Consider the following 66,732-nt stretch of genomic DNA (forward strand, 5'->3'; position numbering starts at 1 on the left):
CAGAAACATAAAAAACTGAAGACACTGTAAAATAGATACTGAAACGCAAGGAACTGAAAACACTGTACTGAAAAAAAGAAAGAATTGAAGACACTGTACACTATGTACTGAAATACAAAGGACTGAACACAATGCATACTAGATACTGAAAAACAAATAACTGAATTCACTGTACACTAGATACTAAACCACAAAGGACTGAAGACACTGTATACTAGATACTGAAATACAAGGGACTGAAGACACTGTACACTAGATACCGAAATACAAGGGACTGAAGACACTGTACACTAGATACTGAAACACAATGGACTGAAGACACTGTATAATAGATACTGAAACACAATGGACCGAAGACACTGTACAATAGATACTGAAACACAAGGGAATTAAGACAGTACACTAGATACTGAAACGCAAGGCACTGAAGACACTGTACACTAGATACTGAAATACAAGGGGTTGACGACACTGTACACTAGATACTGAAACACTAGGAACTTAAGACACTGAACACTAGATACTGAAATACAAGGAATTGAAGACACTGTACACTAGATACCGACCTGGGGCTGGGAGCAGACTCATGCGTTAGCCGCCGGAAATACATTATACACAAAATGTGAAACAAACACAGAAAAACAATGCAATGATTTCTGATTTACCAGAGTATACTAAAACCACAAATCCCAGATAAAAACAAACTAGTGAAAAGACTATTTCAGAAACCGTGTACTTGTGTGTCCGTCTGAAGAAGGAAACATGTTTTATTTATGGGACTATCATGGGTGTGTAGTCATGTTAAAAGGGTTTCGCCAAATAAAATATTTTTTACATTATTACAATTTCTATTTACTTACTTTTTCTTGATTTGAATATGAATATCTCTATAACCAATGCTTTTTTTTTTAGAATCTATTAATGTTTGTTCACAATAATGTCGTACGTATTATATATTACTTCCAGCAGCCAAACGAAATTTGGAATACCGTAAGTCCTCGACTAGAAGCCGGCTTCTATTTTGTTTTGTAGAATCTCAGTATTAATGTTTGTTCACAATAATGTCGTACGTATTATATATTACTTCCAACAGCCAAACGAAATTTGGAATACCGTAAGTCCTCGACTAGAAGCCGGCTTCTATTTTGTTTTGTAGAATCTCAGTATTAATGTTTGTTCACAATAATGTCGTACGTATTATATATTACTTCCAACAGCCACACGGAATTTGGAATACGTAAGTCCTCGACTAGAAGCCGGCTTCTATTTTCAATAATGTACGTATTATATATTACTTCCAACAGCCAAACGAAATTTGGAATACCGTAATTCCTCAACTAGAAGCCGGCTTCTATTTTGTTTTCTCTCAAGACTCTGAGAGGTGGACTCTATTCAGAAAGTTTGTTTTGTTTAACGACACCACTAGAACACGTTGATTTATTAATCACGGCTATTGGACCACTAGAACACGTTAATTTATTAATCACGGCTATTGGACCACTAGAACACGTTAATTTATTAATCACGGCTATTGAACCACTAGAACACGTCGATTTATTAATCACGGCTATTGAACCACTAGAACACGTCGATTTATTAATCACGGCTATTGGACCACTAGAACACGTCGATTTATTAATCACGGCTATTGAACCACTAGAACACGTTAATTTATTAATCACGGCTATTGAACCACTAGAACACGTCGATTTATTAATCACGGCTATTGAACCACTAGAACACGTCGATTTATTAATCACGGCTATTGCACCACTAGAACACGTCGATGTATTAATCACGGCTATTGGACCACTAGAACACGTCGATGTATTAATCACGGCTATTGGACCACTAGAACACGTCGATGTATTAATCACGGCTATTGGACCACTAGAACACGTCGATGTATTAATCACGGCTATTGAACCACTAGAACACGTCGATTTATTAATCACGGCTATTGAACCACTAGAACACGTCAATTTATTAATCACGGCTATTGGACCACTAGAACACGTTGATGTATTAATCACGGCTATTGAACCACTAGAACACGTTAATTTATTAATCACGGCTATTGGACCACTAGAACACGTCGATGTATTAATCACGGCTATTGGACCACTAGAACACGTCGATGTATTAATCACGGCTATTGGACCACTAGAACACGTCGATGTATTAATCACGGCTATTGGACCACTAGAACACGTCGATTTATTAATCACGGCTATTGAACCACTAGAACACGTCGATGTATTAATCACGGCTATTGGACCACTAGAACACGTTAATTTATTAATCACGGCTATTGAACCACTAGAACACGTCGATGTATTAATCACGGCTATTGGACCACTAGAACACGTCGATGTATTAATCACGGCTATTGGACCACTAGAACACGTCGATTTATTAATCACGGCTATTGGACCACTAGAACACGTTAATTTATTAATCACGGCTATTGAACCACTAGAACACGTCGATTTATTAATCACGGCTATTGAACCACTAGAACACGTCGATTTATTAATCACGGCTATTGAACCACTAGAACACGTCGATGTATTAATCACGGCTATTGGACCACTAGAACACGCTGATGTATTAATCACGGCTATTGGACCACTAGAATACGTCGATGTATTAATCACGGCTATTGAACCACTAGAACACGTTAATTTATTAATCACGGCTATTGAACCACTAGAACACGTCGATTTATTAATCACGGCTATTGAACCACTAGAACACGTCGATGTATTAATCACGGCTATTGAACCACTAGAACACGTCGATTTATTAATCACGGCTATTGAACCACTACAACACGTCGATGTATTAATCACGGCTATTGGACCACTAGAACACGTCGATTTATTAATCACGGCTATTGAACCACTAGAACACGTCGATGTATTAATCACGGCTATTGGACCACTAGAACACGTCGATTTATTAATCGCGGCTATTGAACCACTAGAACACGTCGATTTATTAATCGCGGCTATTGGACCACTAGAACACGTCGATTTATTAATCACGGCTATTGGACCACTAGAACACTTCGATTTATTAATCGCGGCTATTGAACCACTAGAACACGTCGATGTATTAATCACGGCTATTGAACCACTAGAACACGTCGATGTATTAATCACGGCTATTGAACCACTAGAACACGTCGATGTATTAATCACGGCTATTGGACCACTAGAACACGTCGATGTATTAATCACGGCTATTGGACCACTAGAACACGTCGATGTATTAATCACGGCTATTGGACCACTAGAACACGTCGATGTATTAATCACGGCTATTGAACCACTAGAACACGTCGATGTATTAATCACGGCTATTGAACCACTAGAACACGTCGATTTATTAATCACGGCTATTGAACCACTAGAACACGTCGATGTATTAATCACGGCTATTGGACCACTAGAACACGTCGATGTATTAATCACGGCTATTGAACCACTAGAACACGTCGATTTATTAATCACGGCTATTGAACCACTAGAACACGTTAATTTATTAATCACGGCTATTGGACCACTAGAACACGTCGATGTATTAATCACGGCTATTGGACCACTAGAACACGTCGATTTATTAATCACGGCTATTGAACCACTAGAACACGTCGATGTATTAATCACGGCTATTGAACCACTAGAACACGTCGATTTATTAATCACGGCTATTGAACCACTAGAACACGTCGATGTATTAATCACGGCTATTGAACCACTAGAACACGTCGATTTATTAATCACGGCTATTGGACCACTAGAACACGTCGATTTATTAATCACGGCTATTGGACCACTAGAACACGTCGATGTATTAATCACGGCTATTGAACCACTAGAATCACGGCTATTGAACGTCAAACGTTTGGTAATTGTTACATATGGTCTTAAAAAGGAAACCCGCTACATTTGTTTCTATTAGTAGCAAGAAATCTCTTATATGCATCATCCCACAGACAGGATAACACATACCACGGCCTTTACTATACCAGTAGTAGTGCACTGGCTTCAACGAGAAATAGACTAATGGGCCCACCGACGGGGATCGATCCCAAACCAACCGCGCATCAAGCTACGTCCCGCCCCTCGGCCTCTATCCAAGGCAGGCTTCTGTGTTTTTTTATACCAAATTTTCTAAAATGTGGGTAAGTTATATAAAGAATCGCAAAGTTGATCGCCTATTATTTATTCATTGTGTGGTATTCAACAATAACGTTATTATATGAACGAACATCGATGGCGGATCTAAAGGGCCCCAGAGCTCTCCCCCCCCCCCCCCCCCCCCCCCAATCTCCAAGTGTGATCTTTTAAAATTATTTTATTGTGGAGAATCCAAGGAATCGCTTCAGGAACGTTTGTGGTCTTCGGACACATGTGATTGCCTCCTGCCCCCTCCAATGAAGACTCTAGATCTGCCACTACGTTTCTATTAACAAGAAAGAGTAGAGTTCATTGATTTATTGAAAATCAGATATTGGATTTCAAATATTTTGTAATTTTCACATATAGTCTTAGAGAAAAAAAACCGCTAAATGTTTCCATTAATAGCAAGACATCTTTTATCGGCACCATCCCACAGACATGATAGCACATACCACACTTGTTGGTGTACCAGTTGTGGTGTGGGATGATGATGATGATGATGATGATGATGATGACAGTAATGGTAACTCATTGCTTAAAGGTATTTAGTATCGGCCTCAGTTAGCTACAGACTCAAGCTCTGTTAGACAGTGTGTCAGTACAGTATAGAAAACGTTCTTTGTATATATGTCATAGAGCAATGAGACTAAATGGTCCGATGTGTTGTTAAACCGACACTTTTGACGTGATCGCGACTGAATACCTTTAAGTTATTTTTATATATATGTACATACATGCACAGTAACTTAACTACAAATGTATATTTATTCAAACATACAGAATTATTAATATGAACATATCCACATATCCACACGGATAGAAATGACCAGTTTTGGTGTTTAAAACAATAACACACATGTACGTCCAAATATAATGAATGTTAAATACATATTGATTTTTCATTTGCGAACCAAGTGCCTACCAGCCTTATTGCTGGGGCCGTTTTGTTTGCTATGTTACTTGCGCGCTTCTACAACCAATCCACGTGCATGCCATACGTACACATATATGTATACACAGCCTACATACATACACGCCTACATACGTACACACATATGTATACACACATATGTGTATACATAGCCTACATACATACACGCCTACATACGTACATACATGTATATGTGTATACATAGCCTACATACACATATACATACACAGCCTACATACATACACGCCTACATACGTACACATATATGTATACACAGCCTACATACATACACGCCTACATACGTACACATATATGTATACATAGCCTACATACATGCACATATGTGTATACATAGCCTACACATACACACCTACATACGTACACATATATGTATACACAGCCTACACACATACACATATGTATACACAGCCTACACACACATACACATACATATATACATACACATATATGTATACATAGCCTACATACATACACGCCTACATACGTACACATATATGTATACATAGCCTACATACATACACGCCTACATACGTACACATATATGTATACATAGCCTACATACATACACGCCTACATATGCATATCAAAACTTTATTGTAAGTCCGTTTATTTTAAACGTGCCAGCACCTATTTTTCCAACCGTTCATATATGTGTATTCTTTACGAATCTTTATTTTCTGTATCTGAGTCATATATGGTATTATGAAGGAATTGTGCAGGATCTAGTTTGATCACACGTCTGTCACTTTCCAATTTGACCAAAAAATGTTTGTGTCTCGAGTCCAAGCCGCCTCTACAATTTGATCTCTTGTAGCTGCTTCAGATAAGCACTATTTTTGCTGTCATATGTTCCGTGAGACCGATTCCTGTGCCCTTCAACTTTTTTTCTGATGTATAGTGCTTGTTGTTTGTGTAGTCTGGACACGATCTTGACGATTATCGGTCGAGAACCTGTTTCTGTGAACTTTCCAAGTCGATGTGTAATATCGATTTCGGATTTTTTTTTATTTACACCTTTTTTTGTTTTGCATTACACCTACTGTGGCTTCCATTGTTTGTTCAACAGATTCATTTTTGTTTTTATCCTCCACACCAAACGTGCGAATAGTGGGTTTTTTTTCGTGCATTGTTCGAGTTCATCGACTTTTTGTCGTGATGCATTACTTGACAAAAAAGCCGAACTTACATCGCATTGCATTTTGTTACACTGTGTTTTTAATGTCATGCTTTCCTTTCTCGATGTCCAATGTAAGACTGCGCAATTCCAATTTGTCTAGTCTTTCGTCAAGTCGCTTTGTTTTCGCAATTTTTAATTCTGCTTTTAAGTCCTCTTTGCTAAGTTTTTTATTCATTATTTTTAGCTGTGTCATACTAGTTTTAATACCTGAATCGGAAGTTTCGTTCTGAGGGACGCTTTTGGTAAATCGTGTCATGCACGGCTGGTCACTCATTTCTTTGCTCTCGTCTTTTTCGTGCATCTTTACTGTCTTGTTTCCTGTTTTGTTTTGTTTTGTTTTGTTGTTGTTGTTTTGTTTTGTTTAGTTTGTTGTTGTTTTTGTTTGTTTTTTTTGTTGTTGTTTGTTTGTTTGTTTTTGTTTGTTGTTTTTTTTTGTTTTGTTTTTTGGGGGGGGGTTGTTAGGTTTTTTAAATCAGATGTACTAAGTTCAAAGCTCGAGTCAGATGAAATATATCGTTTCTTTTGAACATTTGTTTTAGAACGATCTGCCATTATCAAGCACCATGTAACTCGGATTCACTTGTTTACATTGATATGCTTCAGTGACTATTGAACAACACTTTTACCGTTGTAATGTATATAGCATTAATACCAATAGCGATATAAAAAAAACACTATTATCGTTTATTTACTATTACCAGAAGTGTTAATATAATAATAGTATCATAGGGTTACGTCATAGCCAACCAGACGACATGTCTATGTTGTCAGTGAATACAAGCCACTATCATATTTTATATGAATTTGTTGTACCAGAGCATTACAGGATTGGCGACGAGGTAAATCTGGAACCTGGTTATTATGGCAGTTTACGGTAGGGTCCATCCGTTTAACCAGGTTATTGAATCTTAGACAACATACACTGAACTACTTCGAAGCTAATGAAGTTACGGATGCGTCTAAACAACAAGCTATTCTGTTGATTGTTATTGGACCAAAATCGCATGCATTAATGCGAAATCTCTTATCTCCTGACCATCCTACTGACAAAACGTTTCAGTAATTAACACAGGTTAACGAACGTCACCACCACCCAAAACCCTCGTTTATTGTTCAGCGATTTAAATTTAACATGTTTTCAAGACAGAGGTCAAGACATTTCTGAGTTTGTTGCTGAATTGAGATGTCTCGTGGAACATTGCGAATACAGTGCAATGTTAGATGGCATGTTGCATGATCGTATTGTATGTGGGGTTTCTGATAAAGGTGTCCAAAAACGTTTACTGTTCGAAACAAACCTAAATTCCAGTCGTGCACTAGTAATTTCACGGAGTGTGGAAATGGCTGCTCACAATGTAACATGCATTCAAAATGTTATGCATGGTCCTGTTTCTTCTCGACAGGATGAAAATGTAAATAATGTGGTTCACGAAATCAAACAAAACAATCTAGGACATAATGAAAACAATCACAACAGGTCTAAAGAATTTGTTAGTCGCCGTGCTAAAAAAAATTAGAAATCCGAATGTGAAGTGTTAGAGATATGATGGATCACATTATTCTGATAAGTGTCGTTTCAAAAATAATATTTGCAGCTATTGTCATGAAAAGAGCACATTGTTAAAGCTTGTCGTCGCTAAGTTAGACAAACCACTCACACAACCAATATGGTTCAGCAAAATGATAACTCATATAGTGACAATGATGGTTCATTCCATATGAATCCTGATGAGGAGGAATACTCATTGTATCATGTACATGGATGTGAAAGGTCATCGTCTGTACCGATCACTGTCGATGTATGTATGAACGGTAAGCCAGTTACACTGCATGTTGACACAGACGCTAGTGTATCTCTGATGAGTGAGTCGTGCTAAAAGAAAACGTGGTCTGGACGTGATGGTCCTCTTTTGTGGAAATCGAAGCCGTACTTCGTACATACATAGGTGAACAAATTAAGGTATGATATGTCATTAAAATAACATGTACAAATATTGGGTTAATGTCTTTTTAATTTCCATCAACATTAAACTCAAATTTGTCAAGAACGTGTTTGTATTGTCATTTTAACATATTTATATCATGCTAAGCATGAGACAAATTTGTAGTTTTATGCAAAATTGTATTTAAATTTGGTGAACAACTTTACCATAGACATAAACAAATTTGTTGTCACTATTGCGCCTTCTTTTCTTATTTATACATAACAATAAGCTTGTTAAACATATATTTATGTCTCCGGATCAAATATTAAAAAAAAAATCGCTTAGTTTGCTCCCATGAAGTGCATTGTAAGTTTATACTAGATTCAGAACAATGTTTTCCAGATTGTATTATTTGCCTTGGAGTGAGTTGATAATATATTTTATTGTTAAAGCTATATTACCCAATGCTACCTGCTAAATAAAATACTGGATTACAGATTGTAGGAATATATATATATTGACTGTATTCACTGGCTTAGAACATAATGCAAGACAATAGATGTTCGCGTAGTTATGTCATTTAAAAAAAGTACTGTTATTAATTAATAAAAAAAAAATATATGTGAAAGCATGCTGATAATTCCAGATATCACAAATATTTAAAATCTCCAACTACAGTAGGCTATAAATAAAATATAATCAGGCATATTGGTGGCTAGCAATGGTTTTTATGGTCCATTATGAAAATCAGTATAGCCGATGAATTTAAAATGCCCACACCTAGTGACATGAAGACACCCACACCCGACATACAGGATTTCCCCCAACACTGATGTTCAGGACATTAGGTCATTACTTCATACAGGTAAAGGCATGTTGATTATTCCTTCCTTCCTTCCTTCCTTCCTCAAACACTGTATGTTTTATCGTGATATTTCTTTGATGAGCCTGTTAAGGTCTTAACAATCTAGAGGTCGGTTAAGTACATGTGTTTCAATGGAATTCTTTAAAAGAGTTTAGGTATGCTCAATATCCATGTTATCTCTACATATATAGCTGAGCACACACCCAACTGACAGTAACTATCTTCAGGAGCATTATTTAAAACACACACACACACACACACACACATACAGACAGACATACAGACACACACACAGACAGACAGACAGACAGACAGACAGACACACACACACACACAGACAGACAGACAGACAGACAGACAGACAGACATACACACACACACACACACACACATACACACACATTATATATATATGACATATTGCATTTGCACAAACGTTTGAGGAATTAATACAGGTTATTGAAGGTCACCACCACCCAAAACCCTCGGTTATCGTTCAGTAATTTAAATTGAAAACGTTTCCAAAACAGACGTCAAGTAATTTCTGAGTGTGTTGCTGAACTGAGAAGTCTCATGGAACATTGTGAATACGGTGCAATGCTAGATAACATGCTGCATTATCGCACTGTTCGTGGGTTTCTGATGAAGGTGTCCAAAAACGTTTACTGTCCGAAGCAAAACTTATGAGGTGTGCATTGTATTAAATTGCAATGTAGAAACAACTGTATAAGTGTAGTTGTCACTTTTGTCAGAATACACCAGGTCATCGTTATCAGAAAAACACATAGTTGGACACTTTTTGAAAAAAAATGTATGTTATAATTATAGTTAGTACTAAACAAAATAACTTCCGGCTGGGCCAAGGTTCGGGGTGCACCGAACTTTTGATAGAGAAGTTAAGACCACAAGTCCTGTGATTGGTGACGAATGTGAGTGTTAGATGTAAAAGAAACAACAACCATTTATGCAATTTCTTTTCAAGTAGCCTTGTGCTTGAAACATGTACGGGGTATCTGAAAAACAAATACTCAAATTCTGTGCGGAAATAGGGTAATAACCATAGACGCTACCCCTTGTCTCTGAAATGAGCAGCCTGACCCCCAATTTTTCCTGATTCACTTTAAGGGTGAGGGGTGGTAGTATTTATATTCATGCAATTTATGTCGACTGATACGCTACAGGTAGGAGTTTTAGCCACATATGTTACTATTGTCCTCTATGAGATTTGATTTGGTGGTATACACCCTCTAGTTTTCAAATGTCCATCCAATACATTGTGCAGAGATACGGCCGTGTCGACATTATGGTTTTGTCGTTTCAGAATTAGTTATTAGGACCCCATGGGGACACGAGGGGTGGGCCAAAACGAGGAAAGTGAAGCCAATAAAAAAAATGTCTCAAACTACTTTGTCTAATCTCAAACAAACGTGTGTTGCATGCTTCCTTGGCACATGTAGAAACACATTTATGAATGTGGTTGATCTGATCCCACTCTCCCCCAGGGGCCTGAGTTGTCCATCCCAAAAGGAAAACACAAACAAATAAGTCAATTATATATATATATAAATTCTTACCTACTTCCACAAATGCTGTAACAGAAGGAGGCGGGACTCGGCCCAGTGGTAAAGCGCTTGGTTAATGCGCGGTTGGTTTGGGATCGATTCTCGTCGGTTGGCCCAGTGGGCTATGTTTCGTTCCAGCCAGTGCACCACGACAAAGGTCGTGGTATATGCTATCTTGTTGGTGGGATGGTGCATATAAAAGGTACCTTGATACTAACTGAAAAATATAGAGGGATTTGTCTCAGACTATATGTCAAAATTACAAATGTTTGACAGCCAATAGCCGATGATTAATCAATTAATGTGCTCTAGTGGTGTCGTTAAACAAAACAGACGTTATCATAGATTTAAAGACTAATAAATGGTTTATATTTTCGAATGTCATTAATGCCACGTCCTCAGGTTTATATATATATATATATATATATATATATATATATATATATATATATATATATATATATATATATATATATATGCATATATGCCATGATATGGGACTCTTTTATAATAAAATGTATACTAGTAAATTAATAATCCTGTGTTTTAGTGTATGAGTGATCGATGGACCAAAAAAATAAGTAATTTTATTTATTAAAGATATCCAGCCAAATTTAAGGTAGGCACACCGTGCCTGGACTCAAAGTTAAATACAGTTTTGTTGTACAACACCACTAGAACACATTGATTTAGTAGTCATTGGCTATTGGATGTCAAACATTTGGTAACTCTTAGAGAAGAAACCATATATGTTTCCCCACTAGTATCAATGTTCACTTTCCCACAAACAGAACAGCATGTATATTAATACAAACTGTTATATTAGTTTCGAACCGAGTGTCTGCCAGCATGCTATCTTAACTACGATTAATTGGGCTGCCATTTTCTTGGAAGTACTGGTTGATCGAGTGATTGAGGTCTCGGGCTGTCAAAAGACAAGCGAATCGGTGCACATTAATTTACATTACACATTAATTTACTCTGAAGAAGGATCCTCCACTTCAGTTCACCACAGTTTCGGTGGCGTATAAACATTCTGGACCGAAGAGACAATATACATTTTGAAGAATATTTGCGATAGAATGGTTTCGATTCCGCACTCAGCTTGTTTCGAAATATGTTACGTTTTGACTTTTGTTCATAATTTTAATCTACTGTAAATCAAGACATTTTGCTAATACATATTGTGAAAAGTGCGGATGAACAATGATCACAATACTTTATTCACTCAATAATATGTTGACGTTGCTACAAGTAATATTAGAATAAATAAATACATTACTGTATTGCTTTATTACCATGCCATTCAGTAAACGGATACCCCCGCAATACTTGGGCTGATCGCATGTTATCGTCTTCTGATAACTGCTGTATTGTATTGTTGTTGGGTCGTAGGTTCAAATTTACATCACAGAAAGCAAAATACACAAAAGCCAACCTGATCCATCCCAAGACCGCACTAAATATGTTTAGGGTCAAACTTAGACCAATCGACCATGGCGTCGAAACCCCGATATTGAAGTGTTACAATTTTTTAACCCTACGTAACGAAAGTAAAGCCGAGGAGGACGCCATTAAATTTTGCCACAGTTTGGAACTACTACCAAATATTGTGAGATGCCCCAATCGTAGATCCGATTTACATAAATTAATTTCAGTGAAAAAGAAAAATTAAAATTACTTGCATTACCACTGTCAATGTAACAATAAAATATGCAAAAAGTAAAGAAAAATCAGGTGCCTTTGAAAAGGGTACGTGGTTTGGTGGCTCAAACCTATCCATCAGAAGAAGCCTTTCGATTTTATATTGGGGGTTTTCTGGACAGTACTCAGTAGAACTTGCCCAAATTGAAACCACCATTCCCGAGGAAGAGGCAAAAGGAGAGGGGGAAAAACATCGTCGGAGACTATAGTTGACTATTATAACTATTGTCGGGAAAATTTCGCCACAGCCGTGGAAAAAATGGGCAAAACGTTGTTGGTAGGGAAGGTTGTACAGTTGAAATCGATGAGGCGAAATTCAGGAAGATAAAGTACAACCGGGGTCGACAAGTGGACGGACATTGGGTATTCGGTGGCATTTTCGAGACTTTTTTTCTAATTCCAGTTGGAAAAAAAAAACGAAACGCAGAAACATTATTAGGATTAATTATCAAGTACATAAAACCAAAATCGAGAATTATATCAGACCAGTTGGCAGCTTATTTTACAATTGGTGAATTAGAACAGAATTATATTCATGAAACGGTGAATCACTCAGATAATTTCGTAGGTAAAAAAAAATTAATAGTATAAGATCGATACTAATTACATGAATAATATAAAAATTAATATTGTTGAAATGATTTGTGCAACTGTATTGCATTACTTATATGCATATTTGTCAGGTCCCACAACCAAGGCGTGTACCAGCGTAATCGAATACCGATGGTGGTGAGTAAAGGGACAATGAATGAATGAATGAATGAATGTATGTTTAACGACAACCCAGCACGAAAAATACATCGGCTATTGGGTGTCAAACTATGGCAAATGTAAACACAATGTGATGATCATCATCAATATAAAAATTCAACAGTTAAATAAAAACACAGTGTAAAAGACTGTGTAAAAATACAAATATCACAGATATATATACATACATATATATATATATATATATATATATATATATATATATATATATATATATATATATATATATATATATATATATATATAATTAAAATTTAGAATAAAATTCAGTATCACGTTAAAATTGTAAAATAAGTTCTGGATGGAATTGAAATGATTCCATCACATTACTTTGGCCAAAAATATCTTTTCGAGTCTCTTTGAGATAAGGACACTCCACCAAAATGTGGCGTACCGTCAGAGTACACTAACAGCGCTCACACTGAGGTGGAGGATCCTTCTTCAAAATAAATTAATGGGTCAAGTATGTATGACCGATGCGAGCACGACACAAGACTATTTCATCCTTCCTGCACTGTCTATAGGAGGACTGCCTCTCTCCCAAGACTGGCTTGATAGCATGAAGCTTGTTCGCAATCGCACCGTCCCAATCATGTTCCCAAGTCGAAAAGATAAATTTGTTGATATTATGTTTAAAATCACTATAAGGCACACCAACCCTGGCATGAGGCATATCCAAAGCAGATTTGGTAGAAGAATCTGCCTTTTCATGGCTGGGCACCCAACAAAATACAACATCTTTATTGGCAATAGATAAAAAGACACACTTTCGTATCACCATCCCAGTTAAGGGATGGTCCAGCTTCATATTGAGTAAAGCCTGGAGACACGAAAGTGAGTCGGTAAAAATAATAAATTTGGATGCATTAGAATCCTTGATTTCTTCTAAGGCTTTAATGACTGCCCAAACGTCAGTACTAAAAATTGATGATGAGTCAGGCAATTTCATGGAAAGGATTGTGTCTGATGGAAAAAACTGTAGCACAAGCCACAGAATTCCCATCCCGTGATCCATCTGTATACACAGGCATGTAATCACGGTACTTGTCCTGAATTTCCATGAAAAACTGTTTATATACAACAGCATCTGTACGATCTTTCTTCAGATGCACCATATCAAACACAATTTTAGGTGGTGTAATACACCAGGGTGCAAAACAAAGTATTAAGGAGTTACCAAAGTGTCAGTTAAATCAATGTTGGAAAGCAACAAAAAGCGCTTAATGTGAAGACCAAATGTACGAATAGAATTTAGCCTTGCATCAAACAACTTCATATATTCGTTATCAAACACCGCATCATGTGTTGGATGTTTTGGTAAAGATTTAATCTTGGCAGCATACTGCAGAGAAAGCTTGGAACGTCTAGCACCCAAACAAGGTTCGTGTGCATCATCGTACAAGCTCTCTACAGGAGATGTTCTAAATGCACCAAGACAAAGCGTCGTGGTTAGCCATCGGTCTACAGGCTGGTAGGTACTGGGTTCGGAACCCAGTCGAGGCATGGGTTTTTTAATCCAGATACCGACTGCAAACCCTGAGTGAGTGTTCCGCAAGGCTCAATGGGTAGGTGTAAACCACTTGCACCAACTAGTGATCCATAACTGGATCAACAAAGGTTATGGTTTGTGCTATCATGCCTGTTGGAAGCGGAAATAAAAGATCCCTTGCTGCCTGTCGTAAAAAGAGTAGCCTATTTGGCGATAGCGGGTTTCCTCTCAAAATCTGTGTGGTCTTTAACCATATATCTGACGCCATATAACCGTAAATAAAATGTGTTGAGTGCGTCGTTAAATAAAACATTTCTTTCTTTTTTTTCTTTTCTGGCAGATATGCATACAAACCGTTTTTGCCTTTGAGAATCTAAAGCCATTGTCAGTTGCCCATTGATGAAGTTTATTAAACCAAAGCTGCAACTTACGTTCAATGATACTCATATTGGACGATCTATAACAAATCTGAAAATCATCAACATATAACGAGCAATCCACACCAGGTGTTAAACACTGGGTGATGCTGTTAATTTTCACAGAAAAAACGAGTTACAGACAGGATACTGCCTTGAGGCACACCCATCTCCTGTAGGTGAATGTCGGACAAAGTCGACCCCACCCGGACTTTAAAAGATCTATCTCTTAAAAATTGAGATATAAAAACAAGAAGTCGACCTCTGAGACCCATACTTCCACGTTGTTTCATAAGCTTTCTCCAAAACAAAAAACACTGAAACCAAGTGCTGATTATGGATGAAAGGTTCCCTACAAAACGTTTCAAATCTAACAAGATGATCAACCATGCTACATCTAGATCTGAACCCACATTGCATGTTATTGAGAAATTTGAGAGATTCAAGATACCAGACAAGTCTACGATTGATCATGCGTTCCATGGTTTTACAAATGCAACTTGTCAAAGCGATAGGGCGATAACTAGTAGGATTGGTTGGATCCTTACCAGGCTTAGGAATAGGAATAATAATAGCTTTCCTCCAATCAGAAGGAAAGTCTCCAGAAATCCAGATGTTATTACAAATATTGAAAAGAACCATCAAAGATGATTCAGGTAAATGTTTTAATAACTCATAATGGATTTCATCCGGTCCTACTGAAGTATCATGGGCTCTACGAAGAGCATCCTACAATTCCTCCATAGAGAAATGCTTGTTGTATACTTCAGCATTTTCGGATGAAAAATGAATGGACTGCTTTTCAGCTATAGTTCGGACAGATGTAAAAGTATCTGTACTGAAATTATGAGAACAATTGTCTGCCAATGCATTGGCAATGTCACGATGAGACGTGACATCCGTATCATTGACAGACAAATGATGAACTGTATTACTGGATTCTTTACCTTTGATTTTATGGATCCTAGTCCAGACAGATTTCACCGATGTTTGTGAATTCAACTTGGAGACAAACGTTCTCCAAGATGTTTTCTTACTCTGTCTAATGTCTCTGTGAGCCTTAGCCCTAGCAATACGAAATGCATCCAGGTTGTCTGCTGTAGGTTCACGTTTGAAACGCTCAAGCAACCTGTTTCACTCTTTGAATGCATTTTTGCACGTATCATTAAACCATGGTTTATTGAAACGCTTTGGCACTGCCGAAGTCTTAGGAATAGTTTCATCTGCAATGTCCTTCAAGATGGAAATGAATAAAGACATGGGATCATCAGCATCAGTAATGGCAAACTGTTGCAGACGAATGCTGCACAGATGCTGAAAATGACCCCAATTTGCCTTCGCCAACTTCCACCTTTGAACCCTTTCAAGTGATGGGAAAGTGGTCACTACCACAAGGGTCTGAACCAACTTTTCAGGAGAAATCAAGAAAACGTAAAAGACTACAAAGGGTTAAGTCTATAGAAGTGAAAGAACCATTTGCAGAATGAAAATATGTATGACTTTTATCATTAAATAAAAGTAAGTCATTTTTGAGAATTAAGTATTCCAATTGTTTACCTCTAATATTAATATCCTCGCATCCCCACAAAGTGTGGTGACCATTAAAATATCCCATAATAATAAAGGGAGAAGGGAGCTGGTCAATAAGATCTTGAAGTTCCCTAGGATTAAAATTAAAATTATTACGAGGTGGCAAGTAAACCGAACAGAGAGTAATAGTTGTATGAACCATGACTTTTACAGCCACATCTTGTAAATGAGTATTTAATGTGATAATACTCTGAGGTATGTTTTCATTAACAAGAATGGAAAAACCCCCAGATGCTCTATTTTCAATTTCTTGAAATTTGTGATAGAGGTTATATGGTAATATGATCAGTGTCCTTCAAGAAAGTTTCTTGAAGACACACTGCAAGATGATTATGTGTTTGAATTAGAAAATTAATTCATCAAAATTGGGCCTAAGCCCACGACAGTTCCACTGAATGACTGAGTTAGTCATCAGGGGGAAGTATGGGAATTATCTTTGACTTTGCTGGTGGCTTTTTTTTACTGCTCATATGAAATATCCATAGCATCATCTTCCAAATCAGCTAAAGCGTCATAACTATTGCTGATTGGGACGAGCCGTTGTTCGGCCTTCTTGAGTCGGCCAGAACAGCTATCAGAACCATTTTTAGTCAAAGTAGAATTCGATTTTATTTTTTTTGGATTGTTTTTATTCACATAGTCTTTGGGTGGGGAAACAGTTGTTTGTTTTTGTACTGCTTTTTGGACTTGTCTTTCTACCTTCTCGGTGTTAGATATTATTTTGTATTTGGTGTCAGAGAGGGTGCCAAGTTAGCTCTGTGTTAACGGACACACTTTTAGTGGCAACGTTTGGAGCAGCAGCATCTGCTGCGTATGACTTATTTACTACCGTAGGTGTCGCCAACTCCACAAGCTTTCTGGTCTCATTAAATGACAATCTAATTGTACTCTGATCTGTTGAACCCGTTTTTCCAATTGCCACCGTGGACACTCCCGCGAGTACGCACAGTGACTTCCCTTGCAATTGGCACAAACAATATCTTTGGTGCAAGACTTGCTTTCATGATCGAAAAGACCGCAACGTGCACATGTAATCTTGCCACGACATGTGTTCTGTCCATGACCAAATATCTGGCATTTGAAACAACGCAAGGGATTTGGAATGAAGGGTTCAACTGAAATGTTAAGGTAACCTGCTTTAATATGAGGAGTTGTGCATTTATTGGCCATTCTAACATGCATTTGCATAACAAAAATGCCAAACATACATTCATAAATTGAATTAAAAGAAATACAAAGGACCGCAATCTTAACGGTATCGCAGATGTTACGTATAATCCAATATATTGCTCAAAAGAAAAAAACAACAATCATAAACAAAATTGCACAGCTGAGTAGCTATGTTTTGTTTGCAATAAAGTGTCAATACATTATAATAAACCATATAACAAAGGCTGCCTTGGCCTTTGTTCCGAAGATAATGCTCTTGATAAAATTAAACACCAGATGGAAAGGAAATTGCTAAATGTGGATAACAAAGACCACGAAACAGTTACACGTGGCGCTTGTATCACATTTTCTCTAGATATTTATTAACTGCATATAACTGTATTTTATATTCCTACAATACCGCAGCATTTGGTACATAAAGGGCTATGCTATGAACGAAAAAATACACACATAATTAAGTGAAAAAATAATGTTGATAAATCACCAGTTCGATATAAACAAACCTGCGAGTTTTTTGCTCTTTTGTTCAATTACTTTTCTTACTATATAACATCTGTGATACTGTTCGAGTGCTGCCTTTTTCATTTAGAGCTTGTTTTCTTTAAATTTCGATTTCTGAATGTAATTGGACTTGTTCCCTTTATTAGAAAGTCCATCCGTCACTTGCCAGACTCATAATATGGGATTGATTACACGGGTTTTCAAGACAACAATCCACTCGGGAAACGTTCTATATGTTAAATAAAATAATACTTGTCTCACACAGCTTGCAATCATTCAGCTCAACACAAAAGTGCTCGGAGTAAATTAATTATTTTACCAATCTTTGAGTAAAAAGTAGCATAGCAAAATACCTTTAATATATGCAACAGCTGACATCGCAATGTTTTCTGTATACAATTTGGGCAACTGTTGGCATCTCGCAATACGTTCATGACGCGTCAACAGGATTTGTGATATGTATACTTCGCCCAGAGTACTGGAGTGACAGTATATAATAATTTGCAAGCTAAGGTTATCTTATATTTTTAAACAACAACAACAAGAACAACAACAACATAATAATAATAATAATAATAATAATAATAATAATAATATAATAATTATAATAATAATAATAATAATAATAATAATAATTAATAATAATAAACAAACAAACAAACAAACAAACAAACAAAAAAACAAAAACAAAAAAAAGCAAAATAACAAAAACAAACATAAACAAAGAAACATAATAACATACAAAAGAAACTCCACAAATATACCCATCAAATTTTGATTAAATGTTTTGAAACAAAATTCCTCGATTTACTGAAAATCAATGGAATCAAGTGTTTGGGATGAAACTGATTCCGGGCAAGGTACAAAAATCCAATATGGCTGCCAACAAAACACATAACTATGAGATTTGGAAACCTGTCGTGAAAAGTAAAAACTGACATGTCACAAATGGGGTTTTGTTGGTCACTGAATCTGATTCTTAGAGGGGTCGGTACATTGCTAATGTTACTCCTTTTACAGTATCACAGCTAAAAAAGACTAGTTGACTGTCCCTCACAATTGACTTTGGCTGAAACATATTGTCCGTAGACGTAGATAAGCAAATGTGGCATCAGACCAGGGTTTTTGCTGTGGCAGATTTTACCACAGTTAATTTTATGATCTGGCAACACATTTAAATCAACAAAGAGATGTCCAAAGAAGATTAGTCGTGTTACATTTCCATACTGTACAGTCTCTTTTGCAGTCGCATTTGATAAGTTCTCTACAAGCTTGAGAAGCTTCAGGAATTGTTGCCCAGATAGACATATTTGGTTAATGTTATTATTAGGCAGCATAGACTTCAATTTTAATAGCAGTTTGTTTTATATATATTAAAAATAAATTGTAGCAATATTGGGTCAATTTTCATCAACATCATTAATTTTTCATGTATAAAATTATAAAAGCTCAAATATGTAAATAACATGATCTGGTTTTGTCATTTTGACATATTTATAGGACGTTAAGTTGTATTTTAGACAAATTTGTAGTTTTATGCAAAATTGTATTTAAACTTGACGAAAAACGTTACCAAAGGCATAATGAAATTTCTTGTCACTATTGTGTCTTCTGTTATTATTTATACATAACAGTAGGCTTGTGAATCATATATTTAGGTCTCGAAATAGATGTCTGGGTAATTATGTCATTTAAAAACAGAATCAAAAATAAATAAGTGAAAGCTGGATGATAATTCCAGATATCACAAATATTTAAAGCTGCCAATGTTTTTTATGGTCCATTATGCAAATCAGCATAACCGATGAATTTGAAAATCCCACACCTATTGACTTGAAGACACCCACACCCAGCATACATTATCGCTCCTCCCCCCCCCCCCCCCCCCCCCCCCCCTCCCCACACACACACACACAATGATGTTCGATTTGTGGTGCTGTTCGATTGCGGTCCTTTTGTATTTCGTTTAATTCAATTTATGAATGTATGTTTGGCATGTTTGATGTGCCTGTTAAGGTCTTCATAATCTTGAGGTTAGTCAAGTACATGTGTTTCAATGAAATTATTTAAAGGAGTTGAGGTCTCTGAATACCCGTTTTGTCTCTACATATATGGCTGAACACACTGCACAAAACTGTATACAATATATATACTTTATGATGTCTGCATTATATTAGGTTGCACTATAGAAACAACTGTTTCAGTGGAGTTGTCAGTTTATGTCAGAATACACCAGATACTGGTTGTCATAAAAACACATAGTTGAACACTTTTTGAAAAATGTATGTTATACGTATAAACCAAATAACTTCTAGCTGGGTCAAACTTCGAGGTGCACCCAAATTTTGTATAGAATTTAAGACCACAGTTCCTTGATTGGTGATAAATGTGAGAGTGTTGGTTGTAGAACAGTTAGTTATATCTGGGCACAAAATGTATGCAATTTTATTTTATCTAGAACCACTTTATCATGTAGCCGCCTTGTGCTTGAAACTTGTATGGTGTACCTGTAAGAAAAAGTACTCAATTTGTGTGAAGAACTGTGTAGTCATAGACACTACCAGTTATTTCTGAAATGAGCAGCTTGAACCACATTTCCAGCTTCACTTTAAGGGTGAGGGGTGGTAGTATTTATATTCATGAGGTCTATGCCAATTGATACGCTGCAAGTAGGAGTTTTAGCCACACATGCTACTATTGTCGATTTTATTGGTAAATGCCCATTCAATTCATTGTGCAGAGATACGGTCTTGTTGATATTATGGTTTTGTCTTTTCACAATTAGTCATTAGGACCCCATGGGGACCCAAAGGGGTTGGACAAATAGAGGAAAGTGAAGTCAATAAAAAATATTCTCAAACTACTTTGACGAATTCCAACAAAGGTTTTTTGCAAGCTTCCTTGGCACATATAGAAACATATTTATGAATTTGGACGATCAGATCCCTCTCTCAGAGGCCTGAGTTGTGAATCCCAAAAAGAAAACAAAACAAACAATACTTTACTATCACCGTAGCGTTCGAACACTATACAAAATTTCGGTTTCTAAATTTGTATTATAGTAACACACTGATCGGTATATTAATTATATTATTTCCGACATACTTATGGGCATGAATTTGACTGAAGCGTAGAACGGCTAAAAATTAAAGTAAATAATAAAAATCTACGAAATTCCGCAGTTGGTCGTAAAACAAAATGGAACAAAAAAGAAAAAAAAGGAAAAAAAAAAAAAGAAGAAGAAAATAAAGTTTCAGTGAAATCATGAGTTTCCAACAACCAAAACTTCCTATCAAATATCCACCATGTCAAAACCAACAAATGTGTACATATTTGATTGATAATACGTTAGTGCTTCCAGGAAAAAACAATACAAAACGTGTAACAGTATTTAATAGTTTTGATTTGTAAAACGATACGTTCCACTCTTCATTGTTTACTTCCGGGTTCTATTCGATGTTTGTTATCGCGATTTAATATGACATATACATGTTTAAAACCACACATTATTTTCAACATAATATTTATTTTTAATAAATTATTTGAATGAAAAAATAAGAAACAAACCCCAAGCCCCACACAATTGGTTAACACAAAGAAATATGATATATATAAAATGTGAAATTAATATATTTATATACACCTAATATACACCTAATAAAAAAACGATGGCCTACGTATATATATATATATATATATATATATATATATATATATATATATATATATATATACACATACATACATACATACATACATACATACATACATACATACATACATACATATATAGATATATAGATATATATATATATATATATATATATATATATATATATATATATATATATATATATATATATATATATATATATATATATATTACGAAATAAATATTAACTTTTCAAATGATAAAATACATAGGAAATTAAAATATTAAATATACTGTTCTTTTGTTAATTTTCTGTTTCTTTGGTTTTCTTTTTTACATGTAAGTAGAAATATAGCAATGCCTTTTCATGCACATTTACATGAAATTAGAAGTGATAGAGATATTATTTTGTGATATTAATAAAACAAATTAATGTAAATAATTTAATGTTCAAAATGACAATCTGATAGGGATTCTGTTTTTACTGAGACTGTATTAACTTAATTGTATTTGACATATCTAAATATTCTACTTTGCCGTACTTATATTAAGACAAGTCCACAGTATGTTATTTTAATCATGGTTCAGACACTTGTTTACCTAGAAAATTCATGATTGTCCGTGAAATTAACAGCAACTGAAGACTACTTTAGACATTATACTTGTTTTTCTCTCCAAAGGATGTAAGAGTAATACATTATGAATTAAATAAACAAAATACTGGTATTTTAAATATGTGGATTTCTAAAACAAGATACAGCAAGAAATTTATTACGACTCACTTAACATAGGGTTTTCTTCTTCACATACCTCTACAAGTGTACTCTATGTATAAAATTACAGTTATTGTTTACTAATAGTTTAAAGTGAATAAAGGTGTAACACTAATTACATCAATTTCAAGAGATGCATTGCATGCAGTATTGACATAGGTCTTGTTTCGTGTTCAGTGTATGATAACAGTTACTTGCTTAGCATGTATATATGTATTTGGTAAGTACATAAACAATAACTATCAGGTATTTACGTGTTCAGTCCAAACGTGTGGGCTTTTCAATGCCATGCTACAATTTATCATAATGTAGTCAACATACTCCTCCAAAAAGTAGAAGTATGATAACTGTTATATGGCTTAACAGTTACTGCAGAATACAATGTTAGGATTAGGCCACATTTGTCCAAAATGGTCTAGGTAGACCACACACACACACACACACCAAAAAAAACAAACAAACAAACAAACAAACAAACAAAAAACAACAAAAACTACAACAAAAAACAACAAAAACAAACAACAAAACAACAACAACAAAAAACCCCACAAAAACCAACGTTTATTTTAAAAAGTAGTAAATAAACTGAACAAATATTAAATTTCCAGTTTCAGGATATTTTTGTAAATAAATTCTAGATTATAATTTGGAAGTATTTTATTGTTATTGTTAAAGTTGTTTAGGTCAGTAGTAAAACCCAAACAGTTTGTCCTCTTATGTCTCAAGTATTTAATCAAATATCACATTGCAGTTTCTATAAAATAACCAACAATGAAAAGAAAATAATTCCATTTCATGCTAAAATGCTATAACGTGCTCTAGAAAACCAACGTTCATTCTTCCATAAACGTGAAAACTGTCCTTTTTTGGTAAACAAATAAAAACAGAATGTTATTACCGGAACTACTTTTTTTTTATCTATTACGTCAACAACGGAATCCCCGAGGATTCCATCGTTTCTATTTTCATTCCATTATCGTCTGCACTGTGAGTGACAGTACAGTGACAATTCAGGCTTTAAACGACTCCGGTTAGAACTAAGACACCTAATGTAGATGACAGGCCACAAAAAAAGAAGCTTCTATTAGAAGTTATAGCAGAGAATGTTCATCAAATCAAAACACAGACATGAGCGCAGCTCTGTCACATTTGACAAAAACACCAAGACGACAACTTACACACTTCGTGCACAATTACGCGACCTGTCCTTTCCGAGAATAATATCACACAATCACAAACTTCCTCTGAAATCCACACACACAGTAACACTGAAACCACTCGATCTATCCCTAGCAAATCAGTCTTCATATTCACTTTTCACTAATTCAACTTTTGATAATTGCAATTTTAATACAGTAATTGATAAATCTTCTAAATAATTTGACGCGCTCCCTTTATTAAAAATTCATACTCTAACCGTGTTACAACAAATCTTCCATTTAAGTATATAGATCGTTCAATTCTTAATTACTTATCGTTTGATATTTGTGAAACAAACTGTGTGCGTTATCTGTTGATGTTCAGTTATTTTAAATGTTATAGGTTTTTATCCACATTTGATTCAGAAAATTTAAATTTATAAAACCTTATGTAAATCATTATAATCAATCTCAGATTTGACGGAAAAAAATGAATGCAACTTTCTAAGGGAATTCCTTTATTTGTGTATTGATACAGTTGTAAATCATTATGGAATAGAGTGCGATTTGTTTTTTAATATAGTTTTATATAATGATAATATTAATGCATTTGGAATTTTAAGAATATTTCTATTACAATTTACAACAACTCAGCACATTTCACATTTTGTGTTAAACATCTATGTTTCAGAAAAACAGCCTTCATAATATTGGCTCATTGTAATGTTGACACTTTGGTCTAGATGGTGATTCACGGAGAAGATAAACTCATGGCCTCCACATAGGCTACTTGGGCGGAATGTTACCCAGTGGTCAAAGCGTTCGCTTCATGCGCGGTCGGTCCAGGATCGGTCCCCGTGGACTCATTGGGCTATTTCCGGTTCGAAGCAGTGCTCGATAACTGGTGTAACAAAGGTCGTGGTAGGTATGTACTATCCTGTTTGTGGGATGGTGAATATAAAGAATCCCTTGCTGCTAATCGAAAACAATAGCCCATGAAGTGGCAACAGCGGGTTTCCTCTCTCAATATCTGTGTGGTCCTTAACCATGTGTCTGACGCCATATAACCGTAAATAAAATGTGTTGAGTGCGTCGTTAAATAAAACATTTTCTTCCACCCATTACTTTTATTTCAGCATTTTGACTTTCATTTGAGTTATTTGTTTACACCACCATCACAGGATCATTTGGTAGTGGTTTTGTCAATAATTTCAGATATGCTGAGTATGAAAAGAAAATGCATTCTATTGCATATTACATTTTACAAAACATATATCCAACTAGTAGGCCCCTATAGACAGATACTCAAAGGAATAATCAAATATAGTTTATCAAATGTAATGAAGAAAATACAATTTTATTCTGCCTGGTGCCTGAAACATTGTGTTTCCGGGAACATGACAAAAATTATTAGGTAGTGCCAGTCTAATATTTTTTACTACATTTGTTCTCTTTTTTCTTTTTTTAACCTCAAATAATTGTTTTAAAAAATAATAATAATTAGGGTAAGGGTTTTTGTTATGGTAGGGTCGGAGGTCAAAGACAAAACGAAAGTGTACAATCCTCGACAGTAAATTGAGAAGGCCTAACTTCATTACAGTAGCTTGCTGATAGATGGTTCAGTTTTGAAGAACGTGTATGTTATTAACCACCATATTATGAGTTCTAGTAAGTGATGGATTGATTGTCAAAATTAAGGAAACAAGCATATTCAAATCAAACATGTCAAACATACAATCATAAATTGAATAAACAAGAAATAAAAAAGGACCGCATTCGAACAGCATCACAGATGTTATATATAATCCAATATATTTCTCAAAAGAAAAAGAAAATTTCATAAACAGAATTGCACAGCTAACTAAAAAAGTAGCTATGTGTTGTTTGCAACAAAGTGTCAATACATTATAACAAACCATATAACAAAGGTTGCCTTGGCTTTGTTCCGAAAAGAATGTTCGTGGTAAAATTAAACACCAGATGGAAAGGAAATTGTGTATGACAAATACCATGAAGCAGATTTTCTCTAGATATTTATTACCAGTATATAACTGTCTTTTATATTCCTTGAATACCGCAGCATTTGATACAAAAAGAGCTATGCTATGAAAGAGAAAACGCCCACTGCATAATTAAATGAAGAAATCGTTTTGATGAATCACCAGTTGGATATGAACATACCTGCGAGTTTGGGGTTTTTTCATCGTTTCTTGTTCAATTGTATGTCTTACTATATAACATCTGTAACATCGATTGCTGCCTTTTTCATTTAGTTTTGATTTCTGAATGTAATTGGGCATGTTCCATGTACAAATGCATATTCCCTTTATTAGAAAGTCTAGCCGTCCTAATATGGATGTTCAGAACATAAAGTTTATAATAACGAAATATTTACATATGTTCAAACAAAGTCAAAGAATTTCGACCCTAAACATATTTAGTCTAGATGCATCTATGCTTTTGTGTTTCGACAATTGCCTAATACAGGACACAATCGACCAACTATGAATGGGTTTCATTACACGGGGTTTCAAGACAACAATCAACTCGGTAAACGTTCTATATGTTAAATAAACTAAAACTTGTCTCATCCAGCTTGCAAGCATTCAGTTCAAAACAAAAGTGTTTGGAGTAAATTAATTATTTTACCAATATTTGAGTACACGGTAGCATATCAAAATACCTTTAATAATTATATGCAACAGTCGACATCGCAATACTTTCTATATACAATTTGGGTAACTGTCGGCATCTGGCAATACTTTCATGACGCAGTACATAATGCGTCTACAGGATTTGCGATATGTATACTTCGTCCATAGTACTGGAGTGACAGAATATAATAATTTGCAAGCTAAGGGTATCTTATATTTTCAAACAACAACAACAGCTGCATAATGATAATAATAATAATAATAATAATAATAATAACAATAACAATAATAATAATAATACAGTTACAACTGTATTATATGTTTCAGGGTCAGTAAAGCATATTTTGTCATATTGCAATATACTGTAACATGATAATATACTCAACGGCTTAAATAACCAGCCAGATGCATAAAAACAACAACATTTGTTACCGAATCATGTACATGGCATGTTCGCCTCGAAATGCTGACGTGGTATCACATCCTGAGAAGGCATGGAACGTGGGTAGGGACCTTGATGTAGGTCCACTGAGGCTTTCACAGATGACATTTAAACTGTAATATGTGTAGTTCTTTCCCATTCCATGGGCTACCCAAAGGTCTATATCCGAGATAATCTGTAAAAGATCTTGAAACATGCCAGTATTGACAACAACGATGTCTGTGTCCATAGTGCGCACTTGAACCATTTCTTGAACCATTCTCCAATGTATGCTTTCCATGTATCTAATATTTCCTTTTCTATAAGACCTAAGCTGAAGGAATTAACTATAATGGGGCCGGACGTATCCCAGTGATAGAGTGTTCACCTGATGAGCGGTTGATCTAGTATCTAAGATAGATCCCCCGTTAGTGGACTCGTTACGCTATTTATCGTTCCAGCTAGTGCACCACGACCGATATGTCACAGGCCGTGGTATGTGCTATTTTGTCTGTGTGGCAGTGCATTTAAAACATCCTTTCCTACTAATAGAAAAACAAAAATGTAGCGGCTTTCGTCTCTTAAGTCTATACATCAAACTAACCAAATGCATGACATCCACTAGCCAGTGATTAATAAATCAATGTGCTCTAGTGGTGTAATTAAACAAAACTATAACGCTATCCCAGGCATCCATCTTGACAAGTCGATCAATTGAAATATAGTAAGTGAATCAATCGAGATATAGTACGTCGATCGATCAAGATAGCAATTTGATCGATCAAGATAGTAAGTCGATCATTGAGATAGTAAGTTGATTGATTTAGAAAAATAATTTGATGTGATGTCTTTCCCCAGCCACTGTCTCAGTCGAATAGTATGACGGCCATCTTGAAAACTAGCGGTAATACTGAATCATCAGCTGGAAGGTGCTGATTGTTTTATGCACTACAAATAGTGTTATCAAGTGGTGGCGGTTTTTTTGTGGAGATTTTTTACAAAGATACGGTGGTCATGCCTGTGTTCGTAATTTCCACACTGAAAGAAACAGTGGACATTGTCTTCTGTTTAGTATTATCAGCTATATGATGGGTCTGTATTAACTCCGCGTTTACCTACTACCTAATATATTTTCTAGATTATTTCCCCGCACAGGTTCTTGATTTTTGTCCAAGTTGTTAATAAAACAAGTTAAATTCATCAGCGAATTAAAATAAGTATTATATTTACATGACACATTAATAGGCAGGGCGAACAAACTCGAGGAAAACGCACACGAACACACATATTAGTATAATATTATTGTGAACTCTATCGATTTCGAGTTCATTGATGTGCAACAAATATCAACATGTGTTCAGTTTCATTAATTTATGTTTCTCTGACGTACGCCTACCACTGCAATATCAGTCTATAAAATAAGACACCTTATGTCATTTTGTCACCATAGTCGCTATTCATAGAACATGAAGCTTTCTTTGGTACTTGCTCTGTTTGCAGCAATTTTTCTTGTGTCCTCTGGCCACTGGAGATGGAGACACAGCGGAATACACCATGGAGGTTGGCTTCACGGAAGATGGCGTCACGGAGGGTGGCATAACGGGGGAAGTCATCATTGGAGATGGTGTCAGAACAGGTAACAACACGTCTCAAACTAATAAAATGCGATAGAATCATTTGGATTCCATCCAGGACTTATATTACGATTTTTACGTGATACTGACTATTATTGTAAATTACCAACGCTGTCATCATCCTCATCACTACAATCATTGATTATATATTTGCTGATATGTTAACTTCATTTTAGGCCTGAAAAAGGGAATCATTTTTTTTTTCTTAACTCTTTCAAGTTATTTGTTTTATTCCTGTTGTTTTGAGGGTTTTGCTCACCCACATTCTTTCTTTCTTATACGTACTATTTATGTTGGCATTCATATGTCTGATATACGTATTTAAAACGAAAGGTATGCTGTGATTAAGTAATGCACACTTATTAAACAACCTAGCGATATTTATTAAAATATTATCTAGTCTTGTGACATTTAAGCTATTTTGATTGCATATCTTGTGTTCTGTGTTAAATATAGATACGTCTATGCTGACGCCTGTTCTTGTCCTGTATTTTAATTATGCATTTGAATTGTCCTCTTGTTACACATTGTTATCTGTACTAGTGTTTTTTAATAAATCTTTAAAAACGAATCTTGAAAAGTGGTGTTTCCTGTTACTCGACATCAAACAGCTGTCTCTGGAACCGAGTGAAGAAGATTACCCATCTGGCGTGTAACAGGAACGCAACCCCCGACGTTAGTTGTTAACAATTAATATTGGTTTATCGTGAAGTTCAATTCTTTATTTAAACTTTGAGCAATAACTGCTCATCAGTTATAAATACAAATAACATGTTGGACAACGAATGAAAGGTGTAAAATAAAAATAGCATTATTACAAATAGCATTATTACAATTAAAGGAGAATATAATATTAACAGATGGTATTGGTCAACGGGCATAGCCTATATAAAGACCTTCCCTTACAGTATGCAATTGAAATATTAACTGGTCAACATAGAAAGTACAAGATATGCATTTAGTGTTGAAGAATATAAATTATTGTATATTTAACTTGTCAAAAAATAAATATTTGTATATAGATATTAGAACAGATACACGAAGAATAAAGGAGAAGGTGAATGGTGCTAATAGTCAAAATGTTTGCTTTGAGCAATGAAATTGTGAATTGCTTTGCAGATGATACCTTTTTCGTGTAGTGTTGAGATTGCCATATATTAATGTGTTGATATTTAAATTTAAATGATTTAACGTGGATAAGTAGGACTGGCGTTCTCTATTATAGAGATGGCAAAATAACAAGATCTGTTCCGAGTCTTCAACGAGATGACCACAGGTATGCTGTGGATTATCTCCAACGAACCGTGTAAATTTGTGGCTGTTTAGATCACTTATTCCAAATAGAAGTCTGCAGTGCAGTATTTGTAACTTTCATTCGCCCTCATAAAAATGTGCTGGGACTGCCAAAGGGTTTGCTTTTAATTGTTCTTGAAAGAACTGATTGATGTGGAATTTTTAATATTCACTGACAAATTGTTCCATAAATGAATGCTAGATGGGAAGAAAGATTCAGAATATAATATTGAACGACATCGATATGTAACATGTGCAATTCAACTTTGTCTCTAAATAATAATGACACAGGTTTCACATTATTAATACTTTCAATATATATATATATATATATATATATATATATATATATATATATATATACAGTCAAACCTGTATATAACGGCCACCCAAGGGACCTAACAAAAATGGCCGTTATAGAGAGGTGACCCTTATATACAAGTTCAAAATTAGAACCCATATATTAAAGAATATCACAACTGTCATAAAAAAAGATGTCGCATTTTTAAACCATTCCCACACTAGCTTGTTTATGTCATCAGTGCCTGTTGTTTTCTTCTGCCTTTTTCTTTCGGCTGAAACATTATTGTCAAAATCGGCCAGAACATCAGCTTTCCTTTTTAAAATAGACTTAATCTGAAAACGTCCTACACCAAAATGATCGGCGATCTTTCGCGAACTTAAAGTGCCTTTCTCAGATTTGTTAATAACGTCGATTCTCTGTTTTAACGTTAAAGTACGATTTTTCGGTGGCATTTTGCATGCAAACGTATTCGTTGATATATTTCACAAACGCTAACATTGACTTGCAGAAGATATTTTGTGTAATTGAAGGTTATTACCCATGTGACATGTTTGACTCATTTGTTTGTTTTATGTCACCGCTAATCCTTCAGTGGAGTATGACCGTTGATTACAGCTGAATAAGATCAGGAGTCGCTTAAATAATCCGAACACGGGACATCTGCAATGACCGCCGCCTTCAACAATTCATGTTTATTTAACAATCATGACTGGCAAGACACAATGAAACACATAATACCTCATTTGTTTAGTTTCTCGAGACTCAATAGAGCGACCATACATACAGATTACATTATGTACAGCCAATGGGAAGTCGTCTACTATTCAGTGAGGATGCTGAGAACCAATCGAATTACCCCACCAGTAACACCAGTAACACCAGTTACTGAGTGTCCATTTGTTTTTCAATTTAACATCAGAGAATTACAATGGAACTTTACTTTGACAGAAAATAAACCCAAAGCTTTTACATGACATGGCCATATAAACACGTTTAATTTATAATTTTTAAGATGACTGAAAAAGTAAAGACATAACCAGCGTCAAAACATAAAGCAAAAAACGTCTTTATGATGATCATCTTGTGACCGTTATAGCAAGTTCAACCTGTGATTTTGGGTGGAAAATAGTGACCGCTGGCCGTTAAGGACAGGAGACCGTTATGTACAGGTCAAATAAAGAAGGAAATGCATTGGGGGGATTTATAGTGGCCGTTATAGGCAGGTGACCGTTATGTACAGGTGACCGTTAGACCAGGTTCGACTGTATATATATATATATATATATATATATATATATATATACATACATATATATATATATATATATATATATATATATATATACTTGTTTCATTTAGGTAAATATATATATATATATATATATATATATATATATATATATATATATATATATATATATATATATATATATATATATATATATATACCTAAATGAAACAAGTCTTTAATATCATTTGTACTTAGCAACTGTATTAAGTTGAACATAGATTGATGCATCCTATAATATTTCTTAATATATAAAACTCTTAAATCATTTAAGAATGGACAACATAATATACAATGAAAGTCATCTTCAATCTCTCCAAGTTGACAAAATACACAAACTCCATTTCGTCTATCAGTAGTATTATAACGCCAAACTTCAATAGCTAAGCTATGTGATGTAAATCAAATTCTTGTGATGCACATTTTATAGAAATCTGGAATATATTTCATAAGGTAGTTCTGTAAAGTCATATATTTTACAAAGTATTTATAAAGATTAGAACATTTAGTCGATGTTTGCAATATGCCTGTAAGATTTTTCTTGCACTGATCTATAATTATCTGCTATAACATAGGTAAATAGAAGATAACATTTACTAGTGAATCCTGGTTTAAACACAATAATTGTTTCATACGGTTTAATACATTTAGACCATAGGCAGTGTGCAATATATAATTATTTGTATTAATAATTTGAACCATTATTTTAACATACGATACGTGCGTACATAGGGAAAGGGATAACTACCTAGTTCCAAAATTAATACACCATGATATTGGTTTTGGAGTCTTAACTTTTAAAATATTTATACGAAAACCAAAATGTAACTTTTCCATTACATTAGCTTTATAGTATCTCCATATTTCACAACTTCAACAGAGAGAAAGAAGTCCTTAGATTGAACATTAAATGATTAGTTTTTCTTTTAAAGGAAGATACCCTAGTTTCAACCCGTAAAAAATAACACTAAGTTTATTTAATCTACAAACCTGTATCACATGTGGATAAAGTTACAATTGAGTGAAACATGAGTCTGTAACTTTGAAATATTGAAATACCCTCTAAAAATAGACTAAAACTCGACTCCATATCTGTTACTTCTCAGACGCACACGCTTTTGTAAAACTATAAGAAATGCAATTTGTAATATTATAAACACCCGGATGACCAAAAACACTTCGAATGTACGGAAACTGATAATCTAAACCATAAAATCTAAGTAAAGTATGATTTCAGTTATCAAAAACGGCTATAATAGTAAAACAAATATGCCTTAGTGTTAAAAAACTAGGGTATGTCCCTCTAAGTGCATACACGACTTTTCATCCTTGGTCTGTGATGATTGCAATAGCAGGAGCAAATTTACAGTTAAGATTAAAAGTTAAAGCTAAATAGGTGAACTGGTCTACATTATAAAGCAAAACACTATTGTAATACCACCTCTCATACTATTTAGGGGACAATATCACTGTGTTTCGTTGTTAACTATAAGGATTTATCAATAAAATTTGGAATTGAGGATTAGACGAAGTCTTCTCCCTAAATCCAAATATTCTGTGATAAATCCTTACAGTAAAGTTTGTTTTATTAAACGAAGCCACCAGAGCACATTGATTTTTTATCTTATCAATGACTATTGAACGTCAAACCTATGGTCATTCTGACACTGTTTGTTTTTTTAGAGGAAACCCGCTGTCGCCACATAAGCTACTCATTTACGACAAGCAGCAAGGAATTTTTTATCTGTGCTTCCCACAGCCAGGATAGCACAAACCATGGCCTTTGTTGAACCAGTTATGGATCACTGGTCGGTACAAGTGGTTTACACCTACCCATTGAGCCTTGCGGAGCACTCACTCATTTCTGTATGTACCTGAAAATCTGATGCTTCAGATTCAGAGAATTTTGACAAGTTCAAAGACATGTCAAGTACAAGTGACGTTTTTGTGTTGCGTCAGTTACCCACACTCCATTTGTGATTATAGTTGCTCAGACATTATATGCAATGAAATATTTACATGATTTTGGCACTCTCAAGAATTTTATTGAATACATCAGACATTACTACTAATACACTATACACTACACTAGAAACTCCAGTCATGCTTTATATTCTGGACTGAATGCATGTAACAAGAAGCATGCAAGACCGATCTTTGAATTCAATGAAACCACATAAACCCTCTCATTTAGAATAATTTTCTCCATACGACCTAAACAAATCCAGATTAAAATACTAGAAAATTATGTTCAAATATTTCGAATAACACACTAGTGAGCGGATATTCGAATATTATAACCAAATACTATTATATAATAATATGTGGTTACCCCTGCGCGTGCTGTAACCTTACCATATAAAACACAACTGATTCCCTTGGACAATCCTTATGAATCTTTGGCTGATCTGGATGACGAGATGGATGTATCATCTTATGATCATCCGCCATCTAAAAAATCACCAAAGAAAAAAAAAAAACCCATACGCCCTTCCAATGACTAATTCAGTTTTTCAGTAGAACTACCGTGGGCTTAGGCCCAATTTTGATGAATTAAATATTTTAATTCAAAAACATAATCATCTTGCAGTGTGTCTTCAGGAAACTTTCTTGAATGACACTCATCAAATTTAAGCATCTGTGCATCTCTCGTCTACAACAATTTGCCATTAATGATGCTGATGATCCCATGTCTTTGTTCACTTCCATCTTGAAGGACATTGCAGATTAAACTATTCCTAATGAAAGTGTATCAATAAACCATGGTTTAATGATACGTGCAAGGATTCATTCAAAGAACGAAACAGGTTACTTGATAGGTTCAAACGTGAACCTACTGGGGATAACCTGGATGTATTTCGTATTGCTAGGTCCAAGGCTCGCAGAAAGAACAGACAGAGTAAGAAATCACCTTGGAGAACTTTTGTCTCCAAGTTGAATTCACAAACATCAGTGAAATCTGTTTGGAATAGGAGCCGTAAAATCAAAGGTAAAGAATCCAGTAATACAGTTCATCATTTGTCTGTCAATGATATCGATGATACGTCTCATCGTGGCATTGTCAATTTATTTGCAGGCTGCTTTTCTCATAATACATCATCTGTTTTCAGTACAGATGCTTTTACATCTGTCAGAACTAAAGCTGAAAAGCAGTCCATTAATTTTTTATCCGAAAATGCTGAAGTATACAACAGGCATTTCTCTACGGAGGAATTGCAGGATGCTCTTCGTAGAGCCCATGCTACTTCAGTAGGACCGGATGAAATTCGTTATCAGTTGTTGAAACATTTACCGGAATCATCTTGGATGGTTCTTTTGAATATTTTTAATAACATCTGGATTTCTGGAGACTTTCCTTCTGATTGGAGGAAAGCTATTATTATTCCTATTCCCAAGCCTGGCAAGGATCCAACTAATCCAACTAGTAATCGCCCTATCGCGTTCACAAGTTGCATTTGTAAAACCATGGAACGAATGATCAATCGTAGACTAGCACAGTTGATCATCTTGTTCAATTTGAAACATTTTGTAGGGAGGCTTTCATCCATAATCAGCACTTGGTTTCAGTGTGTTTTGGTTTGGAGAAAGCTTACGATACCACGTGGAAGTATGGGATTTTAGAGGTCGACTTCTTGTTTTATATCTCAAGTTTTAAGAGATAGATCTTTTAAAATCTGGGTGGGGTCGACTTTGTCTCACATTCACCCACAGCAGATGGGTCTGCCTCAAAGTAGTATCCTGTCTGTAACTCTATTTTCTGTGAAAATTAACAGCATCACCCAGTGTTTAACATCTGGTGGGGCAACTAACAATGGCTTTCGATTCTCAAAAGCAAAAACGGTTTGTATGCATATCTGCCAGAAAAGAGGTTTCCACTTAGATCCACAGTTGTTTTTGGACAAAAATCCAATTCCAGTTGTGGAGGAGACTAAATTTCTGAGGATTATATTTGATAGAAAGCTATCTTTTATGCCCCATCTCAAATATGTTAAAAAGAAGGGCTTACAAGCTCTCAATATTTTAAAACTTATTGGAATGGGGAGCAGACCGAAAGGTTATGCTCCGTCTGTATCGATCTCTTGTAAGGTTAAAACTTGATTATGGATGCACTGTGTATCGGTCGGCACGCAAGTCTTACTTGCAGATGCTAGATCCTATACACAACCAGGAACTTAGACTTTGTTTTGGTGCATTTAGAACTTCTCCTGTAGAGAGCTTGTACGTTGATGCACACCAACCTTGTTTGGGTGTTAGACGTGCAAACCTTTCTCTGCACTATCTACCAAGATTACATCTTTACCGAAACATCCTACACATGATGTGGTGTTTGACAACAAATATATGAAGTTGCTTGATGCAAGGCCAAATGCTCTTCGTACATTTGTTCTTCACATTCAGCGGGGTTGTTTTTGTTGTGTTTTTTTTTTGGGGGGGTTGTTTATCACTTTCCAATTTTGATTTAACTGACACTTTGGAAACTCCTTCATATTTTGTTTTACCACCTTGGTGTATTACACCACCTAAAATTAGATGCTGTTGTTTATAAACAGTTTTTCATGGAAATTCAAGCAAGTAGCGTGATTACATTCTTGTTTATACGGATGGATCACGGGATGGGAATTTTGTGGTTTGTGCTACAATTTTTCCATCAGCCACAATCCTTTCCATGAGACTGCCTGACTCGGCATCGATCTTTGGTGCTGAAGTTTGGGCAGTCATTAAAGCCTTAGAAGAAATCAAGGATTCGATTGCATCCAAATTTATTATTTTTACCGACTCACTTTCGTGTCTCCAGGCTTTACTCAATATGAAGCTGGACCATCCCTTAATTGGGATGGTGATACGAAAGTGTGTCGTTTTATCCATTGCCAATAAACATATTGTATTTTGTTGGGTGCCCAGCCACGTTGGAATCAAGGGTAATGAAAAGGCAGATTTAGATGCTAAATCTGCTTTGCATTTGCCTCATGCCAGATTTGGTGTACCGTATACTGATTTTAAACATCATATGAACCAATTTATCTTTTCGACTTGGCAACATGATTCGGACGGTGTGGTTGCGAACAAGCTGCATGCTATCAAGCCAGTATTTGGAGAGTGGCAGTCCTCCAATAGATAGTGTAGGAAGGATGAAATAGTATTGTGTCGTGCTCTCATTGGCCATACTTACTTGACCCATTCATTTATCTTGAAGAAAGATCCTCCACCTCAGTGTGTGCACTGTCAGTGTACTCTGACGGTGCGCCATATTTTGGTGGAAAGTATGTATTTGACAGAAACTCGAAAAGGTATATTTGGTGTCGTTAAACATTCATTCATTCATTCATTCATTCATTCATTCATTCGAAGTGGTTAAACATAAAGGGAACAATAACAAACATAAAATCATTATGGCGAGTTTCCAAAATTAAGCACTTACCTGTCAAGGACTCGGAAAAGGATAGCAGCTATGCTTAATAATAATTGTGAACACAAAATAAACAAACTTAGAAAGGATAAATCTGGAAATTTAGTAATATTAGATGTAGCAACAGAAGGTGAAAGGACTACATATCTAAATATAAATGGACCAAATAAAGGCAACACTTCCTTTTTATTAAATTTCTTTCACTATATTATAGATCTAAAAAATTATAAATCCGTAATTTGTGGAGACTTTAATCTAGTTTTAAATCAAAATATGGACTCGTCATTCATCCAAAGTCTCAAGACATTATAGAAACTATGGACATGTTTTATATTAGGGATCGTTAAGAGATCTACATGCATATCCAAATCTTAGAAGATATGCACGGGGAAGTAAGCTAGATTATGTGTTATCTCCTTATTACTAGTAACTGAATGTCTTCCATTCAAAACGTACTAGAGTTCTGACTACTCACAAATGGTTTTACATATTAAATGAATAAAAGTAAATACAAATCAGAGGCCTATGGAAATATAATATAAATAATATGTTTGTGAAATAAATGCAAGTATCAAGTGCCAGTTTTTAAGTAAGAAAAAAATAATTGCGGAAGATGCAATTTTATAAATGAAACACTACTTTCTTTCTTTATTCCAGAATGAAGTGTTTGACAGAACAAAGAAAGAAGTTAAAGAACGAACTGGACCAATGTCTGTCACGTCCACCACCTAGCGCCACGTCACCAACAACTACCACAACGTCACCAACAACTACTACCACGTCACCAACAACTACCACCACGTCACCAACAACTACCACTACAACGTCACCAACAACTACAACAACGTCACCGACAACTACCACCACGTTACCACCACCACGTACGTATATGTTAACCACAAATTCAGTTTTACAGATTCATATAGTAACTTATCGCCGTTACCCAACTTTTTGTAGTCTGATTGGACCGGCCTCGGTGGCGTAGTGGTTAGGCCATCGGCCAACAGGCTGGTAGGTACTGGGTTCGGATCCCAGTCGAGGCATGGGATTTTTAATCCAGATACCGACTCCGAACCCTGAGTGAGTGATCCGCAAGGCTCAATGGGTAGGTGTAAACCACTTGCACCGACCAGTGATCCATAACTGGTTCAACAAAGGCCATGGTTTGTGCTATCCTGCCTGTGGGAAGCGCAAATAAAAGATCCCTAGCTGCTAATCGGAAAGAGTAGCCCATGTAGTGGCGACAGCGGATTTCCTCTCACAATCTGTGTGGTCCTTAACCATATGTCTGACGCATAATAACCGTAAATAAAATGTGTTGAGTGCGTGGTTAAATAAAACATTTCTTTATTTCTATTCTGATTGGACGACATCACTAGAAAACTCAATGATGTCCTTTGATAATTCTCACAAAATGACGTCATTATATAAAATGGCCTTGGAAAGGATGTTACAAACTGATTTAGATGCATTTTTAACTAAATAATGTGTGTTCTTTGTAGTTATAAAAATAGTTTGACATATTTGTGAATTTATCGAAGTATAATAAGAATTTATGAAGTGAGTTTGGAAATTTTTACTTACCGAGCGAGAGCGAGGAGTATAAAACAAATATCAAACAACTTTCATAAATGTTGTATGGTACTCCCACGGATGTTATATTTTATTTATTATCCACAAAGTATGGTTTATAAAGTTAAATATGATTTTAATCACTTTACAAGCGAGGTTAATAATATTCAGCGATGTCAATTAAAGTAATGTGGAATGATGCATAGCGGTGCTACTGAAAAGCGACACGCCTACTGAATATGTTTTGTTTGACGGCCCATCAAAGCGACACGCCTACTGAATATGTTTTGTTTGACGGCCCATCAAAGCGACACGCCTACTGAATATGTTTTGTTTGACGGCCCATCAAAGCGATATGCCTACTGAATATGTTTTGTTTGACGGCCCATCAAAGCGACACGCCTACTGAATATGTTTTGTTTGACGGCCCATCAAAGCGACACGCCTACTGAATATGGTCTTGTAAAAAGAAAAGTATGTTGACTACAACTTTGATATTTCACATCCATATTTGCCACCTTTAGTTAACATTTTAGGCCCAAGGAGGAATATTGTTAAAATACCAACAGATTCACAATTGATAAAAAAAATATATAGTGCCAAGTTATTTGCAATTATCGCCTTCTGTCTGGCGTCGCATTTGTTTTTACTTACAATTTTGAATCAATTGCTATTTTAGCAGGTAACGTGCTATCCTGTCTGCATAAAACAAAACCTTGCTGCTAATGGAGAAAAATGTAGCCGGTTCCCTCTTAAAGACTGCAGATCAAAATTACCAAATGTTTGACATCCAATAGCCGATGATTAATACATCAGTGTGCTCTGGTGGTGTCGTTAAACAAACAAACAAACAAACTACTGTAACACTATTTGGCTTATGATCCTACAAAGTTCATTCAAGGTGGTACATATCCATGTAGTAATCGGTATGAAATATACAAGTTACTGTGTCTACATGCTTTAAATAATTGAATATTCAAACCCACCCCACCCCCTCCCTCGAATAAAACCGTGTTTCTACAGAATACTGTAATTAAATACAAAAAATTACCATTTACGTTACGATATGTACGTCAAGTGTCTGCCGTCAACCTTAAAAAGTTGTTTCTTTCTTCTGGATTTCCGTCTGGTACAGAATGCCAACGTCACGTTTAGTTAATGTCACTCAGTCTGCTCAATGTTTGCTTGTTCAAAAAACAATTCAATATTTTTTGCGAATTTCAACACTTCAAATCACTTGCTGCTTCAGTTCGTTTAAAAATTACAAGTAGTAGGTATCGACATCAGTTTACGTCTGCATTGCGGCCTTGTTGCAGTTGATTAGTCTTCCGGGTTAATATTACTTAAATATTATGTCCATTACCACTACAAAAAACACTTTGTAACTTATTTTGTTTATATTTTCTCCATACTGCACTCGGTGCAGTTTATGAGAATAAAATTCTTGTCTTGTCTTGTCATAAAAATGGTATGACAAAAAAACGTGTTTAGTACCTCTCTTTATTACATATCTGTGAGAGATAACGGCGTTTAATAACAAGTTCGTACGTCACATTGTGAGATACCGTTTTCCGTAACAAAGCCATGCTGGTTTAAGGTTTCATGTTAAAAAGAATGACAACTTCGGAAACCAGTCAAAATAGTTCGCAAACATAAGCCAAAAACGGGTGACTGAACGTAGAGCTGATTTTACTCTCAGTAATACGAATTAGTTTTAAAACCGCCGTCGAATAAATTGTTTATGAAACCAAATCTGGGCGTTAACCTCGATTATGGGCGTTAATCTCGATTGTGGGCAGGGCCGTTCCTGACACTCAACGTCATCGGCGGGTTTTATTGGATGAATTCTAAGCAATAATTATAGGTAGGTAGTAAATAAAATACTACACTTCTTTCAGTATAATACCATTTTCTAATGTACTAGTTCATAAAAGTGGTTTTAAACTGAAAGGAGTTTAGTACTCTCTCTCTCTCTCTCTCTCTCTCTCTCTCTCTCTCTCTCTCTCTCTCTCTCTCTCTCTCTCTCTCTCTCTCTGTCTGTGGTCCTTAAACACATGTCTTACGTCATATCACCGTAAATACAATGTGTTAAATGCGTCATTAAATAAAACATCCCTCTCTCTCTCTCTCTCTCTCTCTCTCTCTCTCTCTCTCTCTCTCTCTCTCTCTCTCTCTCTCTCTTTGTGTGTGTGTGATCTTTACATATATTTAAAAGGGAGCGCCTCGTCTATATAAAAATCAATGACATTCTATACCTCATTTTTGGTCGAGTTAATTACTATACCATTATATTGTGGCAAAGGTTTGTCGCTAAATTGTAGGTAGTAAATAATGAAATGAAAATAATCCGGAGTCATCGTGGACCCTCGTCAGAAGGGTAGGGGCCCCAGACTTGTAGATGTTTAAATATTCTGTAAATTAAATTAAACCATTGAAATCAACCCGACTTTCGATTTTAAAATGAAGGGTAACACCTTTTCTTTTATTTCGTCTGGCAAAGATAACGATGTTATTGGTTTATTCTAAATGGTTAGATAATAAAATAATACGTGAGGAAACAAGTTTAATGTGTGTACTTTATTTTCCAAATTATTTCTATGTATGTGCTTGTAGCGCCGATTAGCGACTGCTGGGATGTGAAAACACGCCAGAACCAGAGCAGTGACGGCACGTACACGATCGACTCACCAGCCGGGGGTCAGGTGGACGTCAGGTGTGACATGACCACGGACAATGGCGGCTGGCTCACTTTCGTCAGGTATGAAGATCACAGAATTGTATGTTAGTTGTCTGTCTGAGAATCATGACGTTATTGTGGCGTTAGCTAAAGTTGTTTATATTGGTTTCCTTCTTTCTTTAATTTATATTTAGGGTATTATTTTTAAACATATGTACATGATTTGGAAATCTAAGCAATGGTATGTTCATTATTATTATTATTATTGTTATTGTTATTGTTGTTGTTGTTGTTGTTGTTTTGTTGTTGTTGTCATTGTTATTCCATTTCACCTTCAAATTTGTTTATGTTCTGCCCGACCTGTGATCGTCCACATCCTAGTTCTTGTATATCAAAGACCGTAGTATATACTATCCTCCATGTATATCCATTTGCGATATGTGTTTGTCCTTTTGTGATCGTCTGTATCACACAACTGCCATTTTGGTTTTCCTGTGACCTTAGTGTAAACACTCCAGGCAATAAAAGTTTAACGACACTACTAGAGCAGATCGATTAATTAATCAAAGCTAATGAATTGCAAACGTTTCGTAATTCCAATACGTAGTTTTGGATAAAACACGCTACCTTTTTCCACTAGCAGCAAGGTGTCTTTAAGATTCACTTTCCAAGAGACTAGACAACACATACCGCAGCCTTTGTTATACAAGTCGTCAAAAGAGTTCAGTGCTTACTTCAGACACTTACTATAGTCTACTACTACACCTTGAATCAGCTGACCAGTTACTAATTGTGTTGATGTAAACCATATTGAAAAATAAATCACATGAACAGGCAATTCACAGGTTAGTATCAGTTTCAGAAGTACACAAGATAGTTAGTGCCGTGGGTTAGAGCAGTGAATATTTAATTTTCAAGATAAATCAGTTTTAACATATTGTTACTCAGGCGGGTCCAGGGTGGTGTCGACTTCAACAGGACATGGGAAGAGTACAAGAACGGATTCGGCGACCTCTCAGGAGATTTCTGGTGGGGAAATGAATTTCTACACACTTTCACGGCAGCAAAGGTAATCAGTTTAGAATAGCAAGACTAACACATTTTGGTGGTGGTGGTGGTGGTGGGGGGGGGGACGGGGGTAATAAACGTATCCGTATGAGCGTGTGCTCTCGTGACAATTGGGTGAGAAAAAATAAAACTTAAACTTGAAATTAAAATGTTAAAAATGAGAAGATAACTTTTGTTTACGGTTCTACGTATACTGAAGTCTATGAAAATTCTAGTCCGCACATATGTCTAACAATATTATTGACGTGACGTCACCTCTGAAAACAATATTCCTCAATATATTTTGGACGTCTCCTATATTTATGAATATTTTTTAATATAATTATGTTGTGACCAGAGACGTATTTGAGTATTTAGCGATCCTATGCCACTAATATTTGTTACCCCCACTCCACGCTTTCAAAAAACACACACACACACACACACACACACACACACACACACACACACACACACACACACACACATACATACATACATACATACATACATATATACATATATATATATATATATATATATATATATATATATATATATATATCACTACCTGTTGTTGCCGTGATTACCATTTCTAGCCAACTGAAGATGTGAAAATAGCACAATTTTATTAGAATGGAAGCCGCCATGTTTGAACTTTAAATATGGAACGATTTTCAGCCTGTTGCTATTATTAATTAGGTTGTAGACGGAGTATTGTTTTGATAATTTAGGATATAATTTAAATATACTAGTGTATCGTAATTATTAGAAACAAATAGCAGTTTGTCATGGATGGTTGACCTAATTAATGACCTAACAAAATATTATCTGAAAATATATACATTTGATTTGTCGCTAAAAGTACTTTATTTAACCATCTACATAATTACCATAACTCACTTATTACAGATATTTTGTAAACCTAATTGAATTATGTCAACGGTCCATAATTCGAAGAAAAATAACGGCTATTTGGAGAGCAAAGGTGTGACGTATTATTTTAAGTCACTTGACGGGCATCCCCCGAATAATCGCAATGTCAAAGCGATTTACCAAGCTCGTGTAACGAGAACGCTTTAACGTCCTCTGCGACGTGGGGTAAATAGAAAAAAACCCACAAAAAAACCAATGAAAATAAGTTATTAAAAATTAATAAAAACATGTACTTGTAGCGTTCCTGTTTTTCAGTCTGTCTATCTTTTCATATTTTCCTTGGTTATTATATTCAGTTAAGATTCTGATTATATCTCTTACTAATTACATTAACAGCATGATCTAACTCTACTCACTTAGGAATATCAGGAACGTTATTTTCTCATTGCTACGAGGGATAATACAATAAGTGTCGTGCAACCGTTTTAAATGTTGTCGGCAGAAGTCCGTGCAAGAGTGTGGCCTGACTGAATCAACCAATCAGGTTGGTCAAGTTAGATTATTTTTCGACGCACGTTATTCATCCCCACTTGGGCTCGGGTTGTTTTTCGGTGAGGTTTGTTTTTGTGTGCTGTGTTTTTTTTCGTTTTATATATATGTAAACATGTTTGCTTCCATTCCTAGCTGTCTGCCCATTTATACATACATTTAACCAATGTATATCCTATAAGATTTGGTTATTAAAATTATAAATTAGCTACGTAAAGCGAGTCATGCAATGACCCGTGTTACGTGTAAGGTGTAATCGTCCCATATATAATTCCGTGTTTTTAACGTGAACGAACTGTCCGTCTAATCGTTTTGGCTGAGTTGGAGAACGGACGACCCGTCTGAATAAATTAAACCTGATTAAATTAGGATCTCGTTGATTTTAATAAGCGGTCTTCGTCATTGTCGATGGTTTGTAACCCCATTCCGAATAAGTGAGTCCTAATTATATGGATTAACGACTGCTTTAATAGGGTGTTTTGGTTAAAAAATAGCTTGTATATATAATATATATGATTTAACGCAGTTCGTGTACACCGGCATGGATGGGTAATCATGTAAGGTGTAGAGCCTAATTATTTGGTGTGGGCTGTCCTGCAGATGTAAATTTAATTCCGCGAATATTCTTTTTGTCGGGATTATCCACGACACATATTCATACACGTCCCTAAATATAAATATTTATTTGTATGGATATGTGGGTGTAAATTTATTTATTTAGTGGTAGTCAATTCATATATGGATTCTTAGAGGACTACCATACATATTTGTTATTTGTTTGTACTCCCTCGAATAAATGTGTAATATGTTTGTTAGTTTGGGTTTTCTGTGCTAGCCAAGTCGGTCTGGTTTATGGTAATTTCAGCCTTCTGGAGAATTATTAATCGACTCTTAGTACCAGCAAAAGTCACAACCGAAAGGGGTAGCCGAACCCGTGGTCCCCAGATTGGGACCCGAAAAGTAAATTTCATTACATACTGAATGATAATAAGCTTATACATTAATTTATTTTAGTAACAGAAGCATGTTAAACATCGACAATCCCGACTGGTTAGGACTTTACATCTATAGGTTAGTCCAGGGCCGTACCCTGACCAAAATCCATGGGGGGGGCACTAAATTTTATAAATAATTTTTAACATACTATAAAGATTAAACATTTCTATGCTATTACTGGAGATATATAAAAGAAAAGAAAAAAGGACAAGATTCTCGGGGGGGGGGGGGGGCAGCTGCCCCCCCCCCCCCCCCGGAGGGTACGGCCCTGTAGTCATACGCAAAAAACTCTAAACATCATAATCATAAACATCATCATTGTCAAATATATTTTATGCAAAATATGCCATAACAGCTAGGAAGTGTTGCATTTTAAAAGAATACTCTGAACTAGACGGTGTTTATATACGACGTGACTATATATAGGACGGCCGTGTATATAGCCTCCGCTAAAGAGGGCTGGCCGTGTTCACAGCAAACATGTATATAGGCGATAAATAAGTATTTGATGATCCATATTACCGAACCATCTGGAACAGGAGGAATACATACCAAGTACTGTACAAACAGTGCGTTTTCTGAACATGAGACGGGGGGGGGGGGGGGGGGGGGGGGAGGTTGGAAGGTAGTATACGAATCTATGAATAGCGTAATATTACCCCTTGTTATGTGAAAGAGAAACTAACTTCGGAGAGTACACAAACTAACAGGGCTTGAACTGAATAATTTTTCTCGGATTGCTATTTTGAGGCTCCTTACGTAAAAAAAAATTTAAACTAAATTTTACCGCAAATAAATATGACTAAAAGGTTATTTTGCTGTATTTAGTCATATTTCAAAAGCGCAAAATTGCAAGGGGCAATAAAACTCAAAATACATATTTTTATACCAGTAACGCTGCGGCCACACTCCCGGATCCCCCTCTAAATTTATGTAATGTTTCTGTAACAACCACCCCCACCCACCCCACCGCGACATGATTTTACCAACATTATAGTACATTTAATAATAATAATAATAACAACAATAGTGTATTATTATTAATTATTATTATTAGTCTACTACTTTTAGTCTACCACCACATTTGTGACGATGGAAAATGTTGTCCGTTTTCGAACCAAGCACTATAGCGTTGTAACCGTCTAGACTCTCCCCTGCTAAATTCTATGCACATGCGCTTGATAATAATAATAATAATAATAATAAAAGGCTAGTTAATGTTCCGACTGTTTATTATTTTATTTAAGCGTATTCGCAGGTATTTTCGTCATGAAATAATATATTTAAAAAAAAGGTTTTATTATATAGTCGCTGTAAAAGGAACGCAGGTCCGTAGGACCTCGGTTCCTAGGAACAGTAATCCTATCGGACCTCCATAGCTTAGTGTGACGGTACATGTTCTTAATTTCTTTTCGCCTGTGGCGATATTGTTTTAGAGGGCCGTGTGCAGTTCCAATATGCACTTAGCCCAGGTGGGCACCTTGTTACGTAATACCTTCGCGCGACCGTGCATCCCAATATGCACTTAGTTCAGGTGTGGAGGCCATGTGGCCAGTAGTTACGTAATGCCTCCGCGAGTGCGGCTTTTACGACCGTGATTTTGGCGACTAGGCGTCATTGAGTCTGGTCATCTAAGAGAAAATATGCCGGCGTGGTGTCTGTGGAAATATCACTTGATAGGGGGAGGGCCGCGCTGTACCCCCAGGCGATACTGGGCTTTTATAATAAATAGCTAGGGTTTTAGAGATATCGGGGAGAAACATATTGGAAGGCTTTCAGGGAACGTTAGTCCGTTTGGACTCGGTAAATATCATTTCTGTAACCTTGATGTGATTGATGTGACTTTAAATATTTTAATACTGTATTATACCAATATTATTTCGACGGTGCTGCCGGTCATCTGACGCAGTATACTGTAGGCTCACAGTTCTAAATAATTATTAAGGCTTAGCCAGTCATCCTAGACGACCTAGGTAAACTGTAGGTTATTGTCTTTATTGTGATAGGTACCAGTATAAATTCTGTGTTACAAGGTTACTGAACGAGTAGTAAGGGTTAATTAAAAATTAACCAGTTAGGAATAGAGTTGTAATTCCTTTATTAATTAAGTTCTCCTGGAAGCGTTTCTCAATTATCACACGTGTGGGTGTTGTGTCACGGTGAAGTGATTAGCATATTGTGTAAACTAGACACCTAGAGATTAACTAATTAAGTGATCAGTTCTGGGTTGTTATTATTTGTTGTTAATTAACTACTGCAGCAGTACATTTGTCAGCGTAGGTTAATACAGATTCCAAAGTGTATTGTGTTTTTGTTGTTTTCTAGTGAACTAAACGTGCTATAGTACATATACTTTATATAAGATCGTATCTCTGATAATACCAAGACGAGCCACACTAGGGTATAACCGCCTGTTACAGAGAGATCTAATAGATATACAGTTAGGAGAGATATTTTGATAATCGTGTTTCATTCAGTTACGGGTATTATAGGATCCCCGTGACACTTAGGAACCATAGTCCTACCCGGACTTTCATTCCTGGTTTATTTTAAAGTTGTTTTTTATCCTAGGACTTGTATTCCTACCGGACTTACATTTCTTCTACAGTAGTGACAGAAATATTAGTCCGGCAAATTAGATGTCCGTTTATTATACTCTGCAATTTGCACGAGCTGCCAGAAAGACACGAGAAAAAAAGTGAGGTGTTGGCAGCCTTCCCTCGTAGTATGATGGATAAGTGTATCAGTCTCTTAAGATTATTGTGGGTTAAAATTTCCATGTCAAAAACATATTTTAAGTTTGAGTATCAACTTAAATTATTTTTGTTACGTAACAGACTTGTCGATCAGATACGTGAGTGAATTTTGTAATCGTCTTACATTTTTGTTAGCATATTGAAGTAGGACGAATATCTTGCTTTTTTCAAAAGTATATAATGCAACTACAAATATAAAGTAGGCTATATGTCCATGGGTTCAACACGAAGAAATGCCCCCCACCCCTCAATATGTAGCCCAAAATTGTTTTAAAAATATATATATATGAAAACTTAACTCCCAAAAACTTAACATTTGGTGAATAACAAAAGACAATTCCCATATACACCAACATAATTTTTAATAATATGTTTTGTAAGTTTATATTTTGACGGTAAATCACAATCTGATTAATTGTGATTTTTCTTAATCTTTGTCCGATCGGACTTCCATTCCTCGGAATCCTAGTCTGTGGGACCTGTATCCCTAGGAATTTAAGTATGTGGGACGTGCATTCCGAGGAATGTAAGTCCGCGCGATTTTTATTCCGGTTACTCCTAGTCCTCAGGACTTTCAATCCTTGTCTGCCTAGTCCCCTGGAATTGATTTCCGATAGTTTGCTTATTACATATATATGATTCCTGAAAATCCCTGAAATAAAACTTTAAAAACTGTACTTTGTTATAGTAGTTAGTACTTATAACTAGTACTATAATGACCAGTTACTACAATATAAAATAACAGGAATAATAAGCATGAAAATTTGACTTTTAATCATGAACAATTAAAAATAGCATCAAAACACTTGAAATTAATTATCACTGACTGCCGTACGGCAGTTTTGACCATAAAGAGCATAAGATACGAGTTGGGGAAAGGGTCTGTATTAGTATACCTGGCCGTTAGGAACACCATAAGCATTCGAGACTGGGTGGAGGTGGGGGTCGGGGGGTCACTCCTTGGGGGGGGGGGGGGGGCAATGGACACGTTCGGGCAAAATGAGCTGGCCTACAATCTTCACCATGCATTTCCATAATTTTACTCACAATATAAGTTGTAATCCATGTAAAAATGCAGACTGATTTGTTTGGAATCCTATTTAGCGTCTTGGTATTAATGCGAATATAAATCTACGTTGTGTTCCAGATTCGGACATTTTCGTTTCATTCGGCCAATACAAATCGGCAAAAAGGGAGCCTGAAATGCCTATTGCGACCAAAACTGGCAGGTGTAAAAGTGTCATGAGTAGTTTGTTTGTTTAAAAGGATCTTTGTAAATTGTGTATGCATATTATTGACATTATGATAATTGTTCAGGGGTTACTGTTTTGTTTAATCTGTGTAGTAGCCCATTGAGCTGCTAAAACCCACTCTTAGTCATTGATATTTCTATTAATTGATAAACATTAATGAAAACCATTTAACATATTGTTTTATCGATGGTATGGTTTACTGGGACTAAGATATCATAGAGGATAGTCTGATATGTCATATGTTAGACCAAATTAATTTTTGAAAATGAGCAAAATTGACAAAGCAGGCACATGTTCAGTAAGCTATGCAGGGGAGAGGTATAGAAATTTGCTTTGAAGAGGGTTGTTTACAACACGCCACCCCACACCCTGTGTACACGCGCCTGCAACATTACTGACAAAAAGGTACAAATTTAAAACTATATAATAACAAGATAATATATATAACGCAAATATCAGTGTTATAGGTAAATTATTATTATTATCATCATCATCAAATACCAGTATATAATGTCTAACAGATAATTGTGTTGGTATATCATATGGGCAAGTTATACTTATTTGCGAATACTAATATGCTTCGAATTACGGAAAATGTTTTTGAGTGACTTTTAAATGCTTAAACATTTATTAGTTGGAACAATACGCAATGAATAACGACCTTGGTTCTGCTCATGTAATAAGGTCAACAAAATGTTTACAAACTCTTGAAAATGATATAAATGGAAAATATTGGAATAAATAGAACATATTTAAATAAAGAGAGGCGCTAGTATCCTAAGTTAATTAAATAAACCAAAAAGGAAACTGTTTTTCGTTTTGTTTACATATATAATTTAATTTTTATGTGTACGACCGGACTTAAATTTTGATTGTCCAGGAATGCAAGTCCAGCCTGGACTTGATATCCTGGCAGTCAGACCAGTATTTCTAAGGAACGTAAATCCTAGGACCTGCATTCCTAGGAGATTATGTCCGGCCAGACAACTGTTACTACGGACTTGCATTCCGTTCACACCGGCCCTCATTTGCAGAAGTCTTGGCGGTCGTTTATATAAAATTCTAAAATATATTATACGGTTGTCGTATATACAGCCTCATCACTACGAGTCTGTTTTACAGTATTTTTATGACTTTTCACAAGACGACTTCCAAATTTTAAAAATGAAGCGTGTCATGGAATTCCCTCGATCGTAGTTCAATTAAAATGTTTTGGATCATACAATAACTAGGTTTGGTATTCCAAATGAATGTAATTTCCATTTATAATCCATATTTAGAGAAATAAGCTCACTAAATCCGTGATTGAACGCCTTTAATTACTACTTTGAGGCATTTACAACTTAGTGCCATAGTGTGCGCTATTTATAACGTGACCTTCTTTGTCGTTTTTGGGGGGGATCGTTATTTTCATCGTGACCTTTATTACCTTATATGGAATATCCCTATTTTTATCCGACCTTTTTGCCCAAATAAGGGGTTTGTACGGGATATAAAAAGTGCGTGGTTATAACAATTGGCGTTCAGTCTCTCGGACCATAACGATTTTTAAAGAAAAAATAATAACTAAAGAGCTCCGAAGGTAACAGCAAATAAAGAAATATCATCACACAAATACAGCGTGCACACACAGAACAGATAAAGATTAAGTATTTAAAGATTACAGATTACAGATTTTCACAGTGTTAGGTTCACGATAATGTTACGTTCCTCGCCTTGACGCAGTGACAGTTGACATACTGAGTGTCGGGGTAGGATAAAACTTCGAATTTAGTAAATAAGTATAAATAAATGAATGATTTAATTAATTATAAAGTTAATAATGAAATGCATTTTTGTAGTTAATCTGTTGAGATTATTATACTACTGTTACTATTAATTGTTTACAAGAATACATTCCTTGAGTTTAACTTCACCTGACTTTACTTTCATTTTTTTTCATATCACAGGACAGTAACAGCAATAATGACTCTTTATTTATATTGCACTTTGTGTCCCTCTCATCTACCAGCTTCAAAATACATTTCTCAAATTTATTACATTATTTTTCTGTTTACAACCTGTGTTGTGAGTTACGGCCATATATATTCTCCATACCTGTTTGTTATTTCTTCTGACACTTTGTGTGCCTCTCATCTACCAGTTTCAAAATACATTTCTCAAATTTATTACATTATTTTCTGTTTACAACCTGTGTTGTGAGTTACGGTCATATATATATTCTCCAAACCTGTTTGTTATTTCTTCTGGCCATCAATATTATATTATAGGATTACAAAACGCTGTGACGTCATCAATATCAATGGATATTATCCTAATCCTGGTTATTTCTACAGGATGTGGTCATTATATTATATGATTAAAGGCATATTGTCACAGACTACTGACCTATTTAATGGTCTAACAAAGTATTACCTGAACAAACATAATTTGATTTGTCCGTAAATGTACTTTATTCAACTATCTTCATAACCACCATACACCATTTATTGATGACATTTTGTAAAAATATTTGAATTATGGAATTGGTCCATAATTCAAAAACTAAAATTGCCGAGAGGAATGACATGGATTTCACTCCATCATTGTTAAGTTAAGGTGATGCGATAGCTACATTTGTTTTCCAACAATTAATGTAATTTTTATTTGTTATCCATTTTTAGAGAAATAAGGGCCTTAAATTCGTGATAGTATGCCTTTAAAATATTCTGTGACGTCATCAATATTGCTGGATATTCTCCTAACCCTGGCTGTTATTTCTGCAGGATGTCGAGATGCGGGTCGACATGAGTGACGGGAAGGGTAACCACGCCTACGCCTTGTACGACAGTTTACACGTGGACGACGAGGCCAACAACTATACCATCCACTTCGGACAATACAGCGGGAATGCCGGAGATTCGCTTCGATATTATAAGGAGTGCGTGTGCAGTAATTTATTCAGGAGGGGTCTAGACTAAGGCGAGCGAATTTTATGGGCGTGGGATTGGGGTGGGTGGGTCGGTGTCGATGCATGCTCCCATGAGAAACATACTGAACCTATACAAGCCTATGCTACAATATGAGTAGCGTGCTCAGGAGGCCTGTCGCCTTTCAAATTTTTTTACTGGTATCATGGTCTTCACATACACACACACAACCACACCCACCCACACACACATACACACACAACCACACACACACACACACACACACACACACACACAATAAGATGTTACGCGTACAAGTAACATAGTTCAGCAGAAAATAAATTAGAACATTGTTTTAAAAAGTAGCATTTTCAATAACATAAAGTTCCAATATAAATCTGTAAAAATAAGATATTTATTGTCTTTAAACAAAACCCCAAACAGACTAAAATTTAATATTATTAAATAGTTTCGCTTCATGTTCTATTAGATTACTGACCAGCTGCAACATTTAAAAAGAGCACCTCTAGTATTGAGGAAGTTAGCAACATTAAAAAGGTCGCTTATGGCAAGGATTGCAGAGCTGAGTTCATGGCACACCACCAACTTTTCCCTGTTACTCCGTTCAAAAGACTTCAAATGTCGTATTTTAACACCTGAAATAAAACAAAAATCTCGGGTAAGCATTTCCCTATAGAAATCCAGGTTCGGGCCCACAAATGCATATATTTTCATCCACAGACATTCACCCCACCCCCGCTCCCATTTTCAAATGCAGTGAAACCCTGCTATTAAGACCACTCATAGGACAATAAATATGGTCTTATTAGCATGGTGGTCTTATTAGTGGGTTACTATGAAATGTAAAACGTGTCTATCGTCTATTGTTGTATACTCTGTGGGCCCTGTGTAACAGTCTTGAATAGTACATGCCTCCCGACCCACCCCTCTAAATACTTGTTCAATAATGTCATTAGATGTCATTACAGGCGTAGTGTACCTTTCAAGACTGTTACACGGGTCCACGGAGCATATTTAAAAATGGGGGGGGGGGGGGGCGGGTATAGAGTGAAAGTCTGAATGAAAGTACATGTATTTATGGGTCCAAACCTTCGGGAGGTGTGGGGGGGGGGGGGGGGAGACATGCTTCCCCGAGAACATTTTGAATTTCAGGTGTTCAAATACGCCATTACAAGTTTTCTGAACAGAATAACCGGGAAAAGTGGGTGGTATGGCATAACCGCTGCGGCTCCCTGCTCCGTAGCCCTAATGACCGTCTTTGCTTGGTTGTACATGAAAAGTTAATTCACGTCTTTTTCAGTACGTCTTATAGATGTCAATATGAGAACGTCTTTTAGATATCAATACCAGGACATCTTTTACATGTCACTTTTGAGACAACTATAATGTATCAATAACACGTAGTCTTTTTGATTACATGGCACTTGCGAGTGCGAGTGCGAATGCGAATAATTTTTAGATGCTCATATACCACTAGAGTTTCGAGCATGTCCGTCCCGGGGCCTGTCTCTGAATAGCCAGTGACTTGCTCCGGGACAGAAAAAATTAAGGGGACAATTTTGAAATTTACATCCAAAAATTAAATAGTGGGCCTTTAAAAGTTTGATGCGCATCTCTAATTAATATAATTAATAAAAAAAGAAATCTACTCATTAAATTTGGTCGCTAGATTAGATCGGGCGGTCCGACCTCCGATAACATCGGTGTCCTGTGGGATCGGGGGGAGGGGGAATTTGGGATGAAAATGGACAGAATGTTGAAAGTAGTAATTAGTAAAAAAAAATTAATAGGATTAAAAAAAAATTGAAAAAAAAATTACAAGCCAAAAATAAAATGAATTGACTGCTCGGCCGAATATTTATATAATTTGGAGCGTTTTAGGACAGTCCAAAAATAAATAAGAGAATGAAAAAAAAGAGGATCGGACTATTTAATTTTAATTTTTTTTTTTTTTTTTTTAAGTAATTTGGAAATAAAATTTTGAACGAAGGCCTAAAAGTTTAAAGTCCGATCTATATGGTCCGGGCCGGGGGAAGGGAGTTACGTTTGAGGTGGGCGGAATTTGGAATACGAATTTAGTAGTTAGGTCAAAGACCGAAAGGAAAATGAGCCCTTGACCAGATGGTGTTGGACTCCAGCTCTTTGGGACGAAGGGGCCTGGTGGTTGAGAGGTCGCAGTAAACTCCCCCTTCACACACTCGCGGTACCGTCCTGGAAGCTTGTTACGGGGTTATGGGGTTGAAGGGAGAGAAACCTCGACGTTTCCTAAACACGTACATTGTAGCACAGCTCGAGTAGGAGTGGTCACTTTTTGAGACATCCATAATATGTCAACAACGTCGTCTTTTAGACGTCAATACCAAGACATCTTTTAGATGTCACTTTTGACACTTCTATAATATATCAATAATGCGTCTTTTATACATCAATGGCATGTCTTTTTTAAGACTTATCGTCTAAAAGTGATCTTTTATACACCACAGGAATTATGTATAAAAGTGTGTGTGTGTGTGTGTGTGTGTGTGTGTGTGTGTGTGTGTGTGTGTGTGTGTGTGTGTGTGTGTGTGTGTGTGTGTGTGTGTGTGTTACATATCAATACCGGGATGGCATTTTTTAATATTCTTTTATGTCAGCATTGTGATGTCTTTTATACATCTATACTGGCACTACTGACAAATTGAGTTTTAAGATTAGTTATTCTACCACACCATCATATTGGAAACTACATAACACTATTAACATATAACAGTTTATTCATTGAAAAGATGCAAAATTACAAACAATATAGCATTCTTCCGTAACATACAGAATTATAGATAGTGGTATAATTCCAAAGAGCTATACAAATACAAGTCGCACCAATATTCAAAACTGGGGACAAAATGAAACTACAAATCATAGGCCCTTATTTGTATTACCAACAGTGTCTATGTTGCTAGAAAAAGCATATCTCTCGGCAACTATATGAACAAACATGAACTTTTTTCACGTTAAAGCTGCCCTCATAGCAAGCATCCTGCTCTATATATTTATTAAAATAGCAGTCTGCTTAATTTTTGTCTGGTGTATATGCATAACGATGGAATATCCCAATCCTGCTCTGCACTCTCGAAGCAGTATACTTGACGGCATCTGAGAATACAAATGTTCAACTTAGTCAAATTATTAAAGCTAAAACAGTATTTACATGACTGGTATGGTAGTTTCTGTCCTACTCTACATGAACATACTCTAACGTATTTACTGTAAAACACAAATATTTCTGAAATCCTTTTGAGGGTGAAAATGGAATTTTACAAGTATTTAATTTTACTATGTTTCATGACAAACTCTTTTGTTTTTGTCAGTATATTGATTTACAAATTTGGCAGTAGCGTAACTTTGCTATAGAGCCCTATGTCGGAGAGTTTTATAATGTGACGTAACTTATACTCTACATGGCTATTCTGCGATGACGTCCACAGGCACTCGACATATTTGGGTCACCCTACCCCAGACAATCGCATAGTGATTACCTGTGGTTACACGTGTTCAAATTGGGAGCACCCAGTGGTAAATTTATCAAACTGTAGCATCAAATTATATATAGGCTCGACATAATTTATATGTAACCAGAAATATATCTAATAGATGTCAAGTATGCTACCGTATGTTTATACATCAATAGAGATATCAAATAGGAAGGAAGGAAATGTTTTATTTAATGACGCACTCAACACATTTTATTTACCGTTATATGACGTCAGACATATGGTTAAGGATCACACAGATATTAAGAGAGGAAACTCGCTGTCGTCACTATATGGCTACTTTTTTCGATTAGCAGAAAGGGATCATTTATATGCACCACCCCACAGACAGGATAGTACATACCACGGCCTTTGTTACACCAATTGTAGAGCACTGGCTAGAACGAGAACTAGACCAAAGGGTCCACCGACGAGGATCGATCCTAGACCGACCGCGCATCTGGCGGGCGCTTTACCACTGGGCTACGTCCCGCCCCAAATAGAAAGGCGTCTAAAAGATGTCAACGGAAAGATATCTAATAGATGCCAATTTATCAACATGATTTATACGTCAACGGAAAGATATCTAATAGATGCCAATTTATCCACATATTTTATACGTCAACGGAAAGATATCTAATAGATGCCAATTTATCCACATATTTTAGACGTCGACGGAAAGATATCTAATAGATGCCAATTTATCCACATGATTTAGACGTCGAGGGAAAGATATCTAATAGATGCCAATTTATCCACATGATTTAGACGTCGACTGAAAGATATCTAATAGATGCCAATTTATCCACATGATTTAGACGTCAGCGGAAAGATGTCTAATAGATGCCAATTTATCAACATATTTCAGACGTCAACGGAAAGATATCTAATAGATGCCAATTTATCAACATGCTTTAGACGTCAACGGAAAGATATCTAATAGATGCCAATTTATCAACATGCTTTAGACGTCAACGGACAGGCATCTAAAAGATGCCAATTTATCAAAATTATTTATACGTCGACGGACAGGCGTCTAAAAGATGTCTTTTATATATCATTTTGAAACGAATTCCTGACCAAAAATCAACCACTAAAATACATCAAAACGACGTCATGTGCCCACTGGGTACACATTGGCTAACTGACCCTTTTGTTAATGTATAATGATTTCTTACCTGCAACCTTTTGCGTGTCGTGTATTAATTTAATAGGTAACATAATGCAGTGGAAAGCAATTAAAGATGAATGACTTTTTCAAAAAGTGTGTAATAGAATGAGTGAATAAAACGTATTATATTGATACTTTAAATAAAGAATTTATGTAGTTCATGACTCTCTCTCTCTCTCTCTCTCTCTCGCTCACTCGCTCACTCGCTCACACACTCACACACTCACACACACTGTGCAAAAGTGTGTGTGTGTGTAGACACTTTTTTGGCACCGTCCTGTGCCACTGTAATACACAAACACACACACACACACACACATTGGGCTGGGGAGGATGGGTTCCCACACTCGATGAAAAAGGTTTGCACTAGCTTGGCCATGCTTTGACACTGACGGGTAGCCTACCCGTCCAATGTGTATATAGTCAACCTGTATATATCGGTCACTCAAGGGACCTGACAAAAGTGGCCGTTATGGACAGATGGCTGTTATATATCTTTACTACATAAAAATGTGATTTGGCCCCGCCCCAGTCCAAAGTTCACACACACACACACACACACACACACACACACATATATATTATCTACATGGTAATTATCAAGCTCAGCAACATATTACGTTCCCCACTAAATGCATTGTATTCTAGTTAGACCACGGTTATTGCGGCCGTTCAGTGACGAGTGTAATAACATTGACTATTTTATTGAATTCCAGTCCAATGTTCATGCACAATAACAAGCCTTTCGGCACCTACGACCACGAGGGCTACATGGAAAGCGCGAAGAAGTACTACAGCGGCTTCTGGTTCCATATCAGCACCACAGCTCTCCCGACCGGGCGGTACAATGCAGTTAGTATGAGTGTCAACTGCGTCAAGCAGTCAATGATATGTGTTGTGTACTTAAACTTGCTACATACCAATTTACTCTTACTATATTAATAACGACCTTCAATTAAAATAATAATAATAATGTACACACACACACACACACACACACACACACACACACACACACACACACACACACACATACACATATGCATACATACATACTACACGATTTTCAGTTTAATACCATTTTTAAGAACGAGTATATTAAAAAATGGTATCTAGCGAGCTGGTGTTCGAGTGTCGGCATAGGCCCCGCCCACAATCGATGACCCAGATTTTGATTACATAAATAGTATATTCGACGGCGGTTTGAAAACTACTTCGTATTACTGAGAGTAAAATTAGCCCTGCGTTCAGCCACACGTTTTTCGATTAATTTGCGAACTATTTTGACTGGTTTCCGAAATGGTCATTCTTTTTAACATGAAGCGCATAAACCAGTCTGGTGGACGTTTTCTGCTTGGTCTGGCTGAACTCAGCACTGCTTTCAATAAGAAATGTACAAATCTTACGTCACATTGTGTTGACCCCATTCTTCCGTAATGTGCTGTTGGCCAATCGCGTTAGCGTTTATATCTCACAACCGATATCTCACATTGTGACGTACGATTCTGTTATTAAACTCTGTTATCTCTCACAGGTATGTAATAAATAGACCGAGCAGAAAAAAACGTCCGGCAGACTGTTTTGTGCGTTTCATGTTAAAACGAATTACCACTTCGAAATCCAGTCAAAATAGTTCGCAAACGTTAGTAGAAAACGGCGGGCTGAACTGAGGGTTGATTTTATTATCAGTAATACGAAGTAATTTTAAAACCGCCGTCGAATAAACTGTTTGTGAAATCCAAATCTTGTCATTAACGTCGCCCTATTCTGATACTCAAACACCAGCTGCTCTGAATGTTTTACTTTTTGATGAATTCTAAGCAATAGTTATAGGTAGGTAATAAATAAAATACGACACTCCTTTCAGTTTAATACCATTTTTATGAACTAGTACATTAGAAAATGGTATCTAGCTCACATTTGCTCGCTACATACCATTTTCTATCTCAGCTTTGTTAAGGAAAACGGTATCTCACAATGTTACGTACGATTCTGTTATTAAACTCTGTTATCTCTTACAGGTAAGTAATAAATAGACCGAGCAGAAATTTTTTCAGCTGACTGTTTTGTGCGCTTCATGTTAAAAATAATGAACACTTCGAAATCCAGTCAAAATAGTTCGCAAACGTTAGTAGAAAACGGCTGGCTGAACTGAGGGTTGATTTTACTCTCCATAATACGAAGTAGTATGAACTAGTACATTAGAAAATAGTATCTAGCTCATTTTTGCTCGCTACATACCATTTTCTAATGCACTCGTTCATAAAAATGGTATTAAACTGAAAGTCCTCTCTCTCTCTCTCTCTCTCTCTCTCTCTCGATATATATATATATATATATTGGGGGGGGGGGGGGGGGGGGACAACTTATCCCATCCACATTTTCAAAAGCAACAACGTGTTTTGGACTCCCGCTATTAAAAAAACTTCTTGATCTGCGCCTGCTTTGTCATTAATGTAATTTACTAAATGGGTGCTATTGGGAATAGAACACTGTAAAGTAACTATAAGATAGGTTGATATATTATGACTCTCAGGTTGTATGTCTTTGAATAGTATATAATATTTATTATTTACTAATGCACGGGCAAGTTTTCATCTGAAGGCCACGTTCCCTATTAGTGTGGGGAGGGGGGGGGGTCAGGTCTTAATATCGTGATGTTCATTGTGACATATTGCACACACATACACACACACACATGGCCAGAATATGGTATACCCGCGATTGGTGGAGGAGTGGCCCTCTGCCCAACCCCACACACACACCTCTGGCTTCGTATGTAGGTGTATTTTATATGGTTTTATATTGTTTGTCCGTGTTTTGTGATACACGTTTATATTTGTTCAATTGATAGGTTGTTTGATAGTGACTGATAATAATGAATGTCATGGGATTAAATTGTTTTCAGTGTTAAAGAGTTAATAAATGCATTGAACGTTATATGATTGATGGGTAGGGAGAAACAATTTTCGATTTAAAAAGTGGATATTTAAAAACTAATTCATCATTATTTAGATCAAGAAAAATATTATTTTTAATATATTAATTAATAAATGCAGAAAATCTATTTTTAAAGCGATATTGATTTAAAAGTATTAAGAAATACTGATGCATATAATGCTTAAAAAACTTAAATATTAATATTTACACCCCTTGATTCCGCTATTAAACGTCTCTTGAAAACTGATATTCTATATATTGAGAGCAAAGCATTGATGAATTCATTTGAGCAATTTTGTGTTTGGAAGTAACACCCAAAAAGCAATACTTTTTTTAACAATTCTAAAGAAAAAACATTATCCTTAAACATATATACACATAAAGTTCATCACAATACAACAATAAATGACACATATCTTCTTGTTTAAAACAAGCAGGACATTGGCTAGATGCTACTTTACGGTATTTAAATAATTTGGAATATATGAATATAATGCTATGTGCTATCTTAAAATCTAAGTCAACAAATTCCGAAGTCTTATCACAATAATGTATAATTTTCCAAACTGGCTTCCAATCGTGGCCTAACCACGACGGCACCGAGGCCGGTGATATATAGGAAGAAAGGAAATGTTTTATTTAACGACACACTCAACACATTGTATTTACGGTTATATGGCGTCAGACATGGTTACGGATCACACAGATGTTGAGAGAGGAAACCCGCTGTCGCCACTTCATGGGCTACTCTTTTCGATTAGCACCTATGGATGTTTTATATGCACCATCCCACAGACAGGGTAGTACATACCACGGCCTTTGTTACACCAGTTGTGGAGCACTGGCTGGAACGAGAAATATATCAATGGGTCCACCGACAGGGATCGATCCTAGACCGACCGCGCATCAAGCGAACGCTTTACCACTGGGCTACGTCCCGCCCCTCGATATAGGTGACCGTCTAGTATGTGGAATATTTGTCATTGTAATGTTGGTTTTGGTTGGGGGGTTTTTCACGATTTGTGTCTAGACAAAACGTTGGGGAAATCTACCGGTAATCAAAGGTAGGTCCTAGTAGAGTACAAAAATGTCATCTCAAGCTGTCCAACGTCCCAGCGGTGTTATCTGTTATTAACTTTCTGGACACAGTACTGAATACTCTACGTTATATATGGTAATTAAAATTTATACATTTTATTCCTTTCATTTATTATTTATTTCATTATGTTAAATTTACACAATTGGATTTGTTTCGCTTCTGCCTTCATTAAACAAATCCATAAATATCAGATATATATCGCAATAAATACTGCAATACGGTTTGTCGTATCGTTGCACCCCTACAGGTCTATATTGATAATCACATTTATTGGGAACGATAAAAGCAGCATTAAAGTCGTTTGTTATTTGTGTTTTTTTACAGACAGTGTATTGGCCAACATGGAAAGGAATGAAGTCTCTGAAAGAAATCACAATGTCAATCAGACCAAAGGGAGTGGTTTAAAGAATTGCTGTCTCCAGGTCTTAAGTGCGGAAATAAATACTATTAAATTGAGTGAACCGTACTTCTGTTTTACTGTCTTAAATAACTACATGGATGGATGGGTTTGTTTGGTGATGTATACATAGTCATGTGGATGATCCAGTTAGATGCGTTATTAAAATGTGATGAATTGAAACACGACATTCCACATAACACATATGCATAAAACAAACATGAATTAATAGATATGTAGCTAGTAATATATTAGTGGAAGCTAGTAATGTATTAGCTTTGACACAGTTCTGTACAAAAACACATGTACTTACAAGATATTGTTGTCAGTTGTTCTATCTGGGGTTTTGTATTTCAATTTATTACATACCCGTTTTAACTTACTATAGTAATAAATACCAATCTTGTATTTAACGTGTGTAATAAAACAATATCGCATGCGTAGGTCAGATTTTCTCTTCTATGACGTCATATTCCTTTCAGGACGCTCAACTTTCTGTCAATTCCACAACATTCAACTAAATTTCCATCGAAATAAGTTGGAATATTTAATTAAACTTTTGTTAATCATACTATATACAGGTGGTGTGTAATAAGTACAGAACCACATATCAGTTATTTTCCCATGTATATTGCACTTGTTTATAATGCGCAAGATTTATAACAGTCGACTGCAGCGTGATTTGCTGATTTAATAAACTTGTCATAAGCTCGAGCAACAAACACAATGGGAAAACAATTGGTAGGTGGTTCTGTATTGTATTATACTCCGTTACATGTATTTTTTTCACAAGGTGAGGCTAGTAGAATCTAACAAATATTGTTTATACTGGTACTGTTGATGCATCATTTGTAATTACTGGAACAACTGCTTCAACAAATGTATCATAGAACTTTATTAGTGCTCCATGTTTTCGCGGGATATTCAGTCCTTAAACTGTTCAAACATTATAATTTAAAAATAAAATTAAAATGACAAATTTTCAAAGGTTTCCTGTATTTAATAAATCATATAAAACATATAGTATGTATTTTGAACATAGGTTTGATACAAAGGATTGCTGTGCATCATAAGTTTGTCTTTCTAATCAGAATATTCGGACTCGGTATTCAAGGTCATGGTAATCTCAAAACATTACGTATTTATTCACACTGTGTGTGTACAAAGTATCGCCGTGTGTATAAGAGGTACAGACACGTAGATATAATGGAAAACCCCACGACCTTGCTACATTAATAGTGTTTTAAAGCTGCCATTTTGAATAAATGTATTGTTTAATTACTTAGAACAGATCATTAAAATTAATGTTTTTGCTATTGCACGCCATTCCCGGCGTCCTTTGACCATAGTCGTTAATCGATGCGACATAAAAGTGTATTAAACCCAAACCAAAGCACACCTACGTTTGCATTTGGGTCTGGGTCAAACGTTGCTGTTTAACGATACCACTAGAGGACATTAATTAATTAATCATCGATTATTTGGTGTCATAATTATACAGAACTTCACATACGTTGTTTTCCCTTCCTGTTTATTGCACAAGTTTATTTTGCGCAAGAATATATACCATGAGACCGCGTAGACGCACACTAGGCGAGTCGTTATTAGACAATCTCAACTGACAAATGTAATGGCGGAGGTAAAACACGTTTTCATTTATTAAAACTTTTCTTTTTTTTAAATGTAATAAAAAATTAAAGTTCCAAAATAGCTCTCTATTAGTTTGTGAAGACTGCCCATGAGAGTTATTATACTCAATTTAAAATTGATTAAATACACTACTAGAGCACATTGATGTATTAATCGTCGGCTAGCTGATATCAAATATTTGGCAATTCTGACAGTCTTAGAGACGAAACCCGCTACATTTTTCCATTAGTAGCAAGGGGTTTTTCATATGCATATTGATCCTCTTTCTCTATATTTCATGTTTGTGACAGCCAGTTTAGAGATACAAATGACTGAGATGTCCAAACATCACTCATACCTAAGTTGTCCAGTTAAATTTAGTATCATTATATAAATGATCTCTTAACATTACTTTGTATAGTAATGCCTTGAAACAATCTGAGCGACAAACCGTAATACGTGATTAACAACAACAGCAGCAGCAACAACAACAACAAACCCCTGATTTTGATTAATACCTATTTCAAAATGCACCTGACAAACTAAATGAAGCATGACATTTCAATGGGTAAAAGGAACTTACTTCTCTTTAGGATACTAGTTAGTGGACTAGTTTGACTTTAAAAAAATCATTAAAATTATATATACAAACACAAAAGACAAAAAAATAAGATAACCCATCATATAACCAAATTCGAGTATTTTCAAGAAAACAACTGAATATAAAAATACCCAGACAAATCAAGTCGCTCAATCCGAATTTTGTAATTACGAACATTTAAACAATGAGAGCACGTATGTTATGTTTTAGTCCTAGTAAGCATTAGGTTCGTAATAACATCCCTTCCTTTCCAAAACAAATCTAAATTGTACCCGACATCACGGCAGATTACTGAACCTCCTGCCAGGTAGCGTGTGTAATGATACAATAAAGCCTGCACTTGATTCATATAACGTAGTCATCTGTGTATCAAACGTCTCGATGTGATTTGAAACAAACATACGTTTCATCGATACATAGATGTTGAAATATAATGTAAGATATCACAACTTACGAGCTAATACTATTAGCCGTACTGCTATAGGCTGTACAGCGGTTCTAGATATTTATTATTGTCACACTGTTCAAAATTAGTTTACCATTAAGTGCTGCTTTATTGGGATAGGTGAAGGTGGATTGAGGTGTATGTCAGCAGTCAGCAAACACATAAGATGATGGAAATATATGTGTATATATATATATATATATATATATATATATATATATATATAGTGTCATAAGATGATGGAAATATATATATATATATATATATATATATATATATATATATATAGATAGATAGATAGTGTGTGTGTGTGTGTGTGTGTGTGTGTGTGTGTGTGTGTGTTTGACGACCGAGCGTCTGAATGTCTTGCGGAAAGCTGGTTATAAACTTCCGAATAACTAACCAATTGTTTTTGCATTTACCATTGTTTGACACCCAATAGCCGATGTATTTTTCGTGCTGGGGTGTCGTTAAACATTCATTCATTCATTCCGAATAACTACAGAAGGCAAAGATGACACAACAAGTTTGTACAGTTCAATCATTTATTCTGTAACAACAAGGGCAAATGGTTTTCCAACAGTCTCAATAACATGCTTCTTGGATTTCACTGTATTAGTTGTGTATTAATCAGTATTTGCTATCAAGAAGCACTTTCAGGTCATACACACTGACCAATATGTCGCTAAATGTTACTACGAAGTTACATTTTCTCAGCAATATGTATTAATTAAGGTAAGTAGTATTCAGGTTACCGTTTTTATCATTAAACTACATTATGCAACTACACAACTATTTCCGTGTTAACTTAATTTCTACTTTAGATTTACTTCTGCTCTAACTTCAGGTGTACTAGTTTAATCTATTGCTTTATCTGCAATACTACAGTTCATTACACTATCTCTCACTACTTCCTACTACTCCAGTACTATATTTCTCTACACAGTGGCACTACATCACTCTCTGTCACTTCAATACTATAATAACTACACGGGGTGGCTCTACATCACCCTCAATTACATTTCACTTCTCACTCTTCACTATTTCTACACTGTCTTTTCTTATACACAGAGTGAACTACCTCACTTTTCACTACTTCGGCAATATATTAAACTACACTTGAACTTCTATTTCAATACCTCCAACTCAATAGACTACATAGCTCAATCTTAGAATACTATCACTTATGTCCAAGACACTTTATCTCAATTTTAACTTTTTACAGTAAATACTATAGCATTCCTGGGCTTTCAGTTTATGATTGAAGGCTAGCCTATATCTAAATAATGCATTTCTAGTTAATTATTACTGCCAAATATAATCATCATGTTTACTGACCCTATGTGTTGGTGAGAATGGCTATCTAATCCCAACTCTTTATTTTAAAACACACAATTTTAGAAAATAAACAAAATGGGTCCCAACCCACCTAACGTAAGGGCGAAGTCTGACTGACGGCTAGCGTTAAACGCTGCTTTTTTATAATTTCTGCTAATCGGCGAAAAGTCAGCGTGCTGAATCAGCGGGCTCGGATGATATTCACGCCTAAAAACGAACAAAATCAGCGGAGCCGTCTGAATCAGCGAGCTAGGGCCCGCCCATTTTGGCTGGGTACGTCTAGCCACGCTAAAAATACACCCGACTTCCCTATTACTAGTGTAAACAAATGCTTCAAGAAATTATCTAAATGAACAATAAAAAAAACTCTAGTCTAATTCATAATCTCACAAGGCTAATAATTTAAACTTTGGTTTTCCAAAGTTTAGTTGTATTTACCGCTGAAAAGGTGGTCAGTTGTGACCCGGATGTGAAATAGATATACTTATTGAGGGTCACGGTCAAATCGGTCATTACCGCCATTTGCAAATGCGCGAACAGATAACACCATTTGTTAAATACTCAGAAGTGACACGAAACGTCGTGCTACGACATGACTCATTGAAATAGAAATGTACACAAATAATAATTCCATCATTTAAAGGGACATTCCTGAGTTATCTGCATTGTAATAAAATATTTCCACGATTAAACTTACATATTAAATATATTTTTTGTTTAGAATATCAGTGTCTGTATATTCAATGTGTTTCTGGTCGTCTTAATATTTGTAAGAAGCACAAATTGGATTTTGCCTTCAAATAATTTCGTACGTACGAAGAAAAACATATTTTAGGAAATTAAATGAAATTTAACCTAGTACAAATATTTGAACGATCAAAAACACGCTTCATATACATCCATTAATATTTTATGCAGAAAAATATATTTGATATGTAATTACAATCGATAAAAGTATCTGGTAGTAAATAAAATCTTTAAAATTGTAGCAAACTCAGGAATGTCCCTTTAAAAGGATCGATATGAGTCCAAACGTAATAAAATGGACATGAAATTGGTAATGGTCTCATACTGAAGTTGCGTGACCGCTAGTTAATAATTATGGGAAAAAAAACCGTTAGTCACAACAGTATTACTTATGAATATACTGGGTTCTCACATTATATATATATATAGATATAGATATAGATATAGATATATATATATATATATATATATATATATATATATATATATATATATATATATACATATACATATACATATACATATATACATATACACATACACATACACATACACACACACACACACACACACACACATACACATATATATATATATATATATATATATATACATATATATACATATACATATACATCCATGCATGCATACATATATAATTCGACGTCCAATAGCCGATGATACGATAAAAAATCAATGTGCTCTAGTGGCGTCGTTAAATAAAACAAAGCATACATACATACATGCATACATGCATACATACATACATACATACATACATACATATTTACATACATACCTACATACCTGCCTACATGCCTACCTACTAACATACCGACATACATACCTACATATGTATGTATGTATGCATGAGAGAGAGAGAGAGAGAGAGAGAGAGAGAGAGAGAGAGAGAGAGAGAGAGAGAGAGAGAGAGAGAGAGAGGGGGGGGGGGGGGGATTCGTCACGAGTATTTTTTAATATGGAAAATATCAACCGAGTCTATGTTAATCGATATTTGTCAAGGCTCTGCCGAGACAAATACCGATTAACTAGACGAGGTTGATATTTTACATATTAAAAAACACGAGTAGCGAATTCTATTTATCCTATAACACTTCAAAAATAACATTCTAATTACGTGTTTAGTAAATCACAGTACTAAAGTCGCCGCCATCGATAATATGACGTCATCACGATTAGCACAGATTAGTTTGACGTCACGCATTTTAAACAAATCTTTCAAAACGTTACACTCAGGTACACGGGTCTTGTTGGCTTGTAAGCAAATGGCCCATCCATAGCAACTAATTACCTAGAGACCTTGCA

General features: G+C 35.7%; 2 protein-coding genes across 3 annotated transcripts in view; both read left to right on the forward strand.

Moving 5' to 3' along the window:
- LOC121377852 overlaps nucleotides 1-839 on the forward strand; it is a 30,535-nt gene extending 29,696 nt beyond the window's left edge. The window contains exon 12 of the mRNA XM_041505950.1: nucleotides 1-839. This exon is cut by the window's left edge and continues 200 nt beyond it. The gene's annotated coding sequence lies outside the window, so the exon portion shown is untranslated.
- A 27,574-nt stretch (nucleotides 840-28,413) lies between these two features.
- LOC121376825 (fibrinogen-like protein A) lies at nucleotides 28,414-60,706 on the forward strand. 2 transcript variants are annotated; one of them, XM_041504603.1, is made up of 8 exons: nucleotides 28,414-28,584; nucleotides 37,532-37,661; nucleotides 37,728-37,755; nucleotides 41,060-41,204; nucleotides 42,072-42,192; nucleotides 51,366-51,520; nucleotides 56,927-57,062; nucleotides 60,574-60,706. In XM_041504603.1, the coding sequence occupies exons 1-8, from the start codon at nucleotides 28,415-28,417 to the stop codon at nucleotides 60,652-60,654; spliced, it is 966 nt and encodes a 321-aa protein (XP_041360537.1). In that variant the 5' UTR covers nucleotide 28,414; the 3' UTR covers nucleotides 60,655-60,706. The 2 variants fall into 2 exon arrangements, with proteins under 2 accessions (XP_041360537.1, XP_041360536.1); XM_041504602.1 differs by having other exon boundaries at nucleotides 37,532-37,755.
- Nucleotides 60,707-66,732: the final 6,026 nt, after the last annotated feature.

This window comes from Gigantopelta aegis, chromosome 7 (genome assembly GCF_016097555.1).
Source record: "Gigantopelta aegis isolate Gae_Host chromosome 7, Gae_host_genome, whole genome shotgun sequence".
NCBI classification, from domain to species: domain Eukaryota; kingdom Metazoa; phylum Mollusca; class Gastropoda; order Neomphalida; family Peltospiridae; genus Gigantopelta; species Gigantopelta aegis.

Bases quoted from the DNA above. Each gene is read 5' to 3' on its own strand.
- LOC121376825 (XM_041504602.1), top strand. From the start codon at position 28,415: ATGAAGCTTTCTTTGGTACTTGCTCTGTTTGCAGCAATTTTTCTTGTG. The intron at 28,585-37,531 runs GTAACAACACGT...TCTTTATTCCAG, and splicing joins TGGAGATGGTGTCAGAACAG to AATGAAGTGTTTGACAGAAC. The intron at 51,521-56,926 runs GTGCGTGTGCAG...ATTGAATTCCAG, and splicing joins TCGCTTCGATATTATAAGGA to TCCAATGTTCATGCACAATA.